General features: G+C 44.7%; 5 protein-coding genes across 12 annotated transcripts in view; 3 read left to right on the top strand and 2 right to left on the bottom strand.

The window, feature by feature from the left end:
• The first annotated feature begins 11,975 nt into the window (after positions 1-11,975).
• Positions 11,976-17,323, top strand: LOC311138764 (tumor necrosis factor receptor superfamily member 18-like). 6 transcript variants are annotated; one of them, XM_084173576.1, is made up of 7 exons: positions 11,976-12,202; positions 12,485-12,610; positions 14,958-15,023; positions 15,173-15,260; positions 15,363-15,433; positions 16,479-16,613; positions 16,792-17,323. In XM_084173576.1, exons 1-7 carry the CDS (start codon positions 12,073-12,075, stop codon positions 16,938-16,940), a joined length of 765 nt encoding a protein of 254 aa, XP_084029702.1. In that variant the 5' UTR covers positions 11,976-12,072; the 3' UTR covers positions 16,941-17,323. The 6 variants fall into 6 exon arrangements, with proteins under 6 accessions (XP_084029702.1, XP_084029701.1, XP_084029700.1 ...); XM_084173575.1 differs by having other exon boundaries at positions 14,889-15,023; positions 16,831-17,323; XM_084173574.1 differs by having other exon boundaries at positions 14,889-15,023.
• Positions 17,324-17,697: 374 nt separating this feature from the next.
• LOC311138729 (ADP-ribosylation factor-like protein 8B-A) lies at positions 17,698-30,502 on the top strand. Its single transcript, XM_084173528.1, has 7 exons — positions 17,698-17,970; positions 24,532-24,612; positions 24,720-24,793; positions 25,040-25,133; positions 25,250-25,317; positions 27,810-27,880; positions 28,106-30,502. Exons 1-7 carry the CDS (start codon positions 17,848-17,850, stop codon positions 28,153-28,155), a joined length of 561 nt encoding a protein of 186 aa, XP_084029654.1. The 5' UTR covers positions 17,698-17,847; the 3' UTR covers positions 28,156-30,502.
• Positions 30,503-31,263: 761 nt separating this feature from the next.
• On the top strand, positions 31,264-38,977 carry LOC311138161 (ER degradation-enhancing alpha-mannosidase-like protein 1). Its single transcript, XM_084172831.1, has 12 exons — positions 31,264-31,898; positions 32,340-32,412; positions 32,530-32,633; positions 33,000-33,171; positions 33,423-33,606; positions 33,722-33,896; positions 34,100-34,220; positions 34,422-34,592; positions 34,698-34,771; positions 34,864-34,960; positions 35,602-35,787; positions 36,151-38,977. The coding sequence occupies exons 1-12, from the start codon at positions 31,429-31,431 to the stop codon at positions 36,238-36,240; spliced, it is 1,917 nt and encodes a 638-aa protein (XP_084028957.1). The 5' UTR covers positions 31,264-31,428; the 3' UTR covers positions 36,241-38,977.
• Positions 38,978-42,016: 3,039 nt separating this feature from the next.
• On the bottom strand, positions 42,017-53,556 carry LOC311137839 (guanine nucleotide-binding protein G(t) subunit alpha-1-like; the record flags this gene model as incomplete). Of its 3 annotated transcripts, none has more annotated exons than XM_084172438.1 (9): positions 42,017-42,183; positions 43,782-43,814; positions 44,026-44,179; positions 44,953-45,082; positions 45,280-45,408; positions 45,700-45,857; positions 45,946-46,087; positions 46,187-46,229; positions 53,451-53,556. In XM_084172438.1, 9 exons carry the CDS (start codon positions 53,554-53,556, stop codon positions 42,017-42,019), a joined length of 1,062 nt encoding a protein of 353 aa, XP_084028564.1. The 3 variants fall into 3 exon arrangements, with proteins under 3 accessions (XP_084028564.1, XP_084028565.1, XP_084028566.1); XM_084172439.1 differs by having other exon boundaries at positions 42,017-42,186; positions 43,791-43,814; XM_084172440.1 differs by having other exon boundaries at positions 43,791-43,814.
• Positions 53,557-55,375: 1,819 nt separating this feature from the next.
• Positions 55,376-70,606, bottom strand: part of LOC311138556 (semaphorin-3F-like) — a gene marked incomplete at its 5' end in the record, with an annotated part of 97,587 nt that continues 82,356 nt past the window's right edge. The window contains 9 exons of the mRNA XM_084173296.1: positions 55,376-57,988; positions 58,182-58,315; positions 58,585-58,652; positions 58,860-59,017; positions 59,181-59,222; positions 59,932-60,020; positions 60,711-60,933; positions 61,030-61,174; positions 63,590-63,659. Of these exons, the coding sequence (XP_084029422.1) occupies positions 57,536-57,988; positions 58,182-58,315; positions 58,585-58,652; positions 58,860-59,017; positions 59,181-59,222; positions 59,932-60,020; positions 60,711-60,933; positions 61,030-61,174; positions 63,590-63,659 (1,382 nt within the window). The 3' untranslated portion in view covers positions 55,376-57,535. The remainder of the gene's footprint in view (positions 57,989-58,181; positions 58,316-58,584; positions 58,653-58,859; positions 59,018-59,180; positions 59,223-59,931; positions 60,021-60,710; positions 60,934-61,029; positions 61,175-63,589; positions 63,660-70,606) is intronic.

Below are 70,606 nucleotides of genomic sequence, written 5' to 3'. Positions count from 1 at the left end.
CATATTTGCCACAATAAATTTCTCCCATATCTTAGCCTGCTACAAAAAATCTTCACTGAGATTTCCAATCCAGAATACTGAAGAAGAATCCATCTCTGTCATCATCAACAATTGGTAAACCTTTTCCTTTGGCACTTCTACCAGACAGCCGTCTGGTGTACATTTTATTGTACAGTTCAACTTACACAATGCATCTCTTCCCAACAATGCAATAGGTGTATGTTCTGATACCAGTATGGGTATTGTAATTTTCTGATTTTTATAGCAGAGCTCAATTGGTTCCGTAAGAGGAATCAGCTGTTTCACTCCCTCAAATCCGATTGTCCTAATTAGTTGATTGGACATCGGGAGATGTGTAGCATCTTCAGGCCGAACACAGGTAAAAGCAGCTCCGCTATCCGCCATCACTTCCAATGGTCGGTTGTTTATTTTCACCTCAATTGTAGGATCTTTTTCCGGTCCTGATGCTACCAGCTGACACCCCCCTTTCTGGGCACCCCTAGAATCCTTGCTCCAGGCCCCTATAAGGGTTCACCTGTCCTCCAGATGATCTTGACTGGCCCCTGTATCTTCCTCTGAAATTCCCTCTGGTGTTTCCTCCTGGCCCATTACACTCACAGCAAAGTCACCAACCTGTCCACAGTCATAACACACTTCTGAAGATTGCTGGAAGTATGGCTTAAATCTTCCTCCTCTTCCTCTTTCTAAGCCTTCTCGTCCTCTTCCTTTCCAATTCTGTGTCTGTCCAGAGACTGGCTGTGGATATGAAACAACTGGTACCGCTATTGGTGGCTGGTACAATTGCGGTTGGAACTGGTCCGGTTGAAGCTGTGGCAGTGATTGTTGATTTGGTGCACACTGATTCTGCATAACCAAAGCTTGTTTCTTCTCCTTCTTATTCTCCACCAGTTGTATTTGATTGAGTTTTCTGAGAGTTTCTTGGTCCTGTTCTTTCTGGTTGTGTTCCTTTTCCCTGTACAGATCCACTTGATGGGCTATATGATCTGCATAGACACCTTTTGTCATGCTTCCAAGTCCAACCACCTCTGCCAGTTTGCTCCTTACTGGTGAGGGCAGTCCCATCTGCAGTTTAGCTCTCAAAATTGACTGCTCAATTTGACTCACATCTGGATCATTTCCGGTAATATTTCTCCACACTCTCTGATTTTCTTGTTGTCCTAGTGGGTCAATCAGAATGTTGTCAGGATGCACATTTGTTGGAAACGTATCTTTCAGTGCTCTCCACAGCCAATTTCTACTTGCAACCAACAATTCAGGGTCATTCACCGCAGTCCCCACATATCTATTAAGTCCAGCTCTCTGAAAAATTTCTTCCATATCTGGAATCCCAAGGAGGTTAGCCAAAAGTCTCTTAATGTCTCCTATGGCAGACTGTGTTCCCACCGTAATTTCTTCCAATTTTGAAATCCAAGGATATGCTCCATCTTGAAGAGTAGGCAGCTTCTCAAATATATCTGACATATCGGTATTCTGCAAAGGCTTATACTCTGTTCTGTCCTCGAATTTTCACTGGCATCATCTTCTTACTTGTGCTCTCTTTCCTTGGCCTCAATGTATACTTCTTCTCCATTTCTTGGGATCCTTTTCTCAGCAGTTTTTCTTCTGTATCTTCAGCTTCTTGAGTTGTTCTTCCAGTTCTCTTACTTCTTCTAAATTATTTGCCTTATCCAGGCATGATACGCATCGGTCTATATCTCTTTCTATTTCTTCTGTGCTAATCATTGTAGGATAAAATCCTCTTGAATATGAAGCACCTTTAATCTCCAAATCTTTATCGCTGTCTTCATCTTCACTTTCATCAGAACTCGAATATCTTGTATTCTTCTCCTTCAAACATCCATCACCCCTTCTGTCCACTCTGGCCAACCTCCATCTGATCACAGGGTCATATCCACCCATGATCTCTTCTGAATCACTCTGATCATCATCATCATCATCTTCAAGTTCCATCCTCCTGAACCTCACTCCACCCTTAGTTTCCAGACATCTCGTTTTCTTCTTACTTTTGGAGTTTGGATTCATCTTTATGGTCGTTTCTGCTTGTCCTCTCTCTATTATTCGTTCATCTTCATCTCTGATGCAATAATCACCCTCCTGAATGATCATTGGAAGCTGAGGATAGACGTCCTTAAACTCTACTTCTTTCTCGTAAGGTGGGGGTCTTTTTGCTGAATCCGTATGTGAGAAAGGTGTATTGACTTCTACCATTAGTTTTTCTGTCACCTTCACCTCTTTTACCATTTTCTCTATACCTCTGTTTCTTTTATTGTTGGTATCTTTTATCAGTTTTTGTCCTTCATTTTCAAACAGCTTAAGAACACCCAGCTCTCTTTGTCTCTTTTCTTTACGTTGTTCCCTTTTTTTTCCCTTCTTTTGATCTGCCTTATAAATCGACAGAAGCACTTTCATTATGTTGATGACGTCAGGGTTAAGAGTTCCTTCCACTGGCCATGGTTGTTCAATGTCAGGCCAACGTTTATTCCATTTTCCAGATAACCTTGCAATACCATTAACTAGAGGATTACTATTTTCTATTACATCAACATGAGTAATTACTTTCATAGTTTTGATGTCCTTTTTCCCCATTGTAACAACTCTTTTATATTCCTTTATTATTTTATTATTATTATTATTTTAAACCAATTAATTTGTAAACCAAAAATACTTTAGACTATGTAGCTTATGTTTCCCTCCCTCCCTCCCTCCCTCCCTTTTTTATTTATTTAAATTAATTAATTAATTAATTAATCTATATATTTATTTATTTATTTTTTTATTTTTTATTTTATTTTATTTTACCAAATTATTGATTAGTGGCAATCTTACCACATCCGATCAGGAAAAGTAAAGGAAAATAGTCAACTTCAGAGCAATCCAAAAAAGAAAGACCTGTAATCCAGCAACACTACAGCACTCACAAACCAACTACTTAATAAGCACCCAATTACCTTAATTTTACAGAATAATGTCAGTGCTGGATTTCCAACACAACTCTAATCAAACCAACTCATGCACAAAAAACTCCAATGTGCAATTCTTAATTACATCAATTGATCAGTCTGTTGCCAAGTCCCTGTCAAATTTTCACAACATGAAATATGCTAGGCACACAAAATATCCTGTATGGGAAGGTAAGTTTTGTGAACAGAACAGTACTGGCCTTAATTGGACTTGATCCGTGACAGCACACACTGTTGCGTGACGCACTGGTCAGCACCTCCTCTCTCTCTCTCTCTGTCTCCTCCTTCTCGTCTCTCATATGACAGAAGAACAAAGGAACAGACAATAATTTAGTATTTTATGCACTCACTGGGTTATTTCAACCATGCAATACCCTTTTAGAAACACCTATGTTCACACTCGCGCTAAGAAATAAGCAAACAGCTTAACTCAGGAATATTATAAATAGCTCAATAACATTTTATTTTATTTATTTTTAATCCGTCAACATATCTCTCATTTATCAATTCAATAGATCTCAATCAAATAGTTTCATCGTTAAGCAACAGCCGATTTAACAAACAGAATACTTTATTCGTGTGTAAGTCTCCCCCTCCTTCTCTGTCTGCATGTCACAGCAGCTCAGTGCAGGCAGGGGAGTGGCATATTTGCTCTACGTAACTCTAAACTCATAAAATCCCACACATGCGCAGTTCATTCACCAGTGTGATTTCAGAGTGAGAAGAGCTCCCAAGCAGCTCTCTCCAAGCTAAACAACAGAAAGTAGACAGACCAGCTGTCCCTCCATTATTTCCCCACACAGACGAACAGTAACACTTAACAGAACTCACAAACCAACACAAAACATAGAACACAAATCCTACTTTGAAGTTTCTTAACTTCACTTATCCTAATCTGCAGATTTATAGTTATTTTCTTATCCATTACAAATAATCTCTATCCACTCTTGAAACTCCTCCCTGTAGGCTCATAATCTTTTAACAGTTATTAAACGTTCTCTTTTTATAGAGACTCATATGATTTTAACCTTAACGTCCTCCCAGGGGGCTCATATATAGTTAACAATTATTAACGTTCTCACTAACGGAGACTCATAAGATTTTAACCTTAACTTCCTTCCAGGGGGCTCATATATAGTTAACAATTATTAACGTTCTCACTAACGGAGACTCATAAGATTTTAACCTTAACTTCCTTCCAGGGGGCTCATATATAGTTAACAATTATTAACGTTCTCACTAACGGAGACTCATAAGATTTTAACCTTAACTTACATATTTCCTTACAAAAAACTAAAACCCCTGTTCTCAACCAAAACATATATATGTATATATCTCTAACATAAATCTTATCCTAACATGAGTCGACACACAGTTTAAACACAACAGAGACGTCTTTATTTTATTATTATTTTTTCCCCCACATACACACAATTCAAGAGGAATGCATCCGTTCCTACGGTCCTCTAAAGCATGCTACCGTCGTTCCTTATTTTTCATAGTTCCTAAATTTCTGCTACCTTGAGTTTGCAGATATTCAAATGAGAGGTTACATCGAACATATACCTCGTCAACTATAAGTCGAGGGGTAACTTGCAACCGAATGTATCTACCACAAACACCAGTTCCCGGAACTGACCTTAAAAATCAACCTAGTGAGTTTTCAGGATTTTTGGCCCATCCTAATGATCGCCTCGTTTGAGGGCTTCCATAGATCAACGACGTCCTAATTAGTATACATTTTTCCTTAGTTCCTGGCCTTATTCCTTCATTGTATTCTTTTTGAATTTTATTAAAGCCAAATATCCCTGTGTCCAGTATTATCAATTCCTATAGACACTCCCCCTGTTTGCGTTGTTTCCAGCGCAAACAAATTTAGAAATTTAGAACGGATTCTTATCCCACAGCAAATAACAGCAAAGTGCACACATAAGTCTTTCAAACGGTACATCTCCTCAGCGCACACACCCACATAAGCAAACGAACCGACCAGCGCCCAAAATTGTGAGAAATCTCACCTTATGTGCCGGCGTCTTGAGCGGGAGTCACTTCGTAGCTCATGAATGGAACGCTGGAGAGACGCAACACGTCCCAAAGTTCCTCGTCGCCATTCTGTGGTATCTAAATAACGATGCTAATTATGCTGTGAGGACAAGAAATCCACTGACACTGTCCTTGATTATAATAGTTTATTATACCAAAGATTTCAGCGTCAATTTACAAACTCCTGCAGACATCTGGAGAACAACTGACCCAATCTCTAATATGTTGTTCTTCCTCGTACTTTGTTTCAACCATGGTATTTATAATCTGTAACATGATATGGGTGGTTTCCCCATAAACCAATCCCTGGCCTCCACATAACAGACTTCCTCTAACACACCATTTGCAAACATCAGCAAAGTCATAAACTGTTTAGACACTACAAGCCCTCTGCCGTACATCTACAAATTGTGCGTGCTTGATCAGTGGCTCTTCCAGTGGCAGCTTCTTAAGTGCATAGTCCACAGCACTTGTCAGGAAACACAACACAGCTTCATGGAATGAATCCACCTGCTGTGGTGTGATGTCACCCTCGTCGAGTAATCTGTTAAATTTAGCCCTGGCTGTGAACCCAATGTTCAACTTTCTTCCTGTCACAGATACAGCATATCGGTATAAGGTACAAGGCTAAATATCACATATCACAGTGTTTGATCATAATAAAAGTCAAATACTAACCTGGTAAATGGTTTGCCTTTTCTTTAAAGGCAATTTCACAAGACTCCTCATGGCACTGCAGAACTGCTGGAACCATAAACTTGGAACATAGCTTGCGTACGAATTTCACCATCTATAACAGACATTTACAAAAATAGTAGGTGTTTTAGAGGATCCCTGCAGATTTCAGCAAGAAACACAGAATGGAAAAAAACTGCAAAATCCAATCCCACCTCATCATGTAACAAAAATATTGATGACTGCTCTCTCTGAAGCAGCAAGTTGAAAGAAGTGAAAGTTGGTACGGTGGCTTGGAAGAACAGCAGGTACACTTCTGTCATGGGGTCAGTGAATGTCTGCACAAGTCTACTTCTATTGCACACATTTCCTGTATTTATGTTAAATTCTTTGGAATACATCTTACCTGTTCGAAATCAGCTGAGTTTACATTCACAACACTGAATCATGTTCACACGCACAAACAAATAATTTATTTCAAGATTTAAAGTTTAAGAGAGTGAGTACTCAATTGGACGACATTTCATTGTTACATACCTAGTCTCAGCTCAGCTTCTTATCAGACTTCTTGAGGTAGTGACCGTTTCTTCTCCTGTTGTCTTTCGCGGCAATAGTATCTCTTCTTCTGTCGCTAACTTCGGGGTGCAGCGCATATGGTTCAGTGGCGCTCATCAGCGCCATCTACCGTCGGGGAGTTTGAAAAAAGGAACGAACGAGTCTCGGCTGATTTTTTTTGCGTGAGAATTTGGATGTGTGGCGTGAGTGCGTGTGAAAACAGGCAAAAACGTGTGTCACACGGCGAAAGCGTGAGAGTTGGCAGCGCTGTGGTTGGGGTATTTTTTTGTATTTTGTCATGATAAAAATAAGCTGTTACCGTGTTACAACACATTTGCTTTCTGTTTCATAGTTGTAACAAAGGCACTCCACAAATAAAATTGATTGAACACTTGAAATGTTGTGTTTTTTGGTTTGTTTTGTTTTTACATACAGCCAGTGGCATGTATTCATAGATGCCAAGGGAAGCCAGGCTTCCCCAAAAAATTTACCAATAAAAAAAAAAAGTATATTTTTGTCTCTCTGTGTTTCGTAATTTTCCTTCAATTCGCAAGAGGTTGAATGTATCTCACCGGAGAAAGCAACCTAGCAAGCAAAACAGCGTGATATATATACGTTCGTTCATGAATGGGTCAGACCAAGGCGCAGCGTGATATACGTACATGTTTATTTAAATGAATAAACAACCGACAAAACAATAAACAAACGAAACGTGAAGTCCAAGGCAGCACAACACAACATACCTTACACGGAACAAGATCCCACAACACACTAGTGCCAATAGGCTGCCTAAGTATGGTCCCCAATCAGAGACAACGAGCGACAGCTGCCTCTGATTGGGAACCACACCGGCCAACATAGAAATACAAATACTAGAATATACAACATAGACAATCACCACATAGAAAATACACACCCTGACTCAACAAATAAGAGTCCCCAGAGTCAGGGCGTGACAGTACCCCTCCCCCCAAAGGTGCGGACTCCGACCGCACAACATAAACATAACAGGGTAGGGGCCGGGTGGGCATTCCGCCTCGGAGGCGGATCCGGCTCAGGGCGTGACGACCTCTCACTCGTCGCCTCCCTGTTGCGCCCCTGGTCTGGTCTAGACCTCGGCGCGTTGCTTCCCCTCTCCTTCCTCCCACTATACTCCAAGCCCTGTCTGGACCCTGGTGTGGGAGACCCCGAACCTGGAGAGGGGCTGACGTCTGGGTCTGGACTGGAGCCGCTGACTGGAGCTGGACCGGGCACCGGTGGAGTGGACTGCTCTGGCTCCGGAGTGGAGCCGCTGACCGGATCTGGACTGGACCCCGGTGGAGCGGACTGCTCTGGCTCCGGAGTGGAGCCGCTGACCGGAGCTGGATCAGGCACCGGTGGAGCGGACTGCTCTGGCTCCGGAGTGGAGCCGCTGACCGGATCTGGACTGGACCCCGGTGGAGCGGACTGCTCTGGCTCCGGGGTAGAGCCGCTGACCGGAGCTGGATCAGGCACCGGTGGAGCGGACCGCTCTGGCTCCGGAGTGGAGCCGCTGACCGGAGCTGGACTGGACCCCGGTGGAGTGGACTGCTCTGGCTCTGGAGTGGAGCAGCTGACCGGAGCTGGATCAGGCACCGGTGGAGCGGACTGCTCTGGCTCCGGACTGGAGCAGCTTACCGGAGCTGGATCAGGCACTGGTGGAGCGGACTGCTCTGGCTCCGGACTGGAGCTGCTGACTGGTGCCGGACCAGGCACCAGTAGAACGGGCACGGGTCGTGCCGGACTGGACACACTCACCACTGGTCTGGTGCGAGGAGCAGGCACGGGCCGAACCGGACTAGGAACATGCACCACTGGCTTGGTGCGAGGAGCAGAAACAGGCCGGGCCGGGCTGGCGACGCGCACCACTGTCTTGGTGCAAGGGTCAGGAACAGGCCGGGCCGGGCTGGCGACGCACACCACTGGCTTGGTGCGAGGGGCAGGAACAGGCCGGGCTGGGTTGGCGACGCGCACCACTGGCTTGGTGCGAGGGTCAGGAACAGACCGGACCGGGCTGGCGACGCGCACCACTGGCTTGGTGCGAGGGGCAGGAACAGGCTGGGCCGGGCTGGCGACGCGCACCACTGGCTTGGTGCGAGGGGCAGGAACAGGCCGGGCCGGGTTGGCGACGCGCACCACTGGCTTGGTGCGAGGGACAGGAACAGGCCGGACCGGGCTGGCGACGCGCACCACTGGCTTGGTGCGAGGGACAGGAACAGGCCGGACCGGGCTGGCGACTCACACCACTGGCTTGGTGCGAGGGACAGGAACAGGCTGGGCCGGGCTGGCGACACCCACCACTGGCTTGGTGCGAGGAGCAGGAATGGGCCGGGTCGGGCTGGCGACGCGCACCACTGGCTTGGTGCGAGGAGCAGGAACGGGCCGGACCGGACTGCGAAGGCGGACTGGAGGTCTGGAGCGGAGAGCTGGCACAACCCGTCCTGGCTGGCTACCCACTTTCGCACTACACGTGCGGGGCGCTGGCACAGGACGCACTGGGCTGTGCACGCGTACTGGCGATACAGTACGTAGAACCGGCGCAGGATATGCGGGACCGAGGAGGCGTACTGGAGACCAGGAGCGTTGAGCCGGCACACCCCGTCCTGGCTGGATGCCCATCTTCGCACAGCACGTGCGTGGTGCTAGCACAGGACGTACAGGGCTGTGCCGGCACCCTGGCGACACAGTACGTAGCTCCGCATAACACGGAGCCTGCCCAGTCACACGCCTCCTCGCGTGAGTACGGGGAGTTGGCTCTGCTCTAACACTAGGCTCCGCCAAACACCCTTTTAGCCCCCCCACAAAATGTTCTTGGGGCTGTCTCTCGGGCTTCTTCCTCGGCCGGCGCCTTCTGCGTTGCCGCTGCTCCTCTCTATACCGCGCCTCCACTGTCTCCTCCCAAGGACGGCGATCCATCCCAGCCTGAATCTCCTCCCATGTCCAGGAACCCTTCCCTTCCAGGATCTCCTCCCATGTCCAAGCTGTCTGCTCCTGGACACGCTGCTTGGTCCTCGTTTGGTGGGATCTTCTGTCACGTTCGTTCATGAACGGGTCAGACCAAGGCGCAGCGTGATATACGTACATGTTTATTTAAATGAATAAACAACCGACAAAACAATAAACAAACGAAATGTGAAGTCTTGGCAACATACCTACACGGAACAAGATCCTACAACACACTAGTGCCAATAGGCTGCCTAAGTATGGTCCCCAATCAGAGACAACGAGCAACAGCTGCCTCTGATTGGGAACCACACCGGCCAACATAGAAATACAAATACTAGAATATACAACATAGACAATCACCACATAGAAAATACACACCCTGACTCAACAAATAAGAGTCCCCAGAGTCAGGGCGTGACACTCTCTCTGTATGTGTAGCCCATCTATCTGATGCTGTCTGGTCAAAAAGAGTATGCTAATGTTGCCGCCTTTAGCATTGAAAGAAAGGGAAGCCATCAGGCATTTGGCCTCCCTTGATAAAAAAAGTATAAAATAATAGCGACTCAGCGTTGAGCTAAACTGAGTAGCTCAACTGTGAATGGTCCTGATGCAACAACAAAAAGTGTCAAGGGAAGCCAGTTTGGATTTGGCTTCAGACCAATCACATCGCATCAAGAGCAAAACGTAATTGACTGAAAAAACTTGACAGAATTGTTGCATCTTGTTGTGTTGATGTTCTCCAGGGTGGCTAGCTAGCTAGCTAAAATTGTCCCTTTCCTAAATTAGCCATGGATGGAGATAGGGATTTGGACTTGTGGTTTTACTTAATTCTCCGTACTGGCCAATGATTATAACAGTGATTCCGATCCAACCATAAATTCATACATTGTGCCCCTGGCCTGAGAGGATGGAAGTTCAATATGTAGCTAGATGTATTAGGCTTATGTTAACTAGCTGGCTCATTGTTGCCCAAGAAAGGAAGTTAGGCTAGTGAGCAAGAATTTTATCCAGGTAGCCTAGGACAACAAAAACATGTACTGTATGAAAGAGTCATAGACCGTTCCGGCAACACGAAAGAGAGGAGGATGGCATTGGCGTTTCTCTACAAGTAGGGGGAGTCAACATGTTTTTTTCTACTTACACACACACACACACACACACACACACACACACACACACACACACACACACACACACAGAAATCAGTTCCATGGACAGCCACATTATATTTAGCTTACGCTGATTGGACTAATTTGTTTTTGGAATCTTTTACTTGTCACTGTATTAGACTAAGCATAGGTGATTTGATGATGTTGAAATGTTGAAGTTAAAATGGTGCTGGAGTAGTGGAGACAGCTCCTCTTTTCTTTGCGACTTGCGGTAAATCTTCTGTGTTCTAAATCAATAGCTGTTTAGTAGTCTGTAAATGTCGGAAACATGAACTTGCTTGACCATGCTGTAGGTCATGTAACTGTTTGTTACATGCAATATGCTTTGTGGACTTCACCGGAAAGATGTTGCTCTTCGGTTTTGTGATGAAACAAAGGTGTGGTTGAATTTATTCTGCCACTGTGTCTTCTTATTGTCTCGGCCTTAGGCCTACATATCACGGTGGCAAGGCATATGAACTAGCAGGTTATAGAGCAAACAATGCAATTATCACAACACATATGTTGTAATATGGCTTTTCCCACCTGGACTTTACCCAGATTTTACCTACACACCGCTACTGCATATAGCCTACAGCAGCATTTAAACAAATTAAAATGCTATTGTGCTATTTAAAAAAATAAAAATAATCATGTTCTAATGTTACGTAAGACCTTCATAAACACAACCAAATTATTTTTTTTTGCGATAGCATATATGACATGTATTAATTACACTGTTAGAATGTTGCAGTCAGAATGACTGCTAATTAGCTTGAAGGTGGGGTCACTCAAGGCCCAGCAGTTGTAGTGGTCCTCTGTAGCTCAGCTGGTAGAGCACGGTGCTTGTAACGCCAAGGTACTGGGTTCGATCCACGGGACCACCCATACACACAAAAAAAAATGTATGCACGCATGACTGTAAGTCGCTTTGGATAAAAGCGTCTGCTAAATGGCATACTATTATTATTAAAAAATACTTTCTTAGTCGCCAAAGTACCGGAGCATGTCTTTATTGGTAAGGGTAATACACTGTTATTTTCCCCATTTCGCCCAGTGTGCGGTTCTATACCTCAAGGTGGGCGTAGATTTCAGCGCATGCTAGCTCTTTCATACACAGAATAGAAAGAAGCTAAACAAATGATTTTGCATTGTTTAAAGTTCAGAGATATCATTCATGCAAAGTAATGAGACCGGGTGTGTAAGTATACATCCAGGATAATATGGTAGAGTTGGCCTCGTGTAGGTCCTCTAAAAAAGAAATAAGACCAAGGACATCCAAAATTCATCAGGTAAAGAGTTTTTAATGAAGCCAGCAACGCTGATACCAAATACATTTTATGGAAGAAAAAAAAGTTAGCACATTGGGAGAGAGAGAGAGAGAGAGAGAGAGAGAGAGAGAGAGAGAGAGAGAGAGAGAGAGAGAGAGAGAGAGAGAGAGAGAGAGAGAGAGAGAGAGAGAGAGAGAGAGACTCTCACATACAGCGTATGTACCTAGGTCTACTGTCAAACTCACCATTCATACACATCATAGATTGCTTCAGCTGGATAAACGTCACAGAAACACTTGCTTCCTCGATTGCTTACCACATACTCACATGCCCACACACAGACACAGACACACACAGAGAGAGAGAGAGATACCTGACGTCACTGCGTACAGTACATAAAACAATTGGGGGAGAAACGAGAGGGTGCTAAACATAATGGCCATTCAATACATCCATATGACAGTCATCTGTCTTCTGTACTTTTGGACTATGGCTTTAGCAGCTGATCAACAATGCAAGGATTCGTATGAGAAAGATGGCAAATGTTGTGAACTTTGTCCACCAGGTAAGACTTGCCTGTTCATTTTTAAACTTTTAACTACAACTCAGTAGAGTGGATATCATGGAAACATAAATGGTATTATAAAAATATAACATATTCATTCCAAATGTAAATCCTTCTGATTATTAAGGTAAATGTTTTGTTGGCACCCTATATTGTGAGTTTGTTTTATTTTTACACATATGCTTTGCTTGTCATTCTTTGTCACAATGTGACAAATACTTGATTCATGTAAGAATATAACTGGACTAATATTGAGTTGATCTCTGACTGGCTGGCTCATAGGCACATTTGTAAAGAAGCAGTGCACAGCGAGCACCAAAACTGACTGTGGTGACTGCCCAGTGGGCTCCTACTCTGAGTCCAATGACCTCTTTGAGGATTGTCAACCATGCCTCAAATGCCAACACGGTAAGGGTTATGACGACACCACAGGAGGCTGCTGAGGGGAGGACGACTCATAATAATGATCGGAACGGAGCAAATGGTATGGCATTAAACACGTGTTTGATATACAGTTGATGTCAGAAGCTTACATAAACGAGTTTTAATGACTCCAACCTGAGTGTTTCAACCACTCCACAAATTTCTTGTTAACAAACTATAGTTTTGGCAAGTCGGTTAGGACATCTACTTTGTGCATGACACAAGTAATTTTTCCAACAATTGTTTACAGACAGATTATTTCACTGTATCACAATTCCAGTGGGTCAGAGGTTTACATACACTAAGTTGACTGTGCCTTTAAACAGCTTGGAAAATTCCAGAAAATGATGTCATGGCTTTAGAAGCTTCTGATAGGCTAATTGACATCATTTGAGTCAATTGGAGGTGTACCTGTAGATGTATTTCAAGGCCTACCTCAGTGCCTCTTTGCTTGACATCCTGGGAAAATCAAAAGAAATCAGCCAAGACCTCAGAAAATAAATTGTAGACCTCCACAAGTCTGGTTCATCCTTGGGAGCAATTTCCAAACGCCTGAAGGTACCACGTCCATCTGTACAAACAATAGTACGCAAGTATAAACACCATGGGAACATGCAGCCGTCATACCGCTCAGGAAGGAGACGCGTTCTGTCTCCTAGAGATGAACGTACTTTGGTGCGAAAAGTGCAAATAAATCCCAGAACAACAGCAAAGGACATTGTGAAGATGCTGGAGGAAACAGGTACAAAAGTATCTATATCCACAGTAAAACGAGTCCTATATCGACATATCCTGAAAGGCCGCTCAGCAAGGAAGAAGCCACTGCTCCAAAACTGCCATAAAAAAGCCAGACTACGGTTTGCAACTGCACATGGGGACAAAGATTGCACTTTTTGGAGAAATGTCCTCTGGTCTGATGAAACAAAAATAGAACTGTTTGGCCATAACGACCATCGAACCGTGAAGCACGGGGTGGCAGCATCATGCTGTGGGGGTGCTTTGCTGCAGGAGGGACTGGTGCACTTCACAAAATAGATGGCATCATGAGGAAGGAAAATTATGTGGATATATTGAAGCAACATCTCAAGACATCAGTCAGGAAGTTAAAGCTTGGTCGCAAATGGGTCTTTCAAATGGACAATGACCCCAAGCATACTTCCAAAGTCGTGGCAAAATGGTTTAAGGACAACAAAGTAAAGGTATTGGAATGGCCATCACAAAGCCCTGACCTCAATCCTATAGAACATTTGTGGGCAGAACTGAAAAAGCGTGTGCGAGCAAGGAGGCCTACAAACCTGACTCAGTTACACCAGCTCTGTCAGGAGGAATGGGCCAAACTTCACCCAACTTATTGTGGGAAGCTTGGGGAAGGCTACCCAAAATGTTTGACCCAAGTTAAACAATTTAAAGGAAATGCTACTAAATACTAATTGAGTGTATGTAAACTTCTGACCCACTGGGAATGTGATGAAAGAAATAAAAGCTGAAATAAATCATTCTCTCTACTATTATTCTGACATTTCACATTCTTCAAATAAAGTGGTGAGCCTAACTGACCTAAGAAAGGGAATCTTTACTAGGATTAAATGTCAGGAATTGTGAAAAACTGAGTTTAAATGTATTTGGCTTCAACTGTATTTGATACCATTCCACCAATTCCGCTCCAGCCATTACCACAAGCCTGTCCTCCTCAATTAAGGTGCCACCAACCTCCTGTGGATGACAGGTGGCATAAACAAAACATTCTATTGGTCTAGCTCTGAAAAAACATTAGCGTCCTACACTTAGGTTGTTGAGCGACCCTCAATGGTCAAAATGACTAATGACAGAAAAGAAAGAATGACAGAAAGTGGTGGTTGTTGGGACAGGCACACAGAGAGAATGACAGGAAAGTGGTGGTTGTTGGGACAGGCACACAGAGAGAATGACAGGAAAGTGGTGTTTGTGAGAATGACAGGAAAGTGGTGGTTGTTGGGACAGGCACACAGAGAGAATGACAGGAAAGTGGTGGTTGTTGGGACAGGCACACAGAGAGAATGACAGGAAAGTGGTGGTTGTTGGGACAGGCACTCAGAGAGAATGACAGGAAAGTGGTGGTTGTTGGGACAGGCACACAGAGAGAATGACAGGAAAGTGGTGGTTGTTGGGACAGGCACACAGAGAGGCTCACACTGTTCATTCATGTCATGGTTTGTAAATGTCTCTACTGAAATACTGGACTCTCACCTGGTAGTCTTGTTTCTCGCTTTGCTTTTCTGGGCAGGCTATACAAGAGTGTGCACCACAACCGCTAATACAAACTGTGTGTGTGGCTCTGGTTTCCTGTGCTCAGACCACGAATGCTCAAAATGTGAAAAGGAAAAGATATGCCGCAAGGGGGAGGAACTGAAAAGGACAGGTAAGACTGTCATATGTTTTCTTTCCTCTACTACTTGTCATTGACTCCGTTTACAAATGCAGCAAAAAACAACAACATCTTAATGTTGGGAAGTGATTGACAGGCATGTCTGTACCACTGCTAACCTGAAGGATGTTTTCCATTTACAGGTTCCAGGGAGTACACTTGGAAATGTGTCCCATGTCCTAATAATACATACTCTGACACTGAACATGGTCACTGCAAACTGTTGACACAGTAAGAACACTGTTTTGAAAAGTAGCCAGATATCACTTTTAGCTATCATGTGAAATGTTTCTAGTGGCTCCAAAATAACTTGTAATACCTTGTCACCAACAGGTGTGGTGCACATGGACTTGTTGTGATCTTCCCTGGGAACAAGACCCATAACTCAAAATGTGGCATACATGGTATGTTGGCAATTACAGTCAAACAAATCCCAATTCACAGTAATTTCCAATGTACACTACATGGCCAAAAGTATATGGACACCTGCTTGTCGATCATCTAATTCCAAAATCATGGGCATTCATAAAGTTCATCCCCCTTTGCTACTATAACAGCCTCCACTCTTCTGGGAAGGCTTTCCACTAGATGTTGGAACATTGCTGTGGGGACTTGCTTCCATTCAGCCACGAGCATTAGTGAGGTCGGGCACTGATGTTGGGCGATTAGGCCTGGCTCGCAGTCAGCGTTCCAATTCATCCCAAAGGTGTTTGATGGGGTTGAGGTCAGGGCTCTGTACAGGCCAGTCAAGTTCTTCCACACCGATCTCAACAAACCCTTTCTGTATGAAATCGTCTAGAATGTCGTTGTATGCTGTAGCCTTAAGATTTCCCTTTACTGGAACTAAGGGGCCTAGCCCGAACCATGAAAAACAGCCCCAGACCATTATTCGTCCTCCACCAAACTTTACAGTTGGCACTATGCATTCGGGCAGGTAGCATTCTCCTGGCATCCGCCAAACCCAGATTTGTCCATTGGACTGCCAGATGGTGAAGTGTGAATCATCACTCCAGCGAATGCGTTTCCACTGCTCCAGAGTCCAATAGCGCCAAGCTTTACACCACTCCAGCCGACGCTTGGCATTGCGCACTTTAGCACTCGCGGTCCCGTTCTGCTTAGCCGTTGTTGCTCCTAGACGTTTCCACTTCACAATAAAAGCACTTACAGTTGACCGGGGCAGCTCTAGCAGGGTAGAAATTTGACAATCAGACTTGTTGGAAAGGTGGCATCCTATGACGGTGCAACGTTGAAAGTCACTGAGCACTTCAGTATGGACCATTCTACTGCCAGTGTTTGTCTATGGAGATTGCATGGCTGTGTGCTCGATTTTATACACCTGTCAGCAACGGTGTGGCTGAAATATCCAAATCCACTAATTTGAAGGGGTGTCCATATACTTTTGGCCATGTAGTATATTTGGGTAGATCTAATTGTTTGACTGTTCATCAGCGGCAGGAAACAAAGAGGACGGGGGTTCCATTCAGCTGATTCTGGCCATTGGCTCCTTCTTCTTTACTGTCACTCTCCTGGCGTTCCTCACTCATGCCTGTATCAGGATAATCAGACACAAGAAGCCTGAAGCCAGTGAGTAGCCTACCACAGAGTAGGTTAAGTCGTTGACACTGTGTGTCTGTAATTTTGGAATACTTTGGAACATAAAGCATAGGCGACATTGTATTCTCGAATGAATTACAGTATTCAGATGTAAAGTTCAAATACTGATGTGTTCAAAACAGCCTTTTCACAATCCTTTCTCCCTCAGTGAACTGTCCTGCTACAAGTATTTCCATCACTTCCCCAGATATATGTGGCTGCCCGCTGTCAAAGGAGGAGAGTGGTGGCCAGCTCATCCAGCAGGTTGAAACCAAGGACCATGCCAGACAGAGTCTGCTGTCCTTTCATCAATGCTAATTATTATTTCTACAGCTTTTCTTACTTTTTTGCACAATTAATACTTTTTTTTACTCTTTCTTAAGAAGAATGATAATACTCATGTAAAATCCTGATCAGAACATTAAGTTCTCTCAGCTATGACAAAAACATGTAAAGAGGCATCTTCTAATTCCTGATAATAAAAAATAAAAAAATACGAAATCAATGCAATCAATGTCAAATTAATGTAAGTTCCATTAACAATGTGTAGGCTATTGTGTCAAATCACTTGATTTTATAAGTGGGTATGATAGCCTATAAAAAGAGACCTTATAACAAGGTTTTTACCTCTACAGATCATAAAAAGGCTTATTCCTGTACTTTTTGGGTTTCAGAATAAATAAATAAATGTATAAAATGACTATCTGACTATTTGTGATTTGTTTTATCAAGCAGTGGACGATAGGCTGCTGAACATCGTGTCAGTGTCGCAAATCTACCCAAATTGGATGGATAGAAAGAAACCATCAAAATTGAGCATAGTAAAGGGGGCAAGGAAGGAAGAGAGGACACTGGACAGATGTAGAACAGTGGGATAATCTCAATTGCTTATTCCTTGCGTCTGGAGGAAGTGCTTGGTGCTGTCATATGACTTGCGGACGCGCAAGAAACGCTTCCTTTCTTCTGTCCCTTCATATGCAGTCACTGTGAGAAACTCAATTTCTCCTCCTCCCTTCTCAAAACCCATTGGATGGCAAGGAGAGAGGACGCGAGGAGGAGAAATTGAGTTTCTCACAGTGACTGCATATGAAGGGACAGAAGAAAGGAAGCGTTTCTTGCGCGTCCGCAAGTCATATGACAGCACCAAGCACTTCCTCCATACTTGTGCGAACGCCACAACACTGGCAGCTTTTTGTTGAAGTTGAGTAGTAATATCAACTTCAAGATGTTGGCACTTATAAACCGGCTTTTGGACTGGTTCAAGTCCCTCTTTTGGAAAGAGGAGATGGAGTTGACTCTGGTTGGACTTCAACACTCGGGGAAAACCACATTTGTTAACGTTATAGCTGTAAGTTTTTATTTTGCTGGTAGCTAATGTTAGCAGCTAGTTACAGTAGTTTGTAGTTACGTAAACACTAACAAGCTAGCGACATCAGCAATATCGACTTATCGTCCATTTTAACTATAGGCTTGATTGACTAGGCTATCTGACAATTTTCTTACGCAAAGTTAGCCAGCTAGCTAACGTTAACGTACAATAGAAACATAGCTAGCTAGCACAAGTCATACTTAGCTATTTCGCTAGTTTGTAAGGTTAGCCGCTAGCTATCTAGTAAAATATGTTGATTTGTGTGGTTTAATGGCAAGAATCAGAGGACTGTTTAACCACTTTTTTTGAATTTTGCTAAATATTATATTTTGCTCGCTAGTCTAGGTTTCTTGCTAAAACATCTGGATTAGTTAGCTAATTAGCCAAATTAGCTGTCAACTTCCATTTTTACTAGCTACAACACCAGGCCAAGTAACAGTTTGGCTAACTATAGCCCTAATGTCCACCACAGGGCCGTGTTATTCCTGACGTCATTTGTCTTTTAACGTCCGAACGTAATCTGCCCAGCTGGTGATACCAATTGCATATCACGAAAAAGGGGTCAAAATAATTAATAAAAACATCCTCCTTAACTCGATAATGGTGCGCTGACCTAAAAGAAACGTGGTAAATATATGCACGGCCTTAAAAATATATATTTTCCACCACCGTGTTAGTGGCTAATGCTACTTCCGGATGTTGGGTACCCCGTTCAGCCAATCAGTTTCCAGCAGTCTGTTTACCCCAGGGGTGTAATCATTGGTCCAAACAAGTAAAACGAGAGTTTGTATTGGAGAAATTCAGGTAGGTCCCGCCCCGTTTTGTTTTGTTAGATTCCATCTAAGAAACGTTTTGCAACAGAATCAGTAATGAATAGGCCCCTGGTCAGAACACTGTACGCAACATCCGAGTTTACGTTGGAGGACAAACACCATCAGGAATAATAACGCCCTCTGGCGGACATTTAGGCTGGGCTAGCTGTCTAGCCATTATTTTCCCAGAGCAGGCACAATTATTGGCCATCAGCTGGCTGGCCATCAGGGGTTGACTTAAAGGTCCAATGCAGCCATCTATCTCAATATTATAATTTCTTGGTAACAATTAAGTACCTTACTGTGATTGTTTTCAATTAAAATGGTCGAAAATAAACAAATAGCGTTTTAGAAAAAAGCTATTTCTCAAGCAATAATTTTGCTAGGACTATCTGGGATTGATTTGAGTGGGGAGGGGAAAACTGAAAATGTGCTGTTATTGGCAGAGAGGTTTGGAACTATTTCTTATTGGTCTATTAACTCATTTACCACATGGTGATGTCACCATGGAAGGCTAAAACTCCATCCTACCAAAACAGGCTGACATTTTGTTTTTTCAAACAGCTCTTACACTAAAAGGGCATGATGCTGCCACCACAACTTCACTGTAGGGATGGTGGCAGGTTTCCTCCAGACGTGATGCTTAGCATTCAGGCCAAAGAGTTCAATCTTGGTTTCATCAGACCAGAGAACCTTGTTTCTCATGGTCTGAGAGTCCTTTAGGGGCCTTTTGGCAAACTCTAAGTGGGCTGTCATGTGCCTTTTACTGAGGAGTGGCTTTCGTCTGGCCACACAACCATAAAGGCTTGATTGGTGGAGTGCTGCAGAGATGGTTGTCCTTCTGGAAGGTTCTCCCATCTCCACAGAGAATATGGAGCTCTGTCAGAGTGACCATCGGGTTTTTGGTCACCTCCCTGACCAAGGCCCTTCTCCCCCGATTGCTCAGTTTGACCGGGCGGCCAGCTCTAGGAAGAGTCTTGGTGGTTCCAAACTTCTTCCATTTAAGAATGATGGAGGCCAATGTGTTCTTGGGGATCTTCAATGTTGCAGACATTTTTTTGGTACCCTTTCCCAGATCTGTGCCTCGACACAATCCTGTCTTGGAGCTCTGCGGACAATTCCTTCGACCTCATGGCTTGGTTTTTGCTCTGACATGCACTGTCAACTGTGGGACCTTATATAGACAGGTGTGTGCCTTTCCAAATCATGTCCAATCAATTGAATTTACCACAGGTGGACTCCAAGTTGTAGAAACATCTCAAGGATGATCAATGGAAACAGGATGCACCTGAGCTCAATTTTGTGTCTTATATCAAAGGGTCTGAATACTTATGTAAATACAGTATTTCTGATTATGTTTTATAAATTTGCAAAAATGTATAACCTGTTTTTGCTTTGTCATTATGGGGTATTGTGTGTAGAAAGCTGAGGATTTTATTTTATTTAATCAATTTTAGAGTAAAGCTGTAACGTAACAAAATGTGGAAAAAGTCAAGGGGTCTGAATACTTTCCGAAGGCTCTATATACACTACCGTTCAAAAGTTTGGGGTCACTTAGAAATGTCCTTGTTTTCGAAAGAGAAGCATTTTTTTTGTCCATTAAAATAACATAAAGTTGATCAGAAATACAGTGTAGACATTGTTAATGTTGTAAATGGCTATTGTAGCTGGAAACGGCTGATATTTAATGGAATATCTACATAGGCGCACAGAGGCCCATTATCAGCAACCATCAGTCCTGTGTTCCAATGGCACGTTGTGTTTGCTAATCCAAGTTTATCATTTTAAAAGGCTAATTGATCATTTGAAAACCCTTTTGCAATTATGTTAGCACAGCTGAAAACTGTTGTGCTGATTTAAATAAGCAATAAAACTGGCCTTCTTGAGACTAGTTGAGTATCTGGAGCATCAGCAATTGTGGGTTCGATTACAGGATAAAAATGTCCAGAAACAAATAACTTTCTTCTGAAACTTGTCAGTCTATTCTTGTTCTGAGAAATGAAGGCTATTCCATGCGAGAAATTTCCAAGAAACTGAAGATCTCGTACGACGCTGTGTACTACTCCCTTCACAGAAAAGCGCAAACTGGCTCTAACCAGAATAGAAAGATGAGTGGGAGGCCCCGGTGCACAACTGAGCAAGAGGACGAATACATTAGTGTCTAGTTTGAGAAACAGATGCCTCACAGGTCCTCAACTGGCACCTTCATTAAATAGTACCCGCAAAACACCAGTCTCAACGTCAACAGTGACGAGGCGACTCCGGGATGCTGACCTAGGCAGAGTTGCAAAGAAAAAGTCCAGTGTTCTTTTGCCCATCTTAATCTTTTATTTTTATTGGCCAGTCTGAGATATGGCTTTTTCTTTGCAACTCTGCCTAGAAGGTCAGCATCCCGGAGTCGCCTCTTCACTGGATCTTTGAAAGACAGTGCCCTGAAAAAGGGATGTTTCTTTTTTTGATGAGTTTATATATATATATATATATATATATATATATATATATGGTAGGCTATAATAAAGTCCGGAGGAGGATGATGATAGGGATCGCATCATTGAACATGTTATCTACAGGGCTCTGGATGGATTGGTTTGATGTCATATGCCTCTGAGGCTGTAGCTAGTTTTGGTTTATCATCTGATGTGAAACCAGATACTGTTTGCACCGCGTGTTGTTGAAGTTATGCCGACATTGTAATTTATCCTGGACATAGCATTTACCTATTCTCAGTACAGGGAGATAGGCCGAATTCTGATTTGTTTTTCACTAATTGGTCTTTTGACCAATCTGATGTGAAAAGATCTGATGTGATTGGTCAAAAAAACAAAAATAACAACGTTTCCATTGTAAACAGGGGCTGTAAGTAGGATGGCTCCTGAGTCGTGACTCCTGACACTGCATGGACAGGTATAATTGGATTCGGAGTGTAACGCGATGGTCCAGAGTTGGAGGGCTCCCCCTACTGCCACAGTGTCATTGGGAGAATCTCAGTTGCATACTGCTCGCTAGGGCCGGGACGATACCAGTATCGTGGTACTCGTTAGTAACGTGGCATGGAAACAAAACACTAAGCGGATTTAACTTCTTTAGGAAAACCGCCCAAATGTTGGAAACAAGCATCATTATGTTGTCATCCAAAGTCACATTTTATTTTCCAAGCTATAGCACACTATTCAGCATACAGCAGTTTTTCAAAGGACCAAAGAGTTTGGTCTGCCTCGTATTTTCATTTTTGCCATGGAAAAAACATTGTTATACTGGTACCGTCACAGCCCAAACCATGTGTTTGATACCATTCCATTCTGTGCTCTGACTTCCTTCAGCAGCATTCTTGCCTCATAACACCTAGGCATTCTGTTTTCTACTGTCATATCTAACAATATAATAAAGATCACGATTTGATACCTAAAAAACTTCCAGGTAGCCTATAATTCCAGGTATTTCTGATAGGATGTAGAGTGAGTAACACTACTGACTCATTCTGAGAGTCAGTCAGTGTTGTTGTTGTAGTGAATGAGATGCCTTTGATGGGGGAAGGGCCCATCTGGTTAGTTGTAATATGTTAGGGTGGTGGTGTTTCCAGCCAGGCTTCAGTCATGAGACCGCTGCACTCACTTCTACTTTGGCCTGGTCATGTGACTAATCAAGTCATGTGCTGTTACTAGTGTGCGCCAGACAAAGCATGTGTCTTGCTCGGATACTGTTTGGGTTCAAGTAAAGGACAAAGTGAGTAGACTGCAGAATGATTTCCCTGTCCTGTCATCGAGAGTGTAGCCTATGATTTAGGGTTGGCTATGTGGTATCTAAAAATATGTTGCTAATTATGCTGTGATGATAAGAAGTCCGCTTACACTGTACTTTGATTATAAAGGTTTATTGTATCAAAGATCACAGTATCAATTTACAGACATCTGCAGATATCTGGAGAACAACGGCCCAATCTGTTAATATGTTGTTTTCCTCGTCCTTTGTTCAAACATGGTATTTATCCTATGTAACATAAGATGGGTGGTTTTAGATAGACCAATCCCTGGCCTCCACATATCTCCAAATGTCCTCTATTCCAAGAAGCCTATGTAGCAATGCTTTCCAGATGCTTCAGCAAAGCAGAGTAAAGTTCATCTATTACACCATTTGCAAATGTCAGCAAAATCAATAGACCTTCAGACACTACAGCTAAAAAGACACCATTCGCATTGCTCTTTTAAAGGCCAAGTGCAGTCAAAAACGTGATTTTCCTGTGTTTTATATTTCCACACTGCACCTTTTAGTGGAAGAGCTGTTTGAAAAGACCACCTGAAATTTCAGCCTGTTTTGGTGGGATGGAGTTTTGGTTAATAGACCAAATTAGTTAATAGACCAATAAAAGTTCCAAACCTCTCTGCCAAACCTCTTTTACTCATTATTGGTTATTCACTGTGTGTGTATTCCTCGTGTATTTTTTATCTTTAATTCTGCATTGTTGGAAAAAGACCCGTAAGTAAAACATTTCACTCTTAGTCTACACCGGTTGTTTTCGATGCATGTTACAAATAAAAGTTGATTTGCCAATAACCGCTAGTTTTCAGTTTTCCCCTCCCCATTCAGACCACTCCCAGACAGTCCTAGCACAATTATTGCTTGAGAAATTGCTAAGAAGCTATTTTTGTTTCTTTTTGACCATTTTAATTAAACAGTCACAAGTAAGGTACTTAATTGTTACCCAGAAATGATTTGATATTGTGATAAAAATGGCTGTATTGGACCTTTAAATTCCCTCTCCCTCCCTGCACCTATTCTTCTTTTAAAACAGGGTTCTTAGGAGATAGAAGATTGGCTCCTTTAAAACCTGAAACTTGTCTGCATGACAAACATATTTCCTCTAGAGGTTGTGACCCCTTACAAGCCTGTAGGCTCAATGGCACTTGTTCAACTACCACTAAACTTTTAGCACGTGAGAAGTTTTTAAAATACAGAATAACAGGAAATGTGCAAAATATGGGGTGCATTCCAGTGTGCCAGAGTGTGCTCTGGGTCGTTCGTAAATTCTGAGCGTTGTCAGATTGTCTGTTAGTAAATTCAGAGCGCACACTGACGCTCTGGCCGAGCTTACTAGCTACTTGCAGACACAAATGAGAGAACACCTCACTCTGACCATTTTACTCACCCTAGCAGAGCTGGTTAGGCTGTTTCCATGTTATCTAGAGCGTTGGTGACTAACTGCTGCTGGCAACAATTGAAAAACTTTTTGCAGACCTTTACTGACACCGGTCATATTCATCGGGTGTTGGGCGTTTGTAAATTCATCAGTTATTTTGCGCTCTGGCACACTCAGACAAGAGTGTGGTCCTCTGTAGCTCAATTGGTAGAGCATGGCGCTTGTAACGCCAGGGTAGTGGGTTCGATCCCCGGGACCACCCATACGTAAAAATGTATGCACACATGACTAAGTCGCTTTGGATAAAAGCGTCTGCTAAATGGCATATTATTATTATTATTATTATTATTATTATTATTATTATTATAAATCTGAGTAGATATCCAGAGTGAATTTACGAACACACCCTAGTCAACGACAATTAGGTTTATGTCTCTGGTATACCATTTTAGTTAGGCCTTGTATACAGGTGGCAATTCCAGATGACATGTTAGAATTAGGAACACTTTGACCTAGCTTTTCCATGTTTGTTCCATGTCAGCTCAGCTTGTACAATCACTCAAGTGATCAATGGTCTTCTCTCTTCTTGTTCAGTCTGGGCATTTTAGTGAAGACATGATCCCTACAGTTGGATTCAACATGAGGAAGGTCACAAAAGGCAACGTTACCATCAAGGTAGGTCTTCAGTCACTACAGTGACTGGCAATCTATACCTACTGCATGATTATAAAATTAAATGAAAATGCATACCTAGACTAATTTTCTGACCTCTGGTTTTCCAGATCTGGGATATAGGAGGGCAGCCGAGGTTCAGGAGCATGTGGGAACGTTACTGTCGGGGAGTTAACGCAATTGTGTGAGTATCTGAGTTTGTCCATTTCTGTCAGTCTGCATGGGTAAAATGTTAATGCAGGAAGAGCACCGGAATGTTGATTGTTCTGTTAGTCTTAAGAGACATGTTCAGTGGATACCAGTCAGTGTTCGAACATTGAGTTGGGCATGTTTTGAGCACGTCCATTTCTTTAGAGTATGCACAACACATTATTTTAGATGCGATTTTAAATTTGTGCCATGTTTTTTTTTAAATATTTGAATTCTTTAGATACATGGTGGACGCAGCTGACCGTGAGAAGGTGGAGGCTTCCAGAAATGAGCTGCACAATTTGTTAGATAAGCCTCAGTTGCAAGGAATTCCTGTAAGTAAGCCTACTCTTCCGAAACTGCTGAATGAGTTCATGTAAATGAGGGCGTTTCTTAATATGATCAGCAAGCATTTCTGGCACATGAGCTAAACTGTGGTTGTTCTTTTTAGATTTTGGTTCTTGGCAACAAAAGAGATATCCCCAGTGCTCTAGATGAGAAGCAGCTCATTGAAAACATGTGAGTATGAAGAGAATATGAGTCATTTCCTAGTAGTAAACCCACATCAGTAATTTTTTACATTTTACGTCATTTAGCAGACGCTCTTATCCAGAGCGACTTACATTATTATTTTTTTCATACCCCCTGTGGGAATCGAACCCACAACCCTGGCGTTGCAAACACCATGCTCTATCAACTGAGCTACATCCCTGCCGGCCATTCCCTCCCCTACCCTGGACGACGCTGGGCCAATTGCGCGCCGCCCCATGGGTCTCCCGGTCACGGCCGGCTACAACAGAGCCTGGATTCGAACCAGGATCTCTAGTGGCACAGCCTGCACTGCCTTAGACCACTGCGCCTTAGACCACTGCGCCACTCGATGAATAACAACACCCAATGAATAATCACACAGCATCTGATGCAACTCTACATCCCCCTGTTAAGAATATTCATTCTAACTAAATGACGGAGGAGTCGTCCCTCTCTCATTGTGCCTTGATTGATTTTATTTGCCAACACATGTATACACACTGTAAATACATTTTAAAAACGTGACAGGGATATCACAAAAAAGTCAAGACATTTCTATTGTGGTCTGGAAATGGATATTGAAAATTGCCATTTTGAGTTAGGGCCTTTGTCAAGCTATCATTTATATTCTGATCATGTGCTTCTCATATAATATTTCAGGTTTAACAGGGTACTTATGAAATGGTGATGGCATCCCTGACATTTTGACGTCAATTAAGCACTAACACAATTGTTCCTCCTACAAACTTTTAAACAAAATAGCTTTTCAGTTTTCTTCCATGCTGTGATCTTGGTTGTGCTTATCCACTTCAAGATGGATACACTAATATAGTAGCAGGACAAAGACATTCATATCACACACAATTACTTTATTTAAATATGCACTATGCAGAAATCGTTCCACCATTTCCTGGTTGCTAGAATTCTAATAGTTTGCTTAATTTCAGTTTGTGACAAAACAAGCAGTCCATTGTGTAGAGAGTCATTGTACCATCTAAACTGCTGTGAAATACCTTTTCCATAATTTTCTGATGTTTGAAGCTGGTGTACAAAACCGAAAGTAAAAGACACAAAAACAAAACTTAAAGAACGGAAAGCATAGAAATAGCACACATAGAACAGATCTACCACTTCTTAGGCTTGCTTTCAATGCGAATGAAAGATCTATAGCTCACATTTCAATGTGTATTTGGTCGGGTCGCCCAAAAAGGTAGATATTGTAGTCACATTTTCTATTGTTCTTTTTTCTAATCTATATACTTATGACCGTAACTACCTTGGAAGATTAGTTACCATTCTTGAACGTACTTTGCTGGAGTTTTGAGCACTGCTATCCTCTTACTAATCTCACATCAGCAAAGACCTAATGGTTTTACTTTAGAAGAGAAGTTAGGCAATCCTTCGATATAACGTTGTTGTTTTTTACCAAAATGAAAGCGTGTCAGTTTGTCACTTTCACGAGGTTGGAGTAATAACATGTTCAACTACTTATAGTGCAGAGCGATTTAACCGACATTTCTGTAATTTCTCGAGTTTTAAACAACTAATTATTTGTTTCAATTATTTGAATTCCATTTCATTCTGTTATTTTCTTTGAGCTCAATGCTTGGTAACTAACTGCAATGACCATAATCCATTGCGTGCCTACTTGTCCAGTCTGTGTTCCTTTTATGCCCGCTACGTTAAGTTAGGGAGAGAATGAGCGAAAAGACAGAAGAATGCGCAATCTAGAGGGATAGAGAGCAGTTGCTTCGCAGGGTATCTACCTGAAAATACATGATCTAAGTGATTGATAGTTGGTATTCAGCAGTCATAAAAGTATGCCTTATTAACTTTGAAGAACTACATAATACTCATTTTGTCAGACAGCATAGGCAGCAGCTCTATAGAGATGAGATGATGACTTGGAATGAAATAATACATTCATCAAATAAAACAAATGTAATATACACAACTGAAATATTTTATTAAAGTATAGTAATATGAATAAGTTATGGTTAATAAGTGATAAGCAGTAATGGGCAGTCACTACCATCATGGGACTTTTAATTGTTTTATTCTGTTTAACAGCATTCAACCCACATAATGCATAGTGCAAAACCGTTATTATTTTTTTAATAATCTAACCAAAACGGAACCGATCTCAAAAGCACTAGTCGCTCAGCACTAACTACATAAGTCATTGGCTCGAATGTTGTGCCTTTACATTTCGAGAAAATTAACAACTAAGGAAGAATTTTTCACTTCTGTCATTGATTTCTCAAACCCAAAACCCTGGGCCTGGTCAGCTTCGCAAGCGTTCCCAGAAGTCTTGCGATGTTGCACCTCTGGGTTTAGAAAACTCTGTGCTAGTACTGTTCTGCTTTTAGAAATGATGCAGGTTTTCAAAAGGAAACAGCTCCCTCTGCTGACCAGTTAATATTAACATCAGTAACACATTTGATAGCAGGTTATCAGTTTTTACCGCTTTCTTTCTACAGGAACTTGGCAGCTATTCAAGACAGAGAGATTTGCTGCTATTCTATTTCCTGCAAAGAGAGAGACAACATAGGTGAGTAAGATGGTGACAAAGGAGGGTGGAACGGTTTGCTTCTCTGAGTGGAAGGCTGTAGGAGAGGAAACAAATGATCAATAACATGGTGCACCCAAAGTGGCCACGTACACAGTATAACCCTGTGTCCCCCGTGTATTCCCAATCATACTTACCCTCCACTGTAGGCGTCTCGTGTTTCACCTGCTGTCTCACACTGACCCCCATGCATCTCCTGCCTTCCAGATATCACACTGCAGTGGCTCATCCAACACTCAAAATCTGGGAGAAGCTGAAAGTACAGGAACTCTGTCCTCCCAGCTCCATCTGCCATGTTACCCTCATGCCACACCCTGTTCACTCTGTGATGATGATGTACAGTGTTCCCTCCAACTTGCTGCACTGTTCCCCCCGCTCGTGCCCCCCTGTTGTTCTAATTTCATCCCATGATTCTCCCCCACAAAACCCCATACTACTGCACTACTAAAAGATGGTACCCGCTGGTCTATACCAAATTCCACATCCCATGAGTCACAGAATGGGCATTACACCTCTGCCATGAGGGGCTACTTTAGTCTGAACGGAGAGAGGTTCAGTCTGTCTGCCTTTTGCATTCTACGGTCTAAACAACAGGCGTTTCCCACACCTGTAAGCCCAACAACCCAACTGTCTATAACACTAGTGTAGCGATCCTACACCCTCAGGATGGGTTGTTTAGCCATTCACTGGGGCCTCTAATCATGATACATGTTCTCCAGACAGTCCTGTGTGAAGCTATAGGGGAAAGAACATAGACATACACTACATGACCAAAAGTATGTGGACACCTGCTTGTCGAACATCTCATTCCAAAATCATGGGAATTAATTTCCAGGCTCTGTCGTAGCCGGCCGCGACCGGGAGACCCATGGGGCGGCGCACAATTGGCCCAGCGTCGTCCAGGGTAGGGGAGGGAATGGCCGGCAGGGATGTAGCTCAGTTGGTAGAGCATGGCGTTTGCAACGCCAAGGTTGTGGGTTCGATTCCCACGGGGGGTCAGTATAAAAAAATATATAATGTATGCACTCACTAACTGTAAGTCGCTCTGGATAAGAGCGTCTGCTAAATGACTTAAATGTAAATGTAATATGGAGTTGGTCCCCTCCTAGGCCTGTCTCGCAGTCGGCGTTCCTATTCATCCCAATGGTGTTCGATGGGGTTGAGGTCAGGGCTCTGTGCAGGCCAGTAAAGTTCTTCCACACCTATCTCGACAAACCATTTCTGTATGGACCTCGCTTTATCATGCTAAAACAGGAAAGGGCCTTCCCCAAACTGTTGCCACAAAGTTGGAAGCACAGAATCATCTATAATAATATCTAGAATGTCGTTGTATGCTGTAGCGTTAAGATTTCCATAAACTGGAACTAAGGGGCCTAGCCCTAACCATGAAAAACAGCACCAGACCATTATTCCTCCGCCACCAAACTTAAAAGTTGGCACTATGCATTTGGGCAGGTAGCGCTCTCCTGGCATCCGCCAAACCCAGATTTGTCCGTCGGACTGCCAGATGATGAAGCGTGATTCATCACTCGAGAGAACGCGTTTCCACTGCTCCAGAGTCCAATAGCGGCAAGCTTTACACCACTCCAGCCGACGCTTGGCATTGCGCATGGTGATCTTAGGCTTGTGTGCGGCTGCTTGGCCATGGAAACCCATTTCATGAAGCTCCTGAGGAACAGTTATTGTGCAGACGTTGCTTCCAGAGGCAGTTTGGAACTCGGTAGTGAGTGTTGCAACCGAGTACAGACAATTTTTACGCGCTTCAGCACTCGGCGGTCCCGTTCTGTGAGCTTGTGTGTCCTACCACTTTGTGTCTAAGCCGTTGTTGCTCCTAGATGTTTCCACTTCACAATAACAGCACTTACAGTTGACCGGGGCAGCTCTAGCAGGGGAGAAATGTGACTTGTTGGAAAGGTGGCATCCTATGACGATGCCACGTTGAAAGTCGCTGAGCTTTTCAGTAAGGCCATTCTACTGTCAATGTTTGTCTATGGAGATTGCATGGTGGTGTGCTCGATTTTATACACCTGTCAGCAACGGGTGTGGCTGAAATAGTCGAATCCACTAATTTGAAGGGGTGTCCACATACTTTTGTATATATCGTGTATGTTTATATACATCACTGGGAAAGTAAACTTTCAGGTTTCCCTTCCTGTTTCTGTCATGTTCCACTGTGGGATTTTAACTGCTTTATGGCTATTTACTTTTTTTTTGCCAAATCAAAATGTTTCTCTTGAGGAAATGTCTCATTTTTTTAAAAGAGAGCAATGAATTATGTAAATAGTTCAGCAGCTAGGTATGTACAAATATCAAGCTGGTAAGATTTTTACTTATGTGAGCGTATATGAATATATTTTATATGAATGTACTGATGGTCAAGATGTAGTTGGTTGGTTGTGTGGTTATTAGCCATGTTTGTAATTTGCCTCTGGAATTATGTCTTCTGCTGTCTATGAGCTGAGAGAGAGAGAGTGGCAGAATTCAAAGTGCCTTGTGCAATATCTCATCTCTGAAGCAAACAGCATGCAAGATGTGCCTTTCTAAGCAAAGAGAAAACACCACTCCTATATATTCAAGAAATAAAAAGGCATGCTTTTTAATTTAGACATTGTACTGTTATCTTTGTTCACACTCAGTTGTGATATTTGCTGTGGGGCATTTTTGAAATAGATATTTATGGTGTCAATAGTTTGGAATTATTTTGTAAATATGTTATCTGGATGGATAAGAAGTGTGAGCTATGCTTAAATATGAAGTTTGTCATTAAAATTAAGGAAAACATTTGACTACAATCATTGGACTAATACTTGTACAAATAATCATAGTTTGAGACTACTGGTAGTAGGCTATGATTGTAACTCGAAAACATCAGATGCGCAAACAAATGTCGGATAGTAAAAAAAATGATTTTTATACCTCGAGTGGTAGGTATCAAAGATTGGTTTTGACACTGGTATTTTCTGACTCTTCACCTGTCTCAGCCCCTATTAATTTTCATGCTTGTGGCTGTTTTCTATTGGTGCAAAAGTGATATTGCTTGACACACGGCAAGAATGACATGCATGGTAGCCAATTGCTGAAACGCGCCTGCCCCCTCTTTCTTGATGACATGCCTGGAGCTCCAATCACACCTTAGAACCGGGAGGGGCTGGTTCGTCACTAGTTACCATAGCCACAAAGTCATAATGATGGCTAAACCCCGTCTATTTGTATAATTTATCTTAAAATCTGATTTTAACCTTAACCATAATGCTAATCTTATGCCTAATCTTAAATTAAGAGCAAATAGCTAAACAAAATCATGAATTTTTACGATATAGCCAATTTTGACTGTGGCTGTGGTAACTAGTGACAACCGAGGGGCTGGGTTTGTTGACAGGAAGAGTGTGGTGCGCTGTCGACTGTCAGCCAGCTGAGCCTAGGTGGGTTGTAAGCTGGTTGTAAGCAATAAACAGAAGACAATTCAGCCATTTATTCATCAAAATATTGTCGATTTGAACTATGAATTTTAAGACCGATCCAGAACAAAGATGCAATGGAGGTCAATTCTGGTTGGTCTCGTCGTACTCAGACTGACTTTCAGTTGTTTGCTATGGCTAGCGTTTGGACTGGGACCTAGCTGGGGGTTCAACTTCCCCCTAAATTTAAATTTAAATTTGCACAAAATAGAACTTTTCAAGGAGGATGATGGGACATCCACAAAGGACAATTCCTGGTCACAACGAATACACGGCCATGGAGACGCACAAAGCAGGACCTCTTGTGCCAAACTTGGTGAAGAAGATTCAGCTAAGAAGTCTTACCTTAGCCTCTTTGAAGGGGACAGGGACGAGTATGACAGGAGATATAGCACCTTCCCGGACACACTCAAGTTAAAGATGAAAGGCATGGCCAAAGACATGTTCTACTTTGGATATGACAACTACATGAAATATGCCTTTCCCGAAGATGAGCTGAATCCCATTGACTGTCAAGGGAGAGGGCCTGACGTTCTCAACCCGTGAGTATAAACCGAGAACCAATCTGGTAACACACACGTGCAATTAATTATTAGGTTGGTAGACTGCCCTGTCCAACTAGCTGAAGTGTGTGTCCAGTGTCCATTCAACATTTCCATTGTGACGGATGATGTTAACTGTAGTTATTGTAATTTGCATCTGCCTGTTAACAAATCTGGTTAAGGTGATGTAAATGGCTAACCAAATACAGTTACAGTAAGGCTGGGGTTCTATTTGCTTGTCAACTCTATCTACTTTGAGCGACATTCTTTTGAATCTGATAACAAAAGGCACAAACAAAATGCACAGCTGGACGAAACCTAATTTCTCTCAAGCTGAAACTTGTGATCCCAGAATTCCCACCATGGTGTTTGTATTATTTCCCACATTTGCATACCCTCAGTTATTGTCAAGCCTCTTATGTTTCATTACTGTTGTTTCAGGTCAAACATCAACATTAATGATGTGTTGGGAAACTATTCCTTGACACTCATTGACACCCTTGACACACTACTGGTAAGTGGTCTTATTTTCTATTCCTGTTAAATTTGTCAGCTTTTAGGAGAATGGTATTTAAAACATTTAACAGTTTAAGAAGCTTTTCAATGATCCTGGTAATATTTCTCTCTCCAGGTGCTGGGGAATGTGTCAGAGTTCCATAGAGCTGTGAAGTTGGTGATAGACACAGTATCTTTCGACAAGGACTCCACTGTGCAAGTGTTTGAGGCTAACATCAGGTATAAATGTAATATCCATATTGACTAAAACTGGTTTTGTTAGTTCAGAGTCAAGTTAAAGATGTAGCAAACCGCTTTACAACCACGGTGGAGTTGCAGCTCACGTTTCAGTAAACCACAAGAATCATTTTGCCATCTTTCCAAGTGGCGAAGAAGAAACCAATTGCAGGTGCTGTGGCAGATGGAGGGGGGGGGGGGGGTAAGAGTTATATTGTTTAAAGTAGGGCAATGGTAGCTCTAATCTAGTGGTAGGAGCAGAGTTCAATGCATCCTTTTCTGAATCCTAGCTACCTTAATGTCTAAACAAGGACTGCCTTCTAACTTCTCTTGATGGTTGTCTCATTTGTTCATTCTTTGTCCCTCCAGAATCCTGGGTAGTCTGATCTCTGCTCACATCCTCCTGACTGACCCCAAGCATCCCTTCGGGGACGTGGGCCTGGAAGACTATGACAATGAGCTACTTCACCTGGCCCACGACCTGGCAGTCCGCCTGCTGCCAGCCTTCGAGAACACCAGCACAGGCATCCCCTACCCCAGGGTGAGAGGAGAGCTGTGTGGTTAATGGCCTGGTCTGGCCTGGGTTCTTAGCGATTTGACAGGCCTGGCTTTGCAGATACGGGAGGAGGGAGCTCTAAGACCATTAAACAACAACAGCGGTCCACTATCAGTCTCATTGAAATTTACTTCACCTGTTGTTTACACAATATATATAACGAGCACAACTATGCCATATTGAAATTACTGTAATGTTCTTCAGTGACTGGTTACCCTGTCACTTCATTTCCTCAGGTGAACCTGAAGAGTGGTGTCCCTCCAGACAGCATCAATGAGACTTGCACATCGGGGGCTGGCTCCCTGCTGGTGGAGTTTGGCATTCTGAGCCGTCTGATTGGAGACTCCACTTTTGAGTGGGTGGCCAGACGGGCTGTCCGAGCCCTGTGGAACCTGAGGAGCAATGAGACAGGCTTGCTAGGTGAGTAGAGATCATCTTTGTAGTCTATGTTTGTATGTAGATATTTGCTCATGTGTAGTTGCATCTTTCCCTCTTGTTGTATCTCACATGGTTACCTCTTCTCTTCAACTGTCAGGGAATGTGGTGAACATCCAAACGGGACAGTGGGTTGGCAAGCAGAGTGGCCTGGGAGCAGGGATGGACTCCTTCTACGAGTACCTGCTCAAGTCTTACATCCTGTTTGGAGAGAAAGAGGACTACCGGATGTTCCAAGCTTCTTATGCGAGCATCCAGAACCACCTGAGAAGAGGGTCAGTCCTGTGCTTGAATTGACTTGATAATGAATGAGGGAGTGTTTGTGTTTGTACAATGTTCTAATGAGTGTGTGTTGAATGAGTGTGGCTATATTTTAGGTTGTTTTGGTAATGTGGCGGCATGTTGTTTAGTGTTGATCTACGCTCTGTAAAGGTAATGTGTGTGTTGATGTTGACCCTTCTCCCCTGTTGACCTGCAGGAGGGAGTCATGTAATGAGGGAGAAGGGGACCCTCCACTCTACGTCAATGTGAACATGTTCAACGGCCAGATCATGAACACCTGGATCGACTCCCTGCAAGCCTTCTTCCCTGGCCTCCTGGTAGAAACCTCTCTCTCTCTGGGATTGGGCAGCAGTACAAACCCTGCATATGTCCTCAACCTAGTGTCCCAATAAATGTTGTTCGGTAGGCTAGCTTGGTGTATGTTCATCCTGACAGCGTTACTACTGTTTATGAAGATATTTTCCCTGTGTTGAGCTCTGACCCTGTGTTGAACTCAGACCTTGTGTTGTACACCTCAGGTGTTGAACGGTGATGTGGAGGAGGCCATTTGCCTGCATGCCTTCTACTACGCCATCTGGAAGCGCTTCGGGGCCCTGCCGGAGAGGTACAACTGGCAGCTACAGGCGCCTGACTTGCTCTTCTACCCCCTGAGGCCAGAACTGGTGGAGTCCACCTATCTCCTGTACCAGGTACCAGTGCTTCGCATGCATTGGAGACAGCATTTGAAACACAAGATTTGTCTGTTTTATTTGTTATGAGCTGCTTTGAGTGAGCTATTTCATTTCCCCTCACAGGCAACCAAAAATCCATTCTATTTGCATGTAGGAATGGATATCCTTCAGAGCCTGGAAAAAAATGCCAAAGTCAGGTATGAGTCGGGTCTTTGAAAAACACTTACATTTAGAGTGTTTTAGGAAGTCTGGTTCTACTGTTCCCTAAACTGATGTGTGGATTTGACAGGTGTGGGTATGCCACTCTCCACCACGTGGTAGACAAGTCCAAAGAGGATCGCATGGAGAGCTTCTTTCTCAGCGAGACCTGCAAATACCTTTATCTGGTATGTACTTTACTTTACTGACTTTATTGTCCCCATGGGGAAATGTTGTTGCAGTATCATGTACACATTTAAAGTGGCGTTTTAAATACAGTAGACAACAAATAGACGATACAACATTCATAAGTTACATACCAATAAGAAGAGACTAGCCTGCTGGACTTGCTGGGTCGATAGGAACATTAGCCCGAGCTGTTTTAGTACCTGTACTGTCTGAAAAATACCTGTGCCTGTACTGTAATGTCTGAAAATACCTTTACCTGGTATGGGCCTGTACTGTACTGCCTGAAAATACCTTTACCTGGTATGTGCCTGTACTGTACTGCCTGAAAATACCTTTACCTGGTATGTGCCTGTACTGTACTGCCTGAAAATACCTTTACCTGGTATGGGCCTGTACTGTACTGCCTGAAAATACCGTTACCTGGTATGTGCCTGTACTGTACTGCCTGAAAATACCTTTACCTGGTATGTGCCTGTACTGCCTGAAAATACCTTTACCTGGTATGTGCCTGTACTGTACTGCCTGAAAATACCTTTACCTGGAATGTGACTGTACTGTATGTTGGTCAGAAACTGGAACAGGCTTTTCTGAGCTAATAGAACCTGTCTTTCCAGTTAATCCTGTGACACTCTCCTTCCAGCTGTTTGATGACGACAACCCCTTGCACAAATCAGAGAACAAGTACATCTTCACCACAGAGGGCCATGTGGTGCCTATCGACGAGCGCTTCCGGGAGAAGCAGTGGAACGACCTGTTCCCCTGTGAGGAGGGCGTGGTGACAGACCAGGAGACCTCCAACGGGTCATTTTCGAGCAACAATAGCAATGTAATGACCTCTGATATATAAATACATATTACATTACATTTTAGTCATTTAGCAGACGCTCTTATCCAGAGCGACTTAGAGTTAGTGAGTGCATACATTTTCATACTGGCCCCCCGTCGGAAACGAACCCACAACCCTGGCGTTGCAAGCGCCATGCTCTACCAACTGAGCTACAGGGGATTACCCTGACACTGCCTGCATTATCAAATACTGCAGCTTAAAATATACAGTAATGAATGACGTACATTTCTTTATGCTAAATATGCTCAAAAATATTTGAAATACACAGAGTTAGGTTGTTGATAAATTACCTATGTTTTATTTTTTCGAATAAATCATCCACTCTCTGCTTCCTTTCTTCAGTGTGACAGGGTCCCTGAGGAGCGGAGGTACTCCCTGCCTTTGAAGAGTGTGTACATGAGACAGATTGATCACATGGTGGGACTGTTCTGAGGAGAGGACTGGTGTGACCGGGTGCTCAGTCAGTAGACTCCCTCACTCAGGCACAGCTTGTTGTGTGAAGAGGACAGAGGGGAATAGAACTCCCCCTGCTCCCCTACCACTCTGCTCAGGACCAAGGTGGACAATACTAACTCACTAGGACACCTTTAAAATAGCATTTCTATTTTTTTGCGGTATTGTTTTATAATATGCATCACTTAGCGTTCAGAGGGGGAAGTTACATTTTAAAGGACAATGTTTGTTTTTTCCAGTAAAAGGTTTGGTGGAAACCTGTTCCACCACATTTTGAGTGTGACTCATTGGGTGTTGTGTTTGGTGTCATGACAACTGATGTTTTGGTTCAGGAATGAATGAAGCAGTGATGAGCTAGGTGTTCTGAACATACCGCTGATCTGTGAACTATTATTGGGTTGAGGGAACAGTGCCATCCAGATACCGGTTTATTTTCCACAGCATCATTTAAGTGCATTACACAAAAAATAGATATACAGGGTAACTTGTGCCTCACTACTTTGGTTTTCTTTTTTTCTTAACCTTAAGTCTGCTATAGGCCTCTAGGAATGTCACAGTTCTTAACCTTAAGTCTGCTATAGGCCTCTAGGAATGTCGCAGTTCTTAACCTTAAGTCTGCTATAGGCCTCTAGGAATGTCACAGTTCTTAACCTTAAGTCTGCTATAGGCCTCTAGGAATGTCACAGTTCTTAACCTTAAGTCTGCTATAGGCCTCTAGGAATGTCACAGTTCTTAACCTTAAGTCTGCTATAGGCCTCTAGGAATGTCACAGTTCTTAACCTTAAGTCTGCTATAGGCCTCTAGGAATGTCGCAGTTCTTAACCTTAAGTCTGCTATAGGCCTCTAGGAATGTCGCAGTTCTTATGTTTTCAGCTGATAACTCTTCAGAGGCCTCAGCTTCTTAGTCATTCACCCTTTTTATCTTTTTTCATTCAGTATTATTCAGGTATCTTGAGGTGAATGTGTGATATATGCATCTCTGACTATCATGCAATTGCCTTGCAATAGGCAGATGGATGTGTCTATGTCGTTTTATGTGCCATGACAGTGAGATTTACAGTCACATGGACCATAGTGCCTTAGGCTTTTTGGTTCCTTATTAATACAGACTTGATTTGGTACCTTATTAATACATACTTCACTTGGTATTAATACAGACTTGATTTGGTACATTATTAATACAGACTTGACCCCTTATTAATACAGACTTGACCCCTTATTAATACAGACTTGACCCCTTATTAATACAGACTTGACACCTTATTAATACAGACTTGACACCTTATTAATACAGACTTGACTTGACCCCTTATTAATACAGACTTGACCCCTTATTAATACAGACTTGACCCCTTATTAATGCAGACTTGACACCTTTATTAATGCAGACTTGACACATTATTAATAGACTTGACACCTTATTAATACAGACTGGACTTGACACCTTATTAATAGACTTGGTACCTTATTAATACAGACTTGACACCTTGATAATACAGACTTGACACCTTGATAATACAGACTTGACACCTTGATAATACAGACTTGACTTGATACCTTATTAATACAGACTTGACTTGGTACCTTATTAATACAGACTTGACTTGACCCCTTATTAATACAGACTTGACCCCTTATTAATACAGACTTGACCCCTTATTAATACAGACTTGATCCCTTATTAATACAGACTTGACCCCTTATTAATGCAGACTTGACACCTTTATTAATGCAGACTTGACACCTTTATTAATAGACTTGACACCTTATTAATACAGACTTGACTTGATACCTTAATAATACAGACTTGACTTGACACCTTATTAATAGACTTGGTACCTTATTAATACAGACTTGACACCTTGATAATACAGACTTGACTTGATACCTTATTAATACAGACTTGACTTGATACCTTAATAATACAGACTTGACACCTTATTAATAGACTTGACACCTTATTAATACAGGCTTGACTTGGTATTAATAGAGACTTGACTTGGTACCTTATTAATACAGATTTGACTTAATATAAAATCCAAGATGGTTGTGATGAAGTGAAATAGGTTCTTCCATTCTAAGACCGCTCTAGAAGGTGGAAATCATTCCTCTTTAGTACAATATTATTGAAACTTCCTGTGGGTTTGAACAAAGCCATAAAGTGTGTAATGTTTTTCAAGGTTGATGTGTAAGAATATCATGTCTCAAAGTCTCTTGAATAATTATGATGAATTTCTATTCATAGTATTCATATTCAAGGAAGGGCTATACTATGTCAGACATTCATGCGGATATACACAGGTTGTGCTGCTTTGTTTGTTCATATTCGTGTTAATTTCACTGTATATCCAAAGAGTTAGTACACAGCCGTACTGTATGTGGACGACCTTGTACAAATGGTCCCCCCTTAGGCAACCTTCCCTTCACTTAATGGTGCTAACAGACTATTTCAAGTACCAGTATGTGGAGGAGAAACTCAGGGATTGACGAAAGTCATGTTTCTTTTTTGTGACTCTCTTCTTGACATCTTGTTTTGCCTCCGTTGTCTTGGGACCATTCTCACATTTTTTTCTTGGATAATCTAATCAGGACTTAACTTTCTTCTCCCAGGTCATCTTGAGTTTTAACTAAGTGGGCTTTTCACCTCTACAATACTGTTCAGACAATGTTGTAAGAATGGTTTTCTCTTAATGTGAAATAAATGGCAAGTACAGAACATGACAATACTGAGGGGAATTTATTCAATAAGTACTTCACAAAGAGGTTTGTTTTCTACAGAAGCTTTTAATAACTTTAATTTCTGATTCACATTTCACAAGAACATCCTTTTTCTTCTTCTTCTGTCCAGAATGTGTGGCCCAAAGACCTACAAGAGTTTCAAATGAGTTTGTGACCAAGCTACAGACTTAAACACTGCATCTTTACTGCAGTCGCTCGTCAGTTAAAGAGATCTACGTACAGTGAGGGGAAAAAAGTATTTGATCCCCTGCTGATTTTGTACGTTTGCCCACTGACAAAGAAATGATCTGTCTATAATTTTAATGGTAGATTTATTTGAACAGTGAGAGACAGAATAACAACAAAAAAATCCAGAAAAACGCATGTCAAAAATGTTATAAATTGATTTGCGTTTTAATGAGGGAAATAAGTATTTGACCCCTCTGCAAAACATGACTTATCACAGAGGTCAGACGTTTCTTGTAGTTGGCCACCAGGTTTGCACACATCTCAGGAGGTATTTTGTTCCACTCCTCTTTGCAGATCTTCTCCAAGTCATTAAGGTGTCGAGGCTGACGTTTGGCAACTCGAACCTTCAGCTCCCTCCACAGATTTTCTATGGGATTAAGGTCTGGAGACTGGCTAGGCCACTCCAGGATCTTAATGTGCTTCTTCTTGAGCCACTCCTTTGTTGCCTTGGCCGTGTGTTTTGGGTCATTGTCATGCTGGAATACCCATCCACAACCCATTTTCAATGCCCTGGCTGAGGGAAGGAGGTTCTCACCCAAGATTTGACAGTACATGGCCCCGTCCATCGTCCCTTTGATGCGGTGAAGTTGTCCTGTCCCCTTAGCAGAAAATCACCCCCAAAGCATAATGTTTCCACCTCCATGTTTGACGGTGGGGGTGGTGTTCTTGGGGTCATAGGCAGCATTCCTCCTCCTCCAAACACGGCGAGTTGAGTTGATGCCAAAGAGCTCGATTTTGGTCTCATCTGACCACAACACTTTCACCCAGTTCTCTGAATCATTCAGATGTTCATTGGCAAACTTCAGACGGCCCTGTATATGTGCTTTCTTGAGTAGGGGGACCTTGCGGGCGCTGCAGGATTTCAGTCCTTCACGGCGTAGTGTGTTACCAATTGTTTTCTTGGTGACTATTGTCCTAGCTGCCTTGAGATCATTGACAAGATCCTCCCGTGTAGTTCTGGGCTGATTCCTCACCGTTCTCATGATCATTGCAACTCCACGAGGTGAGATCTTGCATGGAGCCCCAGGCCGAGGGAGATTGACAGTTCTTTTGTGTTTCTTCCATTGTGTTTCTTCCATACTGTGGTCCTCTGTAGCTCAGCTGGTAGAGCACGGCGCTTGTAACGCCAAGGTAGTGGGTTCGATCCCCGGGACCACCCATACACAAAAATTTATGCACGCATGACTGTAAGTCGCTTTGGATAAAAGCGTCTGCTAAATGGCATATTATTATTATTATTTGCGAATAATCGCACCAACTGTTGTCACCTTCTCACCAAGCTGCTTGGCGATGGTCTTGTAGCCCATTCCAGCCTTGTGTAGGTCTACAATCTTGTCCCTGACATCCTTGGAGAGCTCTTTGGTCTTGGCTATGGTGGAGAGTTTGGAATCTGATTGATTGATTGCTTCTGTGGACAGGCGTCTTTTATACAGGTAACAAACTGAGATTAGGAGCACTCCCTTTAAGAGTGTGCTCCTAATCTCAGCTCGTTACCTGTATAAAAGACACCTGGGAGCCAGAAATCTTTCTGATTGAGAGGGGGTCAAATACTTATTTCCCTCATTAAAACGCAAATCAATTTATAACATTTTTGACATACATTTTTTTGTTGTTATTCTGTCTCTCACTGTTCAAATAAACCTACCATTAGAATTATAGACTGATCATTTCTTTGTCAGTGGGCAAACGTACAAAATCAGCAGGGGATCAAATACTTTTTTCCCTCACTGTACAAGTTACCCTTACAATTCTTTGATGTTTGACATATAAGAATGAACTGGTCCGATCTCATGACATTGGTCCTCTCCAGTAGCTTCATGACATTGGTCCTCTCCAGTAGCTTCATGACATTGGTCCTCTCCAGTAGCTTCATGACATTGGTCCTCTCCAGTAGCTTGAGGTCTTTCATGTTGTGCCCTCTATACTTAACAGCTCAGTCTTTGTTCTAGTGCCTTATCTACATTTAAAACCCATTTTTGCTGATGAATGGGTTTTGTAACTTATCATAACACAAGTTGAATTGCGTGTGCAGGTGGAGGCCATCTTGTTTCTGTCTCTTATGGCTTTATATGCCAGTTACTGGAGCGTAGCGATGATACATTACCTTACACCTATTCACATTTACTGTCTGGGAGAAGAAGCACTTTCTGCTGATAGAAGGGTCGATGTTTTAACTACAGTTTGCATAGCACTGTAATGATGAGGAGTTCCTATTCCAGACTTTTAAGAAAGGATGATAGCTTGATTATGATCGACTTATAACATACATATGTACAGGATAGATCCTCTTACTTTGACATTACACCTTGTTTAGGTCTCATCAAGGTCTCAAATGAACTGAATTGTCTTTGGTTATGATGCTGCGTTGGACTGTATGAATTCATGTCTGTGTGTGTGTGTGTGCATGTAGTATTTTATTGGAGAATGGTAGCTTGTAGAGACAGTTTCTCATCTTGGTCCCCTTCGTCTGGTCTTCTTGAGGAGATTGTTGCCCGCAGTTTGAAAGGGGGAGGGGATAGGAGTTAGGTGGTAAACCAACAGCCTGAAACGGACAGAGGAGTGTTTAGAGGAAATAACAAAGTGTGTGCCATTGGGTGAGTGACAGAGAAATTATGTGCTGATTCATAGTGAGTTGTGTGTGGCCCCTTCCAGGTAAACTATAGTTAACTATGGGGCTTTTGGATTCAATGGGCAGAGTATTATCCCAGAGGCAGACAATCTCTCAGTGTCTTGGTATAGTCTAGGTCAGAAGAGTTCCACTCACCTATACGGCTGTACAATGTGGCTCTTAGAAGAGACCACAGCTTTTTAGATGTTCTTTGATGATGATGATGTCAGTTACGGCGTCAAACACAAACTTAACGTTCTCTGTGTCTGTGGCACAGGTCATATGTGAGTAGACCTCCTTGATATCTCGCTGCAAGTTCAGGTCCAGGAACTGGAGTTTGATGTACAGTGGGGGAAAAAAGTATTTAGTCAGCCACCAATTGTGCAAGTTCTCCCACTTAAAAAGATGAGAGAGGCCTGTAATTTTCATCATAGGTACACGTCAACTATGACAGACAAAATGAGATTATTTTTTTCAGAAAATCACATTGTAGGATTTTTTATGAATTTATTTGCAAATTATGGTGGAAAATAAGTATTTGGTCAATAACAAAAGTTTCTCAATACTTTGCTATATACCCTTTGTTGGCAATGACACAGGTCAAACGTTTTCTGTAAGTCTTCACAAGGTTTTCACACACTGTTGCTGGTATTTTGGCCCATTCCTCCATGCAGATCTCCTCTAGAGCAGTGATGTTTTGGGGCTGTCGCTGGGCAACACAGACTTTCAACTCCCTCCAAAGATTTTCTATGGGGTTGAGATCTGGAGACTGGCTAGGCCACTCCAGGACCTTGAAATGCTTCTTACGAAGCCACTCCTTCGTTGCCCGGGCGGTGTGTTTGGGATCATTGTCATGCTGAAAGACCCAGCCACGTTTCATCTTCAATGCCCTTGCTGATGGAAGGAGGTTTTCACTCAAAATCTCACGATACATGGCCCCATTCATTCTTTCCTTTACACGGATCAGTCGTCCTGGTCCCTTTGCAGAAAAACAGCCCCAAAGCATGATGTTTCCACCCCCATGCTTCACAGTAGGTATGGTGTTCTTTGGATGCAACTCAGCATTCTTTGTCCTCCAAACACGACGAGTTGAGTTTTTACCAAAAAGTTATATTTTGGTTTCCTCTGACCATATGACATTCTCCCAATCCTCTTCTGGATCATCCAAATGCACTCTAGCAAACTTCAGATGGGCCTGGACATGTACTGGCTTAAGCAGGGGGACACATCTGGCACTGCAGGATTTGAGTCCCTGGCGGCGTAGTGTGTTACTGATGGTAGGCTTTGTTACTTTGGTCCCAGCTCTCTGCAGGTCATTCACTAGGTCCCCCTGTGTGGTTCTGGGATTTTTGCTCACCGTTCTTGTGATCATTTTGACCCCACGGGGTGAGATCTTGCGTGGAGCCCCAGATCGAGGGAGATTATCAGTGGTCTTGTATGTCTTCCATTTCCTAATAATTGCTCCCACAGTTGATTTCTTCAAACCAAGCTGCTTACCTATTGCAGATTCAGTCTTCCCAGCCTGGTGCAGGTCTACAATTGTGTTTCTGGTGTCCTTTGACAGCTCTTTGGTCTTGGCCATAGTGGAGTTTGGAGTGTGACTGTTTGAGGTTGTGGACAGGTGTCTTTTATACTGATAACAAGTTCAAACAGGTGCCATTAATACAGGTAACGAGTGGAGGACAGAGGAGCCTCTTAAAGAAGAAGTTACAGGTCTGTGAGAGCCAGAAATCTTGCTTGTTTGTAGGTGATCAAATACTTATTTTCCACCATAATTTGCAAATAAATTCATAAAAAATCCTACAATGTGATTTTCTGGATTTTTTTTCTCAATTTGTCTGTCATAGTTGACGTGTACCTATGATGAAAATTACAGGCCTCTCTCATCTTTTTAAGTGGGAGAACTTGCACAATTGGTGGCTGACTAAATACTTTTTTCCCCCACTGTAGATACCAGCATCCTCATACGTGTTGGGGCCTACAGGGAATCAAACAACATTTAGGGAAATAATACTTACAATACTGTCAAAAGACTCAACAGAACTGAAATCAAAGCTGGCTTATGCTACGGATGACAAACACTATGCAATAGTTAAGCTCTAACATTGGTCTAACATCAAAAGAACATTGCGAAAACACAGTGTTCCAAAAAGAATAGGCCAGTGACAGATCTGCTGTTGTGAGCCCACAGTCGTAGTCGGGGAAGCACATGCTGAGGTGAGCCTTCTTGATCTTCTCGGTGAAGACGTCTTTCTTGTTGAGGAAGAGTACAATGGAGGTGGCAATAAAGTAGCGGTGGTTGCAGATACTGTTGAACAGGTGGAGACTCTCGTGCATTCGGTTCTTCATGAGGAGAGAATCACACAAAAGAGGGACAAATCGATTACATGCATGAAATAAGCTAATTAAACTAATTTCTCTACAATTAATCTCTCCATGAGACCACAAAGCCACTACTTTGTCCATACAGTGCCACAGTGATTACCATTGTCTTCCGTCAGATGGCATCATTCTAATGAGACAAGCATCTCCAGGAGCCATCAGTGCAGACGGCCGCTGCGCTATCTGACGTGAGACAATGCAGTGACTACCTCAATCTAGTGTCTATGATACTGATATTTCACCACTTCCTCCTACAGTGACTACTTCAATCTAGTGTCTATGATGCTGATATCTCACCACTTCATCCTACAGTGACTCCTTCAATCTAGTGTGTATGATGCTGATATCTCACCACTTCCTCCTACAGTGACTACCTCAATCTAGTGTCTATGATGATATCTCACCACTTCATCCTACAGTGACTACCTGAATCTAGTGTCTATGATGCTGATATCTCACCACTTCCTCCTACAATGACTACCTCAATCTAGTGTCTATGATGATATCTCACCACTTCATCCTACAGTGACTCCCTCAATCTAGTGTCTATGATGATATCTCACCACTTCATCCTACAGTGACTACCTGAATCTAGTGTCTATGATGCTGATATCTCACCACTTCCTCCTACAGTGACTACCTCAATCTAGTGTCTATGATGATATCTCACCACTTCATCCTACAGTGACTCCTTCAGTCTAGTGTGTATGATGATGATGATATCATCATCTCACCACTTCGTCATCCTCCACTAGCACCATGTCGTAGGCGCTCAGAGCAGCGATTAATATAATACAGGTCACACCCTCAAAGCAGTGGATCCATTTCTTCCTCTCTGAGCGCTGGCCGCCCACGTCAAACATCCTGCAGGACAGCGAGAGAGAGGCATATGTCAATGTCAGTGTTGATCGCCAATGTTATTACTATATTATTACAATGTTATTGTCATCTAAGCTCATTGGATTACTTAAAGATAATTGTTGCTTTTCAGTGTGTTTGTGATTCTGATCAATGGGGATTAATGAAGGTATAATTGTCTTGCGTTGTGTTTTTAGCCTCACCTGAAGTTGAGATCTTTTAAGCCAAACTGGGTCTCTATGATACCAGTTGTCTTCACCCTGGATCTCAACATGTCCTGCTCAGTGGGGATATATCCAGGCTGGACCAGCCTCTCCAAGTCATTCAGATAGCTAGGTGGGACACAGAGAGAGAGGTTATGAACAACCTCCTTCCTTCATCTGGTAAATCAACACACTAGTAAGAGAGGACAAAGCTCTTAGGGGCTGGTTTCCCAGACACAGAGCCTGGTCCTGGACTAAAAAGCATTCTCAATGGAGATCCTTCATTCAAAGAGTGTTTTAGTCCAGAACTAAGCTTAATATGTGTCTGGGAAACCAGCCCTTTGTAGATATGATGGTAGTGCTGTCATGGGGAAAAGGGAACAGGGATGGGGATGGTCCAGTCCAGGAGAGTGAACCTACTATCCAGCAGAGTCGTTAAACTGATAATCAGAGGCCCTGTCGTAGCATGCCTGGATACCAGTGTCCTTCCACAGCCAGACGATGATGTCAGACAGCTCCTTGGGCATGGAGCCCTCCTCAATGGTGTCTGCCAGGTGCACGAGCTTCCTGGAGTCGTCCTACAGACACACACACATACAGACACAAGCAAGTACAAAAACACAGGACCGAGTTTGGGAAACCCTGCTGTAGACACTCAGTAGCTACCTGCTGAGCAGAGTCACCATAGCCAATGTTGAGTTGAGTCATACCCTTTACAATGGCCATAATGGACTGAAGGGTGTTGCTGTAGATGATGGTAACAAACTCCATAGACTCTTCAAGAGAGTAACCATCTTGATGGATCATTCTGTTGTGAGAACACAAGAAGCCACAAATTAATTTGATCTTTGAGTCACTGATCCGTTTTATGACATTGAACTTGGTACAATAGTGTTACTAGACTCACTTCATCTGTTTGACGATTGTGCTCTTTCCTGATTCTCCAGCACATATACACAAGTGGGGAAAAAGGTTTAGAGGACCGCAGTACACTTATTTAGATCTCAGGTACTGTTATATAAATGACAGCCTGTGGTAGGAGACCATGATCTGCTGCATGGAGAGGTTTTGGGAGGGTGTAGATCAGTCTCCATATGGAAAGCAGGCATCACATTTATAGTACCAAACATGACCACTGGGCTGCAGTGTTAAACTATCTTAGACCTGGATTACAAAAACAAGGGGCAAACAAGGAAGTGACAGGTCCTAAAGTGTACTCCCTTATTCTATTTCACTTTTCACCTTTTCCCCCTTTCTTTGACATTCCTCTCCTACTATTCCCTCCATTTTCTTTCCTGTCCTGTTATGGTCCTCCCTGTTGAGTTGGTGTGTGCCTTGGCCCACAGAGGATCCACACAAGGGCACCAAGCTCATTACGCCTGTCCTAAGCCCCTTCAAAGCTGATGCCAGGAAGAACTTTACCCCTGACCTATATTGTCACAGAGATACAGTATGACTCACTTTCCTGCTGCGCCCTCTATAGCCATCATGGTTATTAGTTGACCCTGCTGCCCCTCTAGCCATCATGGTTATTAGTTGACCCTGCTGCCCCTCTAGCCATCATGGTTATTAGTTGACCCTGCTGCCCCTCTATAGCCATCATGGTTATTAATAGCCATCATGGTTATTAGTTGACCCTGCTGCCCCTCTAGCCATCATGGTTATTAGTTGACCCTGCTGCCCCTCTATAGCCATCATGGTTATTAGTTGACCCTGCTGCCCTCTATAGCCATCATGGTTATTAGTTGACCATGCTGCCCCTCTATAGCCATCATGGTTATTAGTTGACCCTGCTGCCCCTCTATAGCCATCATGGTTATTAGTTGACCCTGCTGCCCTCTATAGCCATCATGGTTATTAGTTGACCCTGCTGCCCCTCTAGCCATCATGGTTATTAGTTGACCCTGCTGCCCCTCTAGCCATCATGGTTATTAGTTGACCCAGCTGCCCCTCTATAGCCATCATGGTTATTAGTTGACCCTGCTGCCCTCTATAGCCATCATGGTTATTAGTTGACCCTGCTGCCCCTCTATAGCCATCATGGTTATTAGTTGACCCTGCTGCCCCTCTATAGCCATCATGGTTATTAGTTGACCCTGCTGCCCCTCTATAGCCATCATGGTTATTAGTTGACCCTGCTGCCCTCTATAGCCATCATGGTTATTAGTTGACCCTGCTGCCCCTCTAGCCATCATGGTTATTAGTTGACCCTGCTGCCCCTCTAGCCATCATGGTTATTAGTTGACCCAGCTGCCCCTCTATAGCCATCATGGTTATTAGTTGACCCTGCTGCCCTCTATAGCCATCATGGTTATTAGTTGACCCTGCTGCCCCTCTATAGCCATCATGGTTATTAGTTGACCCTGCTGCCCCTCTATAGCCATCATGGTTATTAGTTGACCCTGCTGCCCTCTATAGCCATCATGGTTATTAGTTGACCCTGCTGCCCCTCTATAGCCATCATGGTTATTAGTTGACCCTGCTGCCCCTCTATAGCCATCATGGTTATTAGTTGATCCTGCTGCCCTCTATAGCCATCATGGTTATTAGTTGACCCTGCTGCCCCTCTACAGCCATCATGGTTATTAGTTGACCATGCTGCCCCTCTATAGCCATCATGGTTATTAGTTGACCCTGCTGCCCCTCTATAGCCATCATGGTTATTAGTTGACCATGCTGCCCCTCTATAGCCATCATGGTTATTAGTTGACCCTGCTGCCCTCTATAGCCATCATGGTTATTAGTTGACCCTGCTGCCCTCTATAGCCATCATGGTTATTAGTTGACCCTGCTGCCCTCTATAGCCATCATGGTTATTAGTTGACCCTGCTGCCCTCTATAGCCATCATGGTTATTAGTTGGCCGGGTATCTGTAAAGAACTTTGTGACAACTGCTTATGTAAAAAGGACTTTATAAAATGCATTTGATTGAATGATTGATAGCAGGGTCAGGGAGAGAGACAAATAAAATAAAATGTTATTTGTCACATGCGCCAAATACAACAGGTGTAGACCTTACAGTGAAATGCTTACTTACAAGCCCTTAACCAACAATGCAGTTTTAAGAAAGAATACCCAAAAAATCACAAAGAAATACAATATAAAATAATACGAAATAAAATAACAAATAATTAAAGAGCAGCAGTAAAAATAACAATAGCGAGGCTATATACAGGGGGTACCGGTATAGAGATCCTTGATGGCAGGAAGCTTGGCCCCAGTGATGTACTGGGCCATACGCACTACCCTCTGTAGTGCCTTGGGGTCGGAGGCCGAGCAGTTGCCATACCAGGCAGTGATGCAACCAGTCAGGATGCTCTCGATGGTGCAGCTGTAGAACCTTTTGAGGATCTGAGGACCTATGCAAAATATTTTCAGTCTCCTTAGGGGGAATAGGTTTTGTTGTGCCCTCTTCACGACTGTCTTGGTGTGCTTGGACCATGTTAGTTTGTTGGTGATGTGGACACCAAGGAACTTGAAGCTCTCAACCTGCTCCACTACAGCCCCGTCGATGAGAATGGGGGCGTGCTCGGTCCTCTTCTTTTTCCTGTAGTCCACAATCATCTTCTTTATATTGATCACGTTGAGGGAGAGGTTGTTATCCTGGCACCACACTGCCAGGTCTCTGACCTCCTCCCTATAGGCTGTCTCATCATTGTCGGTGATCAGGCCTACCACTGTTGTGTCATCGGCAAACTTAATGATGGTGTTGGAGTCGTGCCTGGCCATGCAGTCATGGGTGAACAGAGAGTACCCTGTGGTAATTAAGGTGTGTGTGTGCAGTAGGGTGTGATTAAGCCTTCTGTACAGCAATAATTGTTGTTTGAGGATTACCAGGGGATTGAGGTGAGTAATTACTAAAGTGTTTAGAACAATAGTGTGAAAGCCAGAGGGGATAAGCTACAGCCTCGGGATCCTGCAGAGTGACCAAGGATGCTTAGCTTCACCAATGTTGCTGATGCAAAATGTAGTGCCTCTGAATATCAGCATTTTCAGTCGATTTAGCATATGTCGACCAGAGGGTAAATGTATTGGCATAGTAATCCTATTAGCTTTGACATTTACCTTGATTGATCCCAAATAATGACAAAATAATGAGCGTAATTATCTCTTCAATTAATATAGAGTTTGCAAGGCTGGTAAAGTCTAAATTATAATCCCATTTGATTTAGGGCTCAGACCATTGGAAGTGTAACTGCGTGATTAACAATATAATACGAAGAGACAAGATATCGTCGTTTCTGTCTACACACCTGTATTATTCAACACCACAGGAGACTACTATGGACATGATCTTCACATCTCTCTCAAAGCTAAACGATAGAGAACAAAACAATCTCTATCCCCATGTCACGATCGTCGGTGAGAGAGGAGGACCAAGGCGCAGCGTTGAATGCAAACATATTTATTTATATAATGATCACACGATCAAAACAACAAAACGAAAACGTGACGTCCCTGGTTACATACACAAACCAACACGGAACAAGAAACCACAATGAATGAATGCCTAACGGCTACCTCAGTATGACTCCCAATCAGAGACAACGAGCTACAGCCGTCTCCGATTGGGAGCCACCCTGGCCAACATAGATATACAACAACTAGAACCAACACACATGAAAACTCACACCCTGGCTCAACATACTAGAGTCCCCAGAGCCAGGGCGTGACAGTACCCCCCCCTAAAGGCGCGGACTCCGACCGCGCCAACCAAATACCACAGGGGAGGGACCGGGTGGGCACTCCGCCTTGGCGGCGGATCCGGCTCCGGGCATGATCCCCACTTGCTCTCTAACCCCCCAAAGTACCCCTGGTCCGGTCTGGCCCTGCTGACCGGAGCTGGACTGCACACTGGTGGAGCGGATTGCTCTAGCTCCGGCGTGAAGCAGCTGACCCGTGCTGAACCAGGCACCAGTGGAACAGGCACGGGCTGTGCCGGACTGACGACGCACACCACTGGCTTGGTGTGGGGAGCATGAACGGCCCGAGCCGGGCTGACGAAACGCACCCCTGACTTGGTGCTGGGAGCAGGAGCGGGCCGAACCGGGCTGACGAAACGCACCACTGACTTGGTGCGGGGAGCAGGGACGGGCCGAGCCGGGCTGACGAAGCGCACCACTGACTTGGTGCGGGGAGCAGGAACGGGCCGAGCCGGGCTGACGAAGCGCACCACTGACTTGGTGCGGGGAGCAGGAACGGGCCGAGCCGGGCTGACGAAGTGCACCACTGACTTGGTGCGGGGAGCAGGAACGGGCCGAGCCGGGCTGACGAAGCGCACCACTGACTTGGTGCGGGGAGCAGGAACAGGCCGAGCCGGGCTGACGAAGCGCACCACTGACTTGGTGCGGGGAGCAGGAACAGGCCGGACCGTACTGGGGACACACACCACTGGTCCTACGCAGGGATCTGGAATGGGCCGGACCGGACTGGTAACACACCCCAGTACCTCTCGCCGTGCCTCTACACCTTCCATCCCCTCTTCGACCAGTGGCCCCCGTAACCTGGCGGCCTCCTCTGCCAACCCGCTGGGCCGCTCTGCCGCGGTCTCCTGCTGGCCCGTCGTCCACGGCGTTAGCCCCCCCCTAAAAAATTTCTGGCCGTCTCTCCTACCCGTGGACCAGGTCTCCATGTCCCTCGCCAGCCTTTCGCCCTTCTGCTTCCATGTCAAGCCCTTCTCTTCCTCACCCGGCTTGACCCAGTCGAGGAGGCGAAGGAGATCTGCTAGAGATCTCCCTGGCGATGGCTCCTGGACACGCTGCTTGGTCCAGTCTTGGTGGTTTCTTCTGTCACGATCGTCGGTGAGAGAGGAGGACCAAGGCGCAGCGTTGAATGCAAACATATTTATTTATATAATGATCACACGATCAAAACAACAAAACGAAAACGTGACGTCCCTGGTTACATACACAAACCAACACGGAACAAGAAACCACAATGAATGAATGCCTAACGGCTACCTAAGTATGACTCCCAATCAGAGACAACGAGCTACAGCCGTCTCCGATTGGGAGCCACCCTGGCCAACATAGATATACAACAACTAGAACCAACACACATGAAAACTCACACCCTGGCTCAACATACTAGAGTCCCCAGAGCCAGGGCGTGACAGTACCCCCCCCTAAAGGCGCGGACTCCGACCGCGCCAACCAAATACCACAGGGGAGGGACCGGGTGGGCACTCCGCCTTGGCGGCGGATCCGGCTCCGGGCATGATCCCCACTCGCTCTCTAACCCCCCAAAGTACCCCTGGTCCGGTCTGGCCCTGCTGACCGGAGCTGGACTGCACACTGGTGGAGCGGATTGCTCTAGCTCCGGCGTGAAGCAGCTGACCCGTGCTGAACCAGGCACCAGTGGAACAGGCACGGGCTGTGCCGGACTGACGACGCACACCACTGGCTTGGTGTGGGGAGCATGAACGGCCCGAGCCGGGCTGACGAAACGCACCCCTGACTTGGTGCTGGGAGCAGGAGCGGGCCGAACCGGGCTGACGAAACGCACCACTGACTTGGTGCGGGGAGCAGGAACGGGCCGAGCCGGGCTGACGAAGCGCACCACTGACTTGGTGCGGGGAGCAGGAACGGGCCGAGCCGGGCTGACGAAGCGCACCACTGACTTGGTGCGGGGAGCAGGAACGGGCTGAGCCGGGCTGACGAAGTGCACCACTGACTTGGTGCGGGGAGCAGGAACGGGCCGAGCCGGGCTGACGAAGCGCACCACTGACTTGGTGCGGGGAGCAGGAACAGGCCGAGCCGGGCTGACGAAGCGCACCACTGACTTGGTGCGGGGAGCAGGAACGGGCCGAGCCGGGCTGACGACGCACACCATTGGCCTGGTACGGGGAGCAGGAACAGGCCGGACCGTACTGGGGACACACACCACTGGTCCTACGCAGGGATCTGGAATGGGCCGGACCGGACTGGTAACACACCCCAGTACCTCTCGCCGTGCCTCTACACCTTCCATCCCCTCTTCGACCAGTGGCCCCCGTAACCTGGCGGCCTCCTCTGCCAACCCGCTGGGCCGCTCTGCCGCAGTCTCCTGCTGGCCCGTCGTCCACGGCGTTAGCCCCCCCCTAAAAAATTTCTGGGCGTCTCTCCTACCCGTGGACCAGGTCTCCATGTCCCTCGCCAGCCTTTCGCCCTTCTGCTTCCATGTCAAGCCCTTCTCTTCCTCACCCGGCTTGACCCAGTCGAGGAGGCGAAGGAGATCTGCTAGAGATCTCCCTGGCGATGGCTCCTGGACACGCTGCTTGGTCCAGTCTTGGTGGTTTCTTCTGTCACGATCGTCGGTGAGAGAGGAGGACCAAGGCGCAGCGTTGAATGCGAACATATTTATTTATATAATGATCACACGATCAAAACAACAAAACGAAAACGTGACGTCCCTGGTTACATACACAAACCAACACGGAACAAGAAACCACAATGAATGAATGCCTAACGGCTACCTCAGTATGACTCCCAATCAGAGACAACGAGCTACAGCCGTCTCCGATTGGGAGCCACCCTGGCCAACATAGATATACAACAACTAGAACCAACACACATGAAAACTCACACCCTGGCTCAACATACTAGAGTCCCCAGAGCCAGGGCGTGACACCCCATCCCTACACTCTTAGAAAAAAAGGTACTATCCAGAACCTAAAAGGGTTCTTTGGGCTGTCCCCATAGGAGAACCCTTGGAAGAACGCTTTTAGGTTCCAGGTAGAACCCGTTTGGTTCCAGGTAGAATCCTTTCCACAGAGGGTTCTACATGGAACCCAAAAGAGTTCTATCTGGAACCAAAAAGCTGGATTTTTTCTAAGAGTGTAGTAGAGTCTACTCAGCAATATAAACATGGGATTACACACTTAGGGTCAAAAGGTTGCTTTTCACAAAGAAACCTTTTCACGTTTCTATTACATACCATGAAAGCCATCCCGAGCAGCAGACCTTTGACCAGATAAGACTCAAGCCAATCACTGGACAGTCACATAGGGCCTTAGAGCCTATGACTCATTTAGTGTATAGTCTGGATCCCAGGTTATGATGAGACACCCCATAGAACACCCTCCACCCAGGCCTTCCCCAGAGCAGAGGACCAGAGGGCCAGAGGACCAGAGGGCCAGAGGACCAGAGGGCCAGAGGGCCAGAGGACCAGAGGACCAGACATGCAGACATTACCCAGAAGCAGCAGCTTGACTGTTCTGGCATCCTTCTCTGCGTCCTCCTTGAGTTTCTTCTCCAGTTCTTTGGAGTGCTTATCCTCTGCGCTCGCTCCGGCCCCCATGCTCACACCCCGGTTTCAGCCAGGGTGGTGCCGCCAACTACGCAGCTGGCACGTCAACTGCTTTTCACGAACACCGGAGAGGCGAATTATGGAGTGTTTTCAAGTCAGAGAAGATTTTAGGCATCCTCTGTTCACCTGATCAGGGATGGCCAATAGGGCACAAGGAGAGAAGACTCCTGGGGCAGGGGGAGCGAGATGCAGGGGTACATGGGCGTATGAGTGACCTAACCTTTTTTAGGTTTAGGAGGACTTTGCTGTGCTCAGCGGAAGATGCACATCGGCTCAAATACTTATCTGGCCTCAGCTGCCTTGATAAGAGTGTGGGGAGGTATGTTCCATGAGGAGTAAAAGGCCTCAGTAAGTAAGTGAGGTAGAAAGAGGTTGGGGATGAGAGCTCTAACACAAAGAGGAAACAAGGTGTACAGTTGATCAGTGTGGCATGTTAAATGATGCATGTTATCGCTTGTTTATGAGAAGCTCACCTATAGCTCCCATCGTTCTACAGAACACCAGTCTGGTCTACAGCAGGGCAGAGGTAGTTACTGCGGTGGACTTCACTGTCCTACTCTTAGAGACTCACTCTATTTGAAGTGTGCCTCTCATGACAAAGCTGACGTCACCTTATAATAAAAAAGACTACACAGACTGCAAAATACATTACTCAGCTCACACTTGTGGAACACACTGAGGATACTGTATACTCGTACAGGGCTTTAGTCTCACCTCACAGATCTCATTGACCTCAATCTGAAAATGGCAATGAAACCTAATCCACAGTGTGTCCTCTGAGAGATGGAAGGAGGACAACTCCATCGCTCAGCTTTCATAAATTGTAAGAACCACTACTGTCAAAGCACAAACAAATTAGGATCAGTTGACACATTAAAGGGTTGAGGCCAGTGCACGAGACCCAAAACCTGTCTATGTGACCTTACTGTACTGTATATACACTGAACAAAAATATAAACGCAACATGTAAAGTGTCGGTCCCATGTTTCATGAGCTGAAATAAAAGATCCCAGAAATGTTCCGTACGCACAAAAGTTTATTTCTCTCAACTGTTGTGCACATTTGTTTACATCCCTGTTAGTGAGCATTTCTCTTTTGCCAAGATAATCCATCCACCTGGCAGCTGTGGCATATCAAGAAGCTGATTAAACAGCATGATCATTACGCAGGTGCACCTTGTGATGGGAACAATAAAAGGCCATTCTAAAATGGATGTCTCAAGTTAGGTTAGGGAGTGTGCAATTGGCATGCTGACTGCAGGAATGTCCACCAGAGCTGTTACCAGTGAATTGAATGTTAATTTCTCTGCCGTAAGCCGCCTCCAACGTCATTTTAGAGAATTTTGCAGTATGCCCAACTGGCCTCACAACCGCAGACCACGTGTATGGCGTCGTGTGGGCGAGCGGTTTGCTGATGTCAATGTTGTGAAGAGAGTACCCCATGGTGGCAGTGGGGTTATGGTATGGGCAGGCATAAGCTACGGACAACGAAACAATTGCATTTTATCTATGGTAATTTGAATGCACGGTATGTATCTGTGACCAACAGATGCATATATCTGTATTCCCGGTCATGTGAAATCCATAGATTAGGGCCTAATTTATTTATTTCAATTGACTGATTTCCTTATATGAACTGTAACTCAGTAAAATCTTTGAAATTGTTGCATGTTGCGTTTATATTTTTGTTCAGTATAGTTATCCATGCACCATATGAATATAAAAAGGATTTCTGTTTTTATAAAATATAGAGCTTTAATTTATTAGTCAGCAACATCAATGAGAAAGGAGAAATAGTCAAGTCATTACAATAACATCAACTGTGCTTTATGTCATACTAAGTGATTTTTCCTCATTAACCCATATCAGAAATTTGCCAAAGATGCATATATTTGAAATATTTTTGAGAAATACAGAGAGAGGGAGAGAGAAAGGAAGAGAAGGAGAGAAAGAGAGCGGTAAAGAGAGCGGGAAATAGAGAAGAGAAGGAGAGAAAGGGGTCTATAACTCTGTGTGTTGAGTTTTCCACCACTAGGGTTTGAGTCCATCCGCCTTTCCATCCACTGACATTATTCCCACAACAAGAGAGACATCCACTGACATCCACAGCATAGCTTTTTGGACTAATATCATATACAGTACATAATACATTTCATGCACACAATGAAAAGCCACCGTCCCAAAGAGTTTGGTATGTGTTTCCCTGTGGTCAAGAGCAGATCATTCTAGTAGCAGTAGCTATATACATAGAGTTGTACATGGAGACAGAGTCTTTCTGCTATACACATCTGTGGATTATGACACCTTTCCAGGCAGAATACCATCAACAACGGCTGATCAGAGAAGTTGAATCAAGTCTTTAGTGAGAGTGGTGTAACATTTACCTTCTGTAGGAACTGGACAACAGCTCTGAGAAACCTATGGTATCCCGCTACAACCTATTAAACTAGAACTTTGAAAACAGTCTTTATGCACTTTCCCTTTAGTGACTTCCATGGACTAACCATTGTCTTACATTCAGGTGGCATCACGCCTACGCGACGCTCATCCCTCAACCGCCAATCAGTGCAGGCGGAATTGTTGCGCTATCTGACGTAAAACAATGTGGACTACGGGTATATTACTAGGAGAGCTGTGATATTGGAAATTACATGGGAGGATTGGAGGAGTTTAGAAATTTTCAGCACATTTCATATGAAACAACTGACCTCATAAGTAGAATAGGAATAGGCTGGAATGCAAACCAGTATACTTATAGATTAGTTTGGAGACTAAGAGAATGTGACCAACTTCAAAAAGAAGTCAAAGAGATTTCTCTGTCTCTTGTCGTAATTGTGCATAATCAAATTGTCACAAATTATGTAGCTGCCTGCTTGAAATTCTAGTCTCAGTTGAACAATGGTGTACAAAGGGAAGTCAATGTTATTTCAATCCCATCCCAAAACCCGCTTATTTTAACCATCACAGCCTCAAGGGTACAACATTGAGATGTCATATTGACATATACTCTACACACAAAAAGCCCACAGCAACTAGTTCTGGAAGCGACTGGGAATATCAATGTAAATATAACACATGGGGTTGAAAGAAAGCCAGATTGGACCACATGGCCCAAGAAGACACAGGCATCCCTCATCAGCTTCTGGAAGAGAAGAAAATATTTGATGGGATTTGGGGTTAAGTCTTGTTTCACCCCAGGGTCAGTTAGGCTGGCTAAGGAAGAGGAGGGCGTCATTTCCCACAAGGCCTTTCACTCTCGTGTCTGTCTGTGGCCGTGGGACAAACTCAAAGCTGCAGTCTCCTATGGGCATTTCCTCATCTCTCTGCTTGTCCAATGAAATGCCTTGAAGTGTCATCCTTATAGTTCATTGGCTGTGGGAATCAACTGTCCATCATGGCTTTGGGGGAGGTTCATCACTCCATCAGTGATCTGACTCCTCCCACCTCAGACTACATACTGCCAGCAGTGAAACCTTTTTGAAGGCATTCTTATCAGTCTATTCAGCTGGAGATATTTACACTTTCAAACGTCCTTTCAATGTGTTGCTGCGCTTCATCCAAAAGACAGAACATAAAGATATTTGCAATCTAATAACACCATTTGTAATAAACAATAACACTAACAACATTAATATCATTATAATAACAATCATATTTGCACAGATTTGCACAAAAAAAAGCTTTGTTTTCTATTTAAGTACAAAGAAATCCACAGAATCTTACTATGTACAACCTACAATAAATACTGTGTATCTTTTTTAACAGTTAAGAAGAATCTGTTGTTGCTTGCTGTTGCTATTTGTAGTGGTTTCTCTTTCTTGTCGCTTTTGATCATTACATTTTTTAATCCTTTGATTGAAGTCTTTCCCATTTTTGGAGGGTTGTGCAGAGTGGGAGAGAGCGGATGGGACAGGGGGTTGGGTGTCTGGGTATAAGGGGTAGTGTGTGGCCAGTGGTATAAACCTACGGCCTCATGTCTCGGCTGCGGTGGTGTGATCATCCTCATCGTCATGATGCCGGCGGTTGCGGGGCTTCTTCTGCTCTTTCAGCTCCTTCAGTTCCTTGGCCTTACCGACGGCCAGCATGGGGTCCCCCGGACTGCCCTCTCCCAGCTGCCAGTAGTCCTGACAGTACTGGTTGATCAGGCCCATCTCCGGCTGGCTCAGGATGGTCAGCAGGTCCTTGTACTGACCCGCGCTGGGGGTCCATGGGCTGGACTGGAGGGGTGGCAGGGCCGGGCTGCCTGTCTCTACCAGGATGCTGTTGACCGTGCGGCTGGACAGGACCACCAGCTGCAGCTTGACCAGCGTGTGTTTGAAGTTCTTCTCTGTGGACGTGCACTGGTAGACACCGCTGTCTGATGACTGGAGGGAACGCAGCAGTAGACCCTGCTCTGTCTTCAGTGTCCGGCCCTCAGAGCGGATCTGACAGCAGGGAGATGTCATTCATTTATCATTGCACTCATTTAGCAATCATTTTCCACAAACAGCAGGCCATATTGTTAAATAATAAAGTAGTAATTCCTCTGATTATCAGCCTGTTTAGAAAGCAGGCTGTATAAGACTCAATACAGTAGAGTACAGTACAGCTACAGTGGGATGAGAGTTCCTGACTCACCTCTTTCCTCCTGTCGCTGTTCTCCCTCTGCAGGTGCCATTTGAGAGAGACATGAGGGGACCTAGCCTGACACTCCAGGAACGTAGTGCTGCCCTCCACCCCATACTGCACCATCTCCAGTGTGTTCTTATTGGCTGCAGCAAATAATAAGCATCATGACATTACATGCATGTGTTTGAGGCATAATTTCTCAGACCAAATCAGTCAATTACTGCTCAACAGTTAGTGAAGTAGCACAGTAGTAGAATTGACAAAATCATGTCCTGTGTCAAAATCACATTCCCCTTTCACAATATGATACACGTGTGATGTTATTGGATACTGCTGCTGTCACACTGAAAGGTAACCTCAGTACTGTTAGAGTGTCTATTTTGGGTACGTTAGAGTGTTCTTGTCAGCTCACCGTTAGAGTTATAGCCTCTGCACTGGCGGATTGGGTTACCATACTTTACATCCTGTCGGCGGCTGCGCCTAGAGGGGTCAGATCAACATTCCCAAAAATAAAGAGGTTAACTACAAAATGTTCTACAAACTGCAAGTCTGCAGTAAATGTCAAAATATAATTAAAGAGTAGAGACAATGTTGAGAGAACATTGTATTGGCATTTGGCAAAGGTTCTTGCCCCCAAACCTGAGCAACACACACACAAAAATGCACACACGCTCTCTTGGTACTCACCTCTTCTGCGAGGCAGAGTAGCGGGTACAGGACTTTCCGTCCCAGGCGCAGTACGGGTCCCGGGCCAGGCAGCAGTCAGCACACACCTCTCCGTACACGTCACAGCGATGGAGGGCCAGATGGGTCACACCCAACACTGAGCCCACGTACAACTGTTGCTGTAGGGAGGAAGAGAGGGAGAGACCAATTGGAAAATGTCAGCATCATCCAGACTTTGGCATTCACTGTTTACGCTCTGCAGTGATTTATGTGATATTTTATAGGAAGACAATTCTGAACGTGTGTGCACTGAACCATCAGACCGTGGAATGTTCAACTTACCCTTTTGGAGGAAATCTTCATGGTGGTTATGGGAGTTGGCACCTGAAATGCAAGGGATAGATCTTATTAAGAGAATAATAAAAGTTGGAAAGATGTTCTACAGAATAAATGTTTCTTACATGAGGAATGGGTAGACAAAAAATGGAAAGATACTACTGAGAGAGAGAAAGAGAGAGAGGGGGGAAAAGGAAGGAGAGAGAGAGAACACGAAAGAGAAAGAGAGGGAAAGGGAGAGGAAAAGGAAGGAGAGAGAGAGAACATGAAAGAGAAAGAGAGGGAAAGGTAGAGGGAGAGGAAAAGGAAGGAGAGAGAGAACACGAACGAGAAAGAGAGGGAAAGAGAGAGAGGGGAAAAGGAAGGAGAGAGAGAGAACACGAACGAGAAAGAGAGGGAAAGGTAGAGGGAGAGGGAAAGGAAGGAGAGAGAGAACACGAACGAGAAAGAGAGGGAAAGGTAGAGGGAGAGGAAAAGGAAGGAGAGAGAGAACACGAACGAGAAAGAGAGGGAAAGAGAGAGAGGGGAAAAGGAAGGAGAGAGAGAGAACACGAAAGAGAAAGAGAGGGAAAGGTAGAGGGAGAGGGAAAGGAAGGAGAGAGAGAGAACACGAAAGAGAAAGAGAGGGAAAGGTAGAGGGAGAGGAAAAGGAAGGAGAGAGAGAACACGAAAGAGAAAGAGAGGGAAAGGTAGAGGGAGAGGGAAAGGAAGGAGAGAGAGAGAGGAAGAACAGGAGAAGAGAGAAAGAGAGACTCACCCTGAACACCTCCACCTCCTCTAGCACCAGCTCCTCAGTCTGCAGGTCATCTCTGGGCAGGACAATTACCTTCTGAACCGTCCCCCTGTCTGCAGACCCAGAGGAGTGATCAGGTTAACCTCTACTCCAGACCAGACCCAGAGGAGTGATCAGGTTAACCTCTACTCCAGACCAGACCCAGAGGAGTGATCAGGTTAACCTCTACTCCAGACCAGACCCAGAGGAGTGATCAGGTTAACCTCTACTCCAGACCAGACCCAGAGGAGTGATCAGGTTAACCTCTACTCCAGACCAGACCCAGAGGAGTAATCAGGTTAACCTCTACCCTACTCCAGACTCAGAGGAGTGATCAGGTTCTACTCTACTCAAATGTCCTGAGGAGGATAGGGGAATAGGAGGATAGGAGGATCCCCCCTGGTCTTGTACAGTGGTCTATAGGAACCAGGCTGAACCAGGCTGAGTCAGCAGCCATAGGAACTTCCAGCTCCAACCCTCTGATCCATAGGGAGAGGCTGTGTGAAGTACTGCCAGACGATCACCAGGGTAGTATTAACGTACATTCAAACAAATTACAGTAACTCCCCCCTTTCCATAAAAATAGTACTGTAGGCTAAGTTCTCTCGTCTTTGAGAAGACAAGCACTTTGAACAAAATTCTAACAAAATAGTTTCCCCAGATTATAGATTTTGTTTATATCTGAATCTATCACAGTTGTGAACACACACTTACATTAACAAGACTATCAAATCAATCAGCAGGCAGGGACTCAGAGCACTGACCTGTCCCCAGGAATAGGACCTCATAGCTCCCATCGGCAGCAGCCACCTGGTCCACAGTGATGGTGGTAAACTCATAGTCCACGTTGTTTCGGACCACCAGGGGGCGCTTGTGTATTGGATACACAGTGTTGTACATGGTGGGGTGGTTCCGCATGAAGTTAATCACCTCGTCTGGGTAATCCTTAGTGGACTTCATGTTGGGGGTGAACGTACCTCCGGGACACTGGATTTAGAAAGAGAGCAGAACCAGCCATGTTAAATGTGTTCATTTCTTTAATTTATTAATATGTGTGTGTGTCACCCTCTGCACGTCACTCACCGTCCCAGGCCGAGGGTAGGGGATCTTCCCAGTGTAGGCCATCCACTGGTAGTTGGGCCCCTCCTTGTGAGCATAGGGTCCATTGAAGACCTGGCGGATGTCAGCCATGGAGTAGACACACACTGCAGAGCCCTTAAACACAGATCTGGAGGGTAGAGGGAGAGGGATGAGGAGGCTCAGCTTTAGGAGACATGGGATTACTACTCACTCTCTGAGAAATTAGCTACTTTCTCCCTCACATCACATATTCTCTCATAGACATAAGGCTATGTGGTGTGTTGTGCTGTGGTGTGGTGTGGTGGTGTGTGGTGTGGTGTGGCGGGGTGTGTTGGGGTGTGGTGTGGTGGGGTGTGGTGTGGTGGGGTGTGCTGTGGTGGGGTGTGGTGGGGTGTGGTGGTGTGGGGTTTGGTGGGGTGGGGTGTGGTGTGGTGGGGTGGGGTGGGGTGGGGTGTGGTGGGGTGTGGTGTGGTGTGCTGGGGTGTGGTGGGGTGTGGTGTGGTGGGGTGTGGTGTGGTGTGGTGTAGTGTGGCGGAGTGTGGTGGGGTGGGGTGGGGTGTGGTGGGGTGTGGTGTGGTGTGCTGTGGTGGGGTGTGGTGGGGTGTGGTGTGGTGTGCTGTGGTGGGGTGTGGTGGGGTGTGGTGGGTGTGCTGGGTGTGGTGGGGTGTGGTGTGGTGTGCTGGGTGTGGTGGGGTGTGGTGGGGTGTGCTGGGTGTGCTGGGTGTGCTGGGTGTAGTGGGGTGTGCTGGGTGTGCTGGGTGTGCTGGGTGTGCTGGGTGTGGTGGGGTGTGGTGGGTGTGCTGGGTGTGGTGGGGTGTGGTGGGTGTGCTGGGTGTGGTGGGGTGTGCTGGGTGTGGTGGGGTGTGCTGGGTGTGCTGGGTGTGCTGGGTGTGCTGGGTGTGGTGGGTGTGGTGGGGTGTGGTGGGGTGTGTTGGGGTGTGCTGGGTGTGCTGGGTGTGCTGGGTGTGGTGGGGTGTGGTGGGTGTGGTGGGTGTGCTGGGTGTGCTGGGTGTGCTGGGTGTGGTGGGGTGTGCTGGGTGTGCTGGGTGTGGTGGGGTGTGCTGGGGGTGCTGGGTGTGGTGGGGTGTGCTGGGTGTGCTGGGTGTGGTGGGGTGTGGTGTGGCGGGGTGTGGTGGGGTGGGGTGTGGTGGGGTGTGGTGTGGTGGGGTGTGCTGGGGTGGGGTGGGGTGTGGTGTGCTGTGGTGGGGTGTGGTGGGGTGTGGTGGGGTGTGGTGGGGTGTGGTGTGGTGGGGTGTGGTGGGGTGTGGTGTGGTGGGGTGTGGTGTGGTGGGATGTGGTGTGGTGTGTTGGGGTGTGGTGTGGTGGGGTGTGGTGTGGTGTGCTGTGGTGGGGTGTGGTGTGCTGGATGTGCTGGGTGTGGTGTGGTGTGGTGGGGTGTGCTGGGTGTGCTGGGTGTGGTGGGTGTGCTGGGTGTGCTGGGTGTGGTGTGGTGGGGTGTGCTGGGTGTGCTGGGTGTGGTGGGTGTGCTGGGTGTGCTGGGTGTGGTGTGGTGGGGTGTGCTGGGTGTGCTGGGGTGTGCTGGGTGTGCTGGGTGTGGTGGGTGTGCTGGGTGTGGTGGGTGTGGTGGGTGTGGTGGGGTGTGCTGGGTGTGCTGGGTGTGGTGGGGTGTGCTGGGTGTGCTGGGGTGTGCTGGGTGTGCTGGGTGTGGTGGGTGTGGTGGGTGTGCTGGGGTGTGCTGGGTGTGGTGGGTGTGGTGGGGTGTGGTGGGTGTGCTGGGGTGTGCTGGGTGTGCTGGGTGTGGTGGGTGTGGTGGGTGTGCTGGGTGTGGTGGGTGTGGTGGGTGTGCTGGGTGTGCTGGGTGTGGTGGGTGTGGTGGGTGTGCTGGGTGTGCTGGGGTGTGCTGGGTGTGCTGGGTGTGGTGGGTGTGCTGGGTGCACAGTATATTACTATATTAGTACCTTCTGTCGAGGGGCCTATCATTAGCACTACAATAGTTCTAATCAACTGGGCTTCAAGGGGGATGGTGACTGTGGCGAGTTAGTATGGAGGCAATTACAGAGTACTTCTCTCACAGACACACATAGAGCCGTGTTTATTATGACTGGGCGTGTGAGTGTGAGAGCCAACTCTCCGTGTGTGTATCCTCCACACAAAATCTCCCGTTGCATATGTGAGGGCAGGAGCCGCGAGCCGTTTCCTTGAATCCTAATGCTGTGCTGACTGATGGCTTGTTATTAAAGCCCAGCCATGTGGGAACACAGGTTAAGTCTCTCACTAGAGTCCTTCCCCTCTGTGCTACGGACTGACTTCCTCCTCTGCCTTTGCAGTGTGCAGAGCAGACTGTGCAGAATAGGCTGTTTCAATAATAGAGCGTGTTACACAGGTGCCTTTGGCCACAATGAATATGGATGGGAGACGGGAAACCACGGGAGGAAACCAAAAATCTGCACCACTGACTACATATTTTCTACAGGTCTGCTGAGGAGATCTGATTGAGTGAAATCTGAAAGGGGCTGTATTGTTCTTCAATGAGACAGATACTTGTGGTAATGATGTGATTGAACTAAGGTGGACAAAAGAACGTAGTCAATCAGTGACTCACCCTGACACTGAGAACACTCCGTAGATGACAGGATTCTTTGTGTCTTGAGTTGGCTGGATGAACACGTCCCCTGTCAGACAAAAAGATAATTACATATTACTAAAAGTGGTACTGCAAACTTTCTTTCACAATCACAGTACAATAGTAGTACGAAGGACAGTGGTAAAACACTGGTAATATGAGATAAACATGGAAGGATGGTGTCTATTCTCTTCTGTCTCTCTTAGCTAACTGAGGGATCTATTATCCCAACTGGGATTCCTGAGCAGCCAGAGCTAATTCTCAAAGCGTGACATACGGACAGTTTCTACTTCCGGGATTGACACAGGACAGGAGGCGGGTTCAAGGAGAAGCCCTTTTGGATCGGACAACACAGTGGTGGTTAGGTTAGTTAGCAGCGTTTCCAGCCACAGTGGGGTCCTCAATCAGAACCCTTCCAGGGCAGACACCGATTCCTGCGTCTCAGAGGGGGAAGGTACGAAATGGAGATCTGTGGCGTAACAAGGCTTTAATGGGAGCCATATGCTTCCCATGATCCTCAGAGCTGAGGTAACTGGACCCTGTATCCTCCAATGGTTTAATGAGTTCAAAGTCAAAGGAAAAACAATTAAGGGGAAAATTGAAATGAATTTAGAGTCGACTACCTCAGCTGAGAAGTATAACACTTGGAAACACAATTCCAGGGTAAAGGTTTTCCATCGAGAGAAAATAGTGAGGGGAGGAGGGGGACAGGGAGAGTAGATAGGACAAGTGTTAACCCACAGCCACAAGTCATTGGAAATGCCAATAACTAAGAATATCTAATGATTAGATTATGCATGAAACATTATACTCTCCATGTATAACTCTGGACCACTGTCATGATCATTTATGAAGCCAGACGTTACTAGATATCGTGCCTCGTATATATCAAGCAGCTCCACACCCTGACTCTACCCTTTCAGATAAATCTCTCAGCAAAGATCAAGTTGAAATGTAAAGACACTCAAATAACAAAACAGCAGCTCTCTCCATGCACACACTCTCCAAATCCCACTGGATTGAGAGTTAAGTCGTATAATAAAACATTATTTTGAATTTATCATGCCTTAAGATTGTTTGCCCAAAGAATAAACTTAAAACAGCTTTGACCCACCACTCCTATTTTTGTAAAGATAGATTTTTGGTCTCTTAGAAAAGCTGTAACAGCGACTGAGTTTATTTGACATTCACAAGTGTGTAAAAATCTATTTTTTATTGCCAGGGTATGAGAATGACAGGTAATGGCCGCAAACAAGAACGGGAATTAACTTTTGGCTAACAGGAAAGAAATTCATAACACATCTGACGCCAGTTTGACAGCCCTCCTGGCTACAGACAGAGAACTTCAATAAAATGTGGAACAAGTTGTATCATTGACTTTTATTCTGGACCTTTTTTTTGATGTGTCAGAGCAGACAAAGACTCCTTGAGGCATATTGAGTTTCTAAAGTCAGCAGTGTGCCTGCAAAAAGAACGCTCTGTTGTTCAAGCTAGAGAATGAGGATCATAACATATCATAACTATGAGGGAAACGGCATTATTTTGTGTATTTTAGTTTTTGTCAATGTGTATGTATAGTGTTATTAAAGATAACCAATAACCATACTGTACATTGAATTTTGCCTTATGCTATGCCGATTATACAATTCCCATTTATATCATGAAGAAAACGAATGCAGCATAATGTACTTCAATAATTGGAGAGTTTAATTCCAAAACGCTATATATCGATTTGATTGTTTAAAGAATATGGTATTTTATTTTATTTATTTCACCTTTATTTAACCAGGTAAGCCAGTTGAGAACAAGTTCTCATTTACAACTGCGACCTGGCCAAGATAAAGCAAAGCAGTGCGATAAAAACAACAACACAGAGTTACATATGGGGTAAACAAAACATAAAGTCAAAAATACAACAGAACATATATATACAGTGTGTGCGAATGTAGTAAATTATGGAGGTAAGGCAATAAATAGGCCATAGTGCAAAATAGTCACAATTTCGTATTAACACTGGAATGATAGATGTGCAAGAGATGATGTGCAAATAGAGATACTGGGGTGTGTTACGAGGGCATGTTAGGTAGCATGAGTGAAGGAGGCTTTGTTGTGAAATAGGAAGCTGATTCTAGATCTAACTTTTGATTGGAGATGCTTAATGTGAGTCTGGAAGGAGAGTTTACAGTCTAACCAGACACCTAGGTATTTGTAGTTGTCCACATACTCTAGGTCAGACCCGCCGAGAGTAGTGATTCTAGTCGGGTGGGCGGGTGCAAGCAGCGTTCGGTTGAAGAGCATGCATTTAGTTTTACTAGTGTTTAAGAGCAGTTGAAGGCTACGGAAGGAGTGTTGTATGGCGTTGAAGCTCGTTTGGAGGTTTGTTAACACAGTGTCCAATGAAGGGCCAGATGTATACAAAATGGTGTTGTCCGCATAGAGGTGGATCCAAGCGTCACCAGCAGCAACAGCGACATCAATGATATACGCAGAGAATAGAGTCGGCCCGAGAATTGAACCCTGTGGCACCCCCCATAGAGACTGCCAGAGGTCCAGACAACAGGCCCTCCAATTTGACACATTGAACTCTAAATTATGAAAGAGATTGGTGTGTTTTTTCACCATCTAATCATGGCATAGATAGACAGGCTTTAAGAGATGTACAACGTGAGATAAAAAGACAGATACTGGTGGACAAGGAGGCATACAAGCAAAGGGTGGAGAGGACCCTCTCCTCAGGAAACGCAAGGGTGGCCTGGCAAGGGATTAAATCCATGGCTAGTGCCCCCCATATAGGCAGGGGAAAAACCAGTGCTGACCTTGGGGGATATGAGGGCCAGAACATGGCTAATGAACTGAATGTTTTCTTCTCAAGATTTGAATCAGACAACTTCGTGTCGGAGGTAAAACAAATGAAAGCATCATTACAAATGTTTGAGAGAGTTGTTGTTCAACAGTCTGATGTTCTAAAGTTGTTCAGGGGATGTAACACATACAAAAGCCCAGGCCCAGACAAAATAAGTGGGCATGTGTTAAAGCACTGTGCTGAACAACTGGCTGGTGTTTTTACAGACATTTTCCAATCTTCACTCAACCAGCAACACGTTCCAGTATTGTGGAAAAAATCAATAATTATACCAATTCCTAAAGTATCAAATCCCTCTGTGCTGAATGACTATCGCCCTGTCGCTTTGACATCCTTAGTTATGAAATGCCTTGAGAAAATTGTGAAAAGTCATATTCTCAGTGTCACCCAGAAGCTCCTCGACCCATTTCAGTTTGCCTATCAGACCAGCAGAGGAGTTGATGATGCCATTCTTACCCTCCTTAACATGGTCTATAGACATCTAGAAGGTGCCAAATCTCATGTCAGGGTTCTGTTTGTTGACTTTTCTTCTGCCTTCAACACAATCCAGCCTTACATTCTGGCACAGAGACTCATTCGGGACTTTTCCTTAGATGGGGGGCTGGTTTTGTGGCTGTTGGACTTCCTGAGCCAACGCTCACAGCGAGTCAAAATAGGTCCCCATGTGTCGGATATACGCAATACCAACACAGGCTCTCCTCAGGGATGTGTTTTGTCCCCACTTCTGTACATCTTGTACACTAATAGTTGTACTAGTTCCCATACTGACAGACACCTCGTTAAGTTCGCTGATGACACTGCCTTGATCAGCCTGTTGCATGATGACGAGGAACATCATGGCCCGGTCCTAGATGACTTTGTAGAGTGGTGTGAGGAATCACACTTGGTCCTCAATACTAACAAGACCAAAGAGATGTGCATAGACTTCAGGAAGCGTACAACACCTACCTCTGCAACATCTATCAGAGGCCAGAATATAGAGATTGTAGAGGAATATAAATATCTGGGTGTCTTTTTGGACAGTAAGCTTCAGTGGAGTAAATGTACAGACCAGATCTACAAAAAGAGCCAACAGAGACTGTACTTTCTAAAAAAGTTGGGTTCTTTTAATATAGACTGTACTATATTGACTCTGTTTTACAAATCCTTTATTGAGAGTATTTTAACTTTTTGTATTGTTTGTTGGTTTGGCAATGCCACTGTCAGTCAGAGAAACATGTTGAGAAGGATTATTACCACAGCAAGTAAGGTACTTGGAGTCAAACAGACAGGCCTGGATGAGATCTTTAAGGTCAGGGCCCTCCGTAAGGCTCACAAAATCATTTTAGACCCAAGTCACCCCCTGTACCTGGACTTTGAATTACTCCCCTCTGGGCGTAGGTATAGGGCACCCCTCAGCAGGAAAAATAGAACGAGACAATCATTTGTGCCAGGTGTGATATCCCTCTTAAATAGCTCGGGCAAATGTTCCCATTGACCCCGTAAGGCCAGCAGGCTAGTCTTTGTTTTAAATGTTTTAAATGTTTTATTTCTTATTTCTTACTTTTATTGGTGCGTGACTGTTATTGAAAGTTGTATTGTCAATCTTGTTTTGTATTTAACGCCACTTTAAATGTGTACATGACACTGCAACAAAATTTCCCCATGGGGACAATAAAGTAAGTAAGTAAGTAAGTAAGTAAGCATGGGGTTGTTCAAATTTTCAATTTGTTGAAAATGTATCACTTGATGGTTTCATTTCAGAGACAAATAATCATGTTTCTTTGCAAAATGCTATATATCCGCCTCACCCTCAGATAAATAATCATTTCTGATGAAAAAACACAAATGTGAAAAATTGGTGGATATAGCGTTTTGTAAATAAACTCTTCAATTGAAAATTGGGTTGAGACACAAGTATTATATGTTACAATAGATAAATGTGACAAAGTGCATTCACAAAAGCCTCTTCTGAATGGTCATGGTGGGTAAACAGAGAGACATATGGTCTGTCTGTCTGATGAATGTAATGACTGCATTACCAAAATATGGTATATGGTCTCTACCCTGGGGACCCGTCCGACTGCACAGCAGTCCCCATCACACTTTTGAAATGGCAATAAAAATCCCAATACCCACACATTCATTTTCATTTTCTCTGACAGACACGTTATATATTTATTCTCTCTCTCTCTCTCTCTCTCTCTCTCTCTCTCTCTCTCTCTCTCTCTCTCTCTCTCTCTCTCTCTCTCTCTCTCTCTCTCTCTCTCCCTCTCTCTCTCTCTCCCTCTCTCTCTCATCTCCCTCTCTCATCTCTCTCTCTCTCTCTCTCTCTCTCTCTCTCTCTCTCTCTCTCTCTCTCTCTCTCTCTCTCTCTCTCTCTCTCTCTCTCTCTCTCTCTCTCTCTCTCTCTCTCTCTCTCTCTCTCTCTCTCTCTCAGTGCATGCTGGGAGTTTTTTGGAGTTTGAGTGTTTGGTGTGGAGGGCTTGTCCTAACTAATTTGTTTGTTTTCCTTCCTTGTTTTCTCTCTTCTATGGTGGAGGGTTAATGCACTGTTTGTGTTAGTGGTACCCATTGTTTTTTATTTTTCAAAGTTAGAGAGGAAGAGGACAGAGGTTTAGTTTCCTGGGGTTTTGAACGGTGAGGTGTGAGCGATGGCTTCGCAGCCTAGCGCGGAGGAAACGCTGTCGTTACGGCATGGATTCAGGTGTGTTCCTGAGAATGGAATTAAGGTGGAGGAGGTTCTGCTCGCGGTCGGTGAACAGGTAGGAGCCGAATTTATACATTCCGCGTCCAGAATGAACAAAGCTGTGGTTGTGTTCATGAAAAGGGCACATTTGGTGGGTAGGCTCATTTCAAGCGGAATATTTGTAAGGGATGTGTTGGTGCCAATTTCTCCTCTTTCTACCCCTTCGACCAGGGTGGTAGTTGCAAATTTGCCTCCGTTTATTACGGATGATCAAATCAGGAAGGAGTTGAGTCGTTTTGGTAAGTTTGCTAGTGGTTTTCGTGTACTGTCGGCAGGTTTTCAGGCAGATGCCGTCAAGCACGTTGTTTCATTCCGGAGGCAAGTGTTCATGTTTCTGAACAACAATGAGCAACAGTTAAATGTGCACTTTAAAGTGAGGCATGGGGAGGGGCTCTACGCAGGTTTTGCCAGCACAGATAGTCTACGGTGCTTTGAGTGTGGGGATTTGGGGCATAAGAGCTTTGAGTGCCCACATAAAGGCCGTAAACAAGGTGAGGGTTCAAGCACCAGTGGGGGAAATAGATGTCAACGTGCAGGAGGCCATGAGACACAGGCCGCAGAGGCTGGGCCTAGTCATGCGACAGATGGTGGTGTAGTTAAGGCTGGGTCTAGTCATGCTATAGGTGGTGGTGTAGATGGGGCTGGGCCTAGTCAGGCTATAGATGGTGGTGTAGATGGGGCTGGGCCTAGTCATGCTATAGATGGTGGTGTAGATGGGGCTGGGTCTAGTCGTGTGATGGATGGTGGTGTAGCTGAGGCTGGGTCTAGTCATGTTATGGAGTGTGGTGTAGATGAGGCTGGGCCTAGTCATGCTATAGATGGTGGTGTAGATGAGGCTGGGTCTAGTCATGCTATAGATGGTGGTGTAGATGAGGCTGGGTCTAGTCAGGTTATGTTAGTGGATGAGGAGAGTGTAGTGGGGAAGGGTAAGCGACTAGGAGGGGTGGAGGAGGGTGTCAAGCGGAAGAGGAAAAAGGGGGAGAAGAAAGGAGGTGGGAGGGCAGAGGCTGGTGTGATGAAAGACACCAAGGAACCTTTGCCTGGTGCGGGGGGGGAGGCCCCGACTAGAGAGGAAGGGCAGGTGGTCAGGTTGCCTGGTGCGGGGGGGGAGGCCCCGACTAGAGAGGAAGGACAGGGGGTCAGGATGGGAGATGGAGATGAGGAGGAGGAAGGTGAGTCTGAGGAAGTAGACGATGAGGAGGATTTCTTTTCAGACTCCTCCTCAATGGGTCCAGAGCTGACAGCCAGTCAGTCAGAGGGGTCAAAGTACACAGTGAGGGAACTGTCAAGGTTCCTGAAGGAGACTAAGGGGAAAAAGGTTAATCTTGAGGCTTTTTTTTGCGATCCGGGAAAGTTTGTAAGATCAGTGCAACATGCAATGAAAAATGAGGGGCATGGTGTCCTC

Source organism: Coregonus lavaretus (genome assembly GCF_964263955.1).
Source record: "Coregonus lavaretus genome assembly, chromosome: 12".
In the NCBI taxonomy this organism is placed as follows: Eukaryota; Metazoa; Chordata; class Actinopteri; order Salmoniformes; family Salmonidae; genus Coregonus; species Coregonus lavaretus.
The sequence above is the reverse complement of the archived record's forward strand: the minus strand, read 5'-3'. Positions and strand labels throughout refer to the sequence as shown.

Excerpts from the sequence above, each read along its gene's own strand:
- LOC311138161 (XM_084172831.1), top strand. The coding sequence starts at position 31,429 with ATGCAATGGAGGTCAATTCTGGTTGGTCTCGTCGTACTCAGACTGACT. Across the intron at positions 31,899-32,339 it reads GGGCCTGACGTTCTCAACCC|GTCAAACATCAACATTAATG; the intron begins GTGAGTATAAAC and ends CTGTTGTTTCAG. Across the intron at positions 32,413-32,529 it reads ACACCCTTGACACACTACTG|GTGCTGGGGAATGTGTCAGA; the intron begins GTAAGTGGTCTT and ends TTCTCTCTCCAG.
- LOC311138729 (XM_084173528.1), top strand. The coding sequence starts at position 17,848 with ATGTTGGCACTTATAAACCGGCTTTTGGACTGGTTCAAGTCCCTCTTT. Across the intron at positions 17,971-24,531 it reads CATTTGTTAACGTTATAGCT|TCTGGGCATTTTAGTGAAGA; the intron begins GTAAGTTTTTAT and ends CTTCTTGTTCAG. Across the intron at positions 25,134-25,249 it reads CTCAGTTGCAAGGAATTCCT|ATTTTGGTTCTTGGCAACAA; the intron begins GTAAGTAAGCCT and ends TGTTCTTTTTAG.
- LOC311138764 (XM_084173574.1), top strand. The coding sequence starts at position 12,073 with ATGGCCATTCAATACATCCATATGACAGTCATCTGTCTTCTGTACTTT. Across the intron at positions 15,261-15,362 it reads CACTGCAAACTGTTGACACA|GTGTGGTGCACATGGACTTG; the intron begins GTAAGAACACTG and ends TGTCACCAACAG. Across the intron at positions 15,434-16,478 it reads CTCAAAATGTGGCATACATG|CGGCAGGAAACAAAGAGGAC; the intron begins GTATGTTGGCAA and ends ACTGTTCATCAG.